Source organism: Engraulis encrasicolus, chromosome 3 (assembly GCF_034702125.1).
Source record: "Engraulis encrasicolus isolate BLACKSEA-1 chromosome 3, IST_EnEncr_1.0, whole genome shotgun sequence".
Taxonomy (NCBI): Eukaryota; Metazoa; Chordata; class Actinopteri; order Clupeiformes; family Engraulidae; genus Engraulis; species Engraulis encrasicolus.
In genome coordinates, this window is record NC_085859.1 from 25,115,208 (window position 1) to 25,186,926 (window position 71,719).

The window sequence follows — 71,719 nt, forward strand, 5'->3', positions numbered from 1 at the left end:
GGTTTAATCAGTGGAGTTTTACTCTGGTAGAAACGCTCCAGAAATCCTTATGATGGGTGACAATCTGTTCTCCAGAATGACTGCTACTGTGACCTAGCTACTGAGTGTATATGAGTTGTAATATTCAGACAAAAACTGTTATTAATGGAGGAAGAAATGCAATATATCAGATTCCATGATATGATGAGGGATCAATATTATACAGCATTTCTATAGTTGACAATCTGGGCTCTGTCCAGCCTGCGCCCACCCCATCCTATCTGTGATGCTTCATGAAGTTTAATTTCAAATAACAAATCCAAAAAGGTTGCGATAGCCAGACTAGGCAGGCATTATCCCTAGTCTCTCCGTTCACGTTGGTGTTGTATGTTGTGTCTCCGCAGTAATGTCCTTCCCCGCAGAGGGGGTGGAGTCGGCCATTAAGAACAGCATAGAGGACGTACGGCTCTTCCTGGACTCCCGTCACCCCGGCCACTACGCCGTCTACAACCTCTCCAAGCGCTCCTACAGACCCTCGCGATTCCACAACCGGGTGCGCTGCTCTACATTGCCTTGTCTATGGAGCCATCTCATTATCTAAGCTTCTATCCTCGCCTTGTGCTTGTTGCCTTGTGATTGGCTGACGCCCTGCCTCCTTGGAGAAAGCAATACATTTTCCCTGCTGTCAGCCTAGGAAGATATTGAATGTAGCTTAGATTGACCACGATGTCTTGCCTTGCATTGCAAGGCCACAAGCGCAAGAACGGACGGGAGATGAGATATTGAAATGTACCGAATATCTGTAGATGAGGGAAAGAGAGGAGTTGTGAAGGCAGAATGACCTTGATTAGGGTCTTTGAATCGGAGGGTTGCAGGTTCGAATCTCATGAGTGTTCAGGGGCTGCTTGTAACCCATACCCTGTAATATAGTATAATATAATAAGTCGCTTTTGAGAAAAACATCAGCGAAGTGTAATGAAAGTGTAGTATAAATGAGGTGTAAAGGTCGCTTTTGAGAAAAATATCAGCAAAGTGTAATGAATTATAATGACTTGTGACTTGTGATATTGAGTTTGTATGCCACATGTTATCATTTTAATGCAAAGACTGATTTATAGCCTGGTCATGACCGGAAGAGGTTGCATAGGCAATCGCTTTAAACTTTGGTACAGTCTACAACTGCAGGAAAGAAGGAAAACAGAGGGAGACCTAGGAGCCTCTGAATGAAATGCAGTGTAGTGTAGTGTACTACGATGATGGGTTGGTTATAGGGATGCAAACGACTTAAATCGATCAATGCGTTAATCGATTAAAAAACATTAATCACAATTAATCGACAATTCAACTGACAAGAGACCCAGGTGAAATGGGTAGGCTATGTGAGGAGTGTGTGTGAGGAGGGGTGTGAATAGTGGGAATATTTAAATCACCTTTGGCTTAAAGAATTGAAATAGAACTGAAATGTGGTATTTTATCTCAATAACATTTATCTCTTAATTAAATTTTTTAGATTTAGTATTTTTTTTTAGAGAAACATTGATTTCAGGGGGAAAACGCCGCTTATCAATTAATCGTAAGTCGATTGATAAGGCTATCAACTAATGATTAATGAATTAATCGATAATTTGCATCCCTAGTTGGTTATTATGACCAAGCTAACCAGAGTCTGTGTGCGTGTGTGTGTGTCTCCTCATGTTTCCCATGAACAGGTGTCAGAGTGTGGCTGGCAGGTGAGGAGAGCCCCCTCCCTGAAGAACCTCTACAGCATCTGCAAGAACATGCATCAGTGGCTCAAGCAGGACCAGAGGAACATCTGCGTAGTACACTGTCTGGTGAGAGAACCTTATGTTCTAGCATTACGTACTTTACTTTCCTTACTTTAAAACATGTTTTATTTTAGCCTTTATATTACGCATGTACCATGTAAGTCCATGCTTTTACGTATAAACATGTATTTACACAAAAAAGCATGTTAAAAATATAAAATAACGTAGTCCCATAATGCATTGTTGTTCCACCAGTGGAACACTGTAATAGTCATTGAAAAGTTAGCTACCATCGTACTACACTTCTGTGACATAACACAGGGCCTTTCGTAATGTATTCCGACTTGGTCATTGCCATTCTCTACTCTACTCTACTACTCTACTCTACCATTCTGGTGGCACTAGAGTTAGCAGCAGTTTATAGCACTGTCTTAATGGGTTAATATTACCTACCATGTGCATGTGTTTCTTACACAGGATGGGCGAGCAGCCTCGGCGGTGGCCGTGTGTTCGTTCCTGTGCTTCTGTCGCCTCTTCACCACGGCAGAGGCGGCCGTCTACATGTTCAGCATGAAGCGCTGCCCGCCAGGCATCGCCCCCTCACACAAGAGGTACGGGCGCACACCGTATCTATCGGTTTCTTCGTACTCACATTTACTTACTTACTTACTTGCATTTACTTACTTACTTACTTACACACATACCTACTGGGGCTGTGATGATGATGTTCTCAACTCACTATTCGGTTTGTGTCATGATCTTTGACCTATGGTTCGATACACCCCACCATTTTTTAATGTATCTTTTTTATTTATTTAGTATTTTATTCTGGTACATACAGTATTGTGATTCTGTGTATCAGGATTTCTGGGTTCAATACAATATCTATACAGCCCTAATACATACAGATACAACGGCTGCCTCTTCCACACTCTCTCCCTCTGCCCGTTTGGAGGTAAAGGTTGATGCTGGTTTGGGCCGTACAAGATGCAGAGCACGTGGCCATGAAGAGGGTCAATGAAGGACTAGCTTTGAGTGTCTTTGCCAATGCCAGGCTGTGATGATGAGTGTGTGTGTGTGTGTGGATCAGTTTAAGGTGATCTGAAAGTGGGGCACATCTGTGCTGTGCCTGCCATACAGTAGAGTCTGAGCAAGCTCCTCTTCACACACACATTGCCCGTGTCGTGCCGAAAAGGGAGTCCCTGCCAGAACACGAGTGCCCTCATTGAAACCAATGACATTTTTTGAGAGAAAATTATACAATTTTTTGCAAAATTAATTACATAATTTATGAACTAAACATATGCTTATGAAACATTACTCGTCCTCCACTTAGTATGAGCTATTTGAATGAAACCGTAACATTGTAATTATGACAATTCTTCGATTATTTTATGAAATTAATTCTGAAATTATAACCAGCTCTTTGTAATACTTCCAGAAGGAATGTAGATGCTTTATTGATAGGCTTTCCATCTTAAATTGTGTCGGATTTGTCAGCAAAAATGGGTAAAAAATATCTGAAAAATTGGCCATTGGTTTCCATTGGTTTCAATGAGGGCACTCGTGTTCTGGCAGGGACTCGCTTTTTGGCACGACACCCCCAATGGCACACACAGGTGCACATGCATGACGTGGAGGCTATGGCAAGCTGCTGTTTGAGAAACGAGAAGCAAAGCCTGAATGACGCACCCAGGGACACAGATTTGGCACCGTTTTTGTCTCGACTCCACCATGATTTTACATTACATACCATTTCGCAGACGCCTTTGACTAAAACGACTTACAAGGAGAACATTTAAGAATTTAAGAATGATTTCTCCTCGCAAGATCCGGGCAATCTCCATTAAGATTGGAACCTTGGAAATCTTATGGAATTTGCATGTCATGCATATGGAAGAAGGAGAAAAGTGATTATCTCCTAGTGTGCAAAACATTTATTCAGATACACAAATTCTTCTATGCGAGTTGTTTCAGTGTTTTTCTGTTCCGCTTTAATCTAGGCATCAGGGCCTGACATCGGCACCTGCCAACTGTCCAGCTGCTGATGAAACTTGCTTTTGGCTAATAATAACTTCAGTGTCACATGCCAATTTGGCAGATGGCTTATTCCTAGATATGACATACCAGAGTAGCCTATATTCTGCTATTTTCCCCTTGAGTATCAATTGTTTGCGTTAAAGTTCAAGAAAATGTGCAGTTACTTACAGAAGTTTGATTTATTTCCATGTAGAAAGCTAGCTATACACTCATCTTATTGCTTTAGTACCTCATCTTCTGAGGTTAGATGTTCAGCATCACGATAAAGGAAAAAAAACAACAGTTTCACATTTGTGGGTAGTACAATAGCTGAATGGCTAGTTACTCGGGAAAACCACTAGCCACAGTGGCCAGTAGGGGAAAAAGTCAATGTGAAGCCCTGCTTGGCATTCTGTGGAATGAAACTGCACACGCCTTATTGGCCCTGATTGATGTTCTCTATGATCCATGATGTGGTCTGTAGTTTGTGGAGCAGCTCCAAGTCTGTTTGGTATCGGTACTGGGGGGGGGAATGGTGAAGTGTTGTTTACACTGTATCACAATGGATATGAGAAAGGCGAACAAGAACGTTTGTTGTCTGTGCCGTTGTATAGTGAACAGGGAAACGTGGTTTCTTTTACCGTCATCTTTGCTGTGGTGTAGAATAAACAAACAAACGAGTAGTCGCACTGTTTTCACTTAACTGTGGCGTAGAGAAAACAAACAAGCAAGCCGTTAAACCATTTGTTGTCATCAATGTGCGCAGCGATGAAACAAATACGATCACACGTCCTGTTTTTTGCCCTCACCCTCCACTATGTCCTTGGGTGGCCAGAGAGTCCAACTCTGAGTGCAGCTCCACTCAAAAGCCTGAGTCAGGGCGAGTGATGAGTCATGCTCTTGTTGAACACACAATGAGTGTATGTGAGTCATGATCGTGTGTGTCTGTGTGTCTGTGTGTCTGTGTGTGTCTGTGTGTGTGTGTGTGTGTGTGTGTGTGTGTGTGTGTGTGTGTGTGTGTGTGTGTGTGTGTGTGTGTGTGTGTGTGTGTGTGTGTGTGTGTGTGTGTGTGTGTGTGTGTGTGTGTGTGTGTGTGTGTGTGTGTGTGTGTGTGTGTGTGTGTGTGTGTGTGTGTCCTTGTATATGCTCAGCTTCTTCAACTGCTGTTACCACAGTGAAGTTCTTAAGGGTTGCAGCTGGGTATTAGGGTTGCTGGCCAAAAACGCAGAACACAGAAACACCAGCAAAATGAGTAAACGCTGCTTATGCATGTTTATGCATCCTGTTTTTCAGTTCAGTTACTACAATGATAAATGGGTTCAAATGAACTATTGTAACCAAGTTGTGTGCCCCCCCCCCCCCCTCTCTCTCTCTCTCTCTCTCTCTCTCTCTCTCTCTCTCTCTCTCTCTCTCTCTCTCTCTCTCTCTCCCTCTCCCCTCTCTCCCCCTACTCCAGGTATATCGAGTACATGTGTGACATGATGGCGGAGGAGCCCATCATCCCCCACAGCAAGCCCCTCCTCATCCGCTCTATCGCCATGACACCCGTGCCCCTCTTCAACAAGCAGCGCAACGGTTGCCGGCCCTTCTGCGAGGTGTACGTGGGGGACGAGCGCGTAGCCACGACCTCGCAGGAGTACGACCGCATGAAGTAAGCTCACACACACAGACACACACACACACATACACAGACACACACACACACAAACACACATACTAATACACATACACAGACAGCTGATGCACCAGGTTAGAGTGTGTACTTCAGTAACTGTGCCGGCCTTGCTGTGAGGTCGGTGTACGTGGGGGATGAGCGCGTAGCCACTACCTCACACTGACTGCATGAAGTAAGCTCTCTCACACACACACAGAGACACACTTACACAGCTGATGCACTGGGTTAGAGTGTACTTTTGTCACGGATACTGGCCCTTTTGCGAGGTCTATGTCGAGGCCAGATGCGTTTTCACAACAACAAGAGTATGATCGCATTCAGTAAGCTGGCACGCATGCATGACACACGCACGCACACACACACACACACACACACACACACGCACACGCACGCACACACGCGCACACACACACACACACACACACAAATGCACAAAACGCACACACAGCTGATGCATCAGGTTAGAGACTATTTTAGTAACTGTGCAGGCCCCTCTGTGAGGTCTAAGGGTTGGGCCGAACACACACAACTTCACTAGAGTACGACCGCATGAAGTAAGTCTTCATTTATGATACACGAACGCAAACATGTGCATACAAGCGTAAGCTTGTTGTGGTTTTAGACACAGTACATGCCTGTCCCTAAGAAAGAAGTTCCAGTGAAGTCTTCCTCAATTTACTAATCGACATGAGAATCAAAAGTCTTTGCTTTATAATGTGCAATAGAAAAGGCCACCGATACACTCACACACCTTGACGACGCATTTGGTCTTCTTGTCATCAGCCTGGTAGCCAGGGGCGGAGCTATAGGGGCCCAGGGCTCTCCCGTATTGGTGATGGGGGCCCTACTATGACTTTGGCAGGCCGTATGGGGGCCCCCTATCAGTGTTTTGCCCTGGGGCCCACTGTACAATTTTTCCTCCTCTGCTTGTAGTGCTGAGAGTGTGTAGGCTCTTTGTGTTGGTGCTGAGTGCGATGGCACACAGGGCAAGGTGTGTAATGTGATACGTGTTCTTATAGGGTGTTGTCTGTTTCCATTACCGGTCACGGCCGCCTGGCCACACTCATGCATTATGTGAGGTAGGGCTGCACAATTAATCGAAAATAGTCGAAAATCGTGATTCAATCGAAAGTTGTGATTTTAATCGTGATTTAACCGTGGCAATAGTGACCTACCTTTGACAGCGTCCTTGAAGCCAGAACATACAGTAGTGACAGGCTGGTGTTTCTGGCCAGAAATCTGTCCACCTAAGTTTCATGCTATTGCCTTTACATAATTATTACAATTCATTTTAATCCGGTATATAATTCATTCTTGGTTATGTTTCATCTTGTTATAATTTTCCAAAAAATCTGCAAAAAAACTATAATCGTGATTACGATTTTGACCAAAATAAGCGTGATAATGTTTTTTTTTCCATAATCGTGCAGCCCTAATGTGAGGTAAAGGAGTAGTAGTACTAGCAGCATCATTCTTGAACAGACTCTCAGACAAAGACAACAGCAAAATCTCTTGTCTCCCTGTAATAGTTTTCCTAAAACAGATCATAGACTTGCAATCATGATTCGAAGGTGTTGTGTCACTAGGAGGGCGCAGCCTGGCTAGATCCCGACATCCCCTTTTATGCAGATTAGCAGGGCGGAATTCTGTGGCTCGTCAATGGCTTCCTGTGATCTGTCAACAAATGGCTTCTTTGTGTTTGTTGTTGAAGGGACTTCAGGTCGGAGGATGGCCGTGCTGAGATCCCACTGAACATCACTGTGCAGGGAGACGTGCTCGTGGTGATCTACCACGCCCGCTCTACGCTGGGCGGCCGACTCCAAGCCAAGGTAAGATGTGCAAACATGGAATTGTACCTGCTAAAAAGCCAGAAAAGGGGTGCTTTACATTAATGTTTCCTGTATTTTTTTTTCTGTGGACTGTCAACTTGTGTTGATGTCTGGCACTTCTGAATTTTCTTTGCTGCTGCCACTACTTAGTGTTGGGTAAATAATGCACAATTGATTTTGTATTTTGTGCCATTTCATAATTTCGAACTGGCCTTACAAAGGTGTGTGGTGCATATGTTGCGTTGTTACCATGGTCTTGTCAACTACGTAGATCATGCTTGTCCAAACTAAGGCCCGTTTTTATTGGCCCGCGGCAGATTTTTAAAATGTGATTGAACATGGCCCGCACATTACATTTGACCTACATTGTAACTCTGTTGCAATTCTGAGTTTGAACACCAGGTGTCGCCACCCGCTAAAACTTCTCCACTTCCACCTGGCTAGTTGTTTCTTGCTTGTTAGTAGTCCTATCAGAGAAACAAGGGGAAATGATGGTTGCTAATAAATTGCTGCATTCAAAGGAAATATTTTGGCTTGACCACAAATGAGCAATGCCTTCTAACAAACACAGATGAACTAGTTTGCAAAATCCTATGCATGGGAACCCAGACCTGTTCACGCTGAGTTCAGGATGACAGGCTGGGAACTAAAGCATGATGCTAAGATATTTTTCAAGCTTCAATCGGGGCCGGGGTAGTTTGGGTACTTTTTCATCACCTTGTTAAAATAAGATGTAATCAGCTTTTTTTGTAGTAATGATATTATGGCATTGTTATGTTAGCGCCGTCCGTCACCAAATAATAGGAGACAGTTACGGCAACAGCTGCTTATAAACACTCCAAACTTAATTAGCGGTTAGCGTTAGCGATTGCTTAGCACTTTTATTTGTAACTTTAACCCACAGTTGGAATAGTATCATGCTGTACTGTAAGCACATTTCGCACAAGTGACATTATTTTTTGATTGCTTTGTGAATCCATCCTGTAAAATTGCCTCTTTGGCTGTAGCAAGTTAGCTAAACATGCTAGAAGTAACGCACAGTGTTCTGTACAGCGCCACCTCGCAGAATGGCGTTTCCGCAATCAAAACAATGCCATTCGGTGTGATGGCAACCATCACACGTATTGAATGGCTCATGTGAAAGAGGAGGTTGTCGTCTTCAAAATAAGACCACATCGACTTACAGTGGAGCATTGTGGTTAATGTATGGGTTGATTATTTGTGCCAAGTGCCGGTTAGCCATGAGCCGCTAGCTTCCGTCGGCCTGAACAAATAAGTAACAGTATTCCGTACATCTGATTTACCTTAAAATGCTGCATTAGCAATGGTTTTCATGCAATTATAATGTTGGTGTGTTTGTTTGTTGTCAAACTATCCCTTCAAAACAGAGTTTGAATGACTACAACACGGTAAAGATAACTTTGAAAGCAACATGCATGCTAGCCGGAAGTAGCTTGTTGCAACCTTGTTGCAACAAGCTACATTGCAGCCAAGAACGGCACTTCCATACGCGGTTGCTATGTTATTTTTACCGTGTTATATTCACTTAAACTCTTCATGGAACGAATAACAATTAGTTTAGCACTTCACAAACACATACACATTAGATCGGTCATGAAAACCATTGGTAGTGCACCGTTTTAATGTAATGAAGTTGTACGGAGTACTGTTACTTATTTGGTCAGATGTGTTCGGAATACTGTTACCTATTTGATTTAATCAATCAACCCATACATTAACCACCGCAATTCTAGTTGGTCTTATTTTGAAGACGACAACCTCCTCTTTCAAATGAGCTATACAATAGGTGTGATGGTTGTCATACAATGAAAAGTTTGTTTTAATCGTGAAAACTGCATTCTGCGAGGAGGCGCCGTACTGAACACCGTGCATTGCTTCTAGGTTACGACAGAACTAGCTCATTTAAACTGAGGGAGGCACAGAGAGAAGAGCTGCCTTTTTGTTTTCATCCCTGCCTGCGTGCGTCTGAGAGAGAGGCACTTGATCTGATTGGATCAGCGCGAGTTTCACATTAACCCATGAAGTGCCGGGGAACAGCAAGTAGTGGCTATAATAAGAATTAAATACAAATAAAACAGCATATAAACATGCATTGATTGATTGTAGGCAATAATAAAATATCAATTTAATAATAATTAATAACAATTAATAATAAGCTTAATTGTTAACCGTGCACATGTGGATAATTCATACACTGACAATGTTGATGCTAATTTTTGTTACATTTTCTTACATTGCCTCTTGAAAATTTTGGGAATAATATAGGAAAGCCTAAATCATGGGCTACCAGACAGCTTTTGCCTCCCTTGTGTATTTGGTACCTCACTGGTCATCACACAATAGGCTATGTCACCGCTAAAGTGTGGCCCGGCCCCTTGTTCATTTTCCTGTATTCGGCCCTCGCTAAAAAAAGTTTGGACACCCCTGACGTAGATAATATTCAAGTATTAGCCTATGATGGTATGGATACAGTATTAGACCATAAAGTGTGCATGCTGTCCTGTGTTTTCTCTGCACTGATCCTGATGTGGTGAATGTGATCATAGATGGCCTCCATGAAGATGTTTCAGATCCAGTTCCACACAGGCTTTGTGCCCCGGAATGCCACCACGGTCAAGTTTGCAAAGTAAGTTTTTGACAGTTGTAGTTAAAAATGTGTATCAATATCTGTTAAGAACTTAATTAAAGTGTTCTACATTTTGTAAACTGATATAAATGTCTGGGCAAAATGTTGAATGATTGTGTTAACTTTGAGACAGATGTCTATATGTTGAGTCTCAGATATGTTCTGTGATGCATGGGGCATTCAAATTATAACTTATTAGTAAATTATAAAATTATCACAGTTGTAAATGTCAATGTTTAAAAACATGAACTGAATATTGGAATCCGGAATGACTGTTGTGTTAAACTGAAAGTCTACTGTTGGTTCTCAGGTATGACCTGGACGCGTGTGACATCCAGGAGAAGTACCCCGACCTCTTCCAGGTCAACCTGAACGTGGAGGTGGAGCCTCAGGATCGCCCTAGCAACAAGTCCCCGCCCTGGGAGAACTTTGCCACCAAGGGCCTCAATCCCAAAATCCTCTTCTCCAGCCGGGACGAGCAGCAGGAGATCCTCTCCAAGTTTGGTACGCTGTTGGGACGACATTGTGAACATATGTGTGTGTGTGTGTGTCTTTGTGCATGTGTGTCTTTGTGCGTATGCGCGTTTGTGTGTGTGTGTATGTTTGTGTTCAGGTCTATGTTTGTGTGTGTGTGTGTGTGTTTTGGTATGTGTGAATTTGTGTGAAAGTATTTCATGTTGTGTGTGTCTTTGTAAGTGTATGTGTGCGCGCTTCCGTGTACAGGTATGTGTGCATAAATTGGTGTTTGCTCATTCATTCACCTGTGGAAGATTAAACTCTGAGTGTAGTCTGCGTATTGTGTTCTGCTTGTCTGCCCTCACCAAGTATCTCCCTTTGTCCCTTTTGTGTAAGCATATGTGTTATATCTTGCCAAGTATCATGCCACAACAAAACATCCGTAGTCATTAGTTTAGTCGTATTACATTCTTGTATCATTGTTGTCTCCTTTTTTCATTGTTGTCTCCTTTTTTCCTTTTCCTTATCTCTGGGCCCTGGCCCTTACGTACCACAGGTAAGCCAGAGCTCCCCCGGCAGCCGGGCTCCACGGCCTTCTACGATGCCGAGTCGCCCCAGACAGAACAGACGCCAGACCCAGAGCCAGAGTCTCCGCACAGCACAGACACAGACAGCAACGCAAACAACTTCTTCCAGACCCTCGACTGGCAGGGTAGGGAGATATTTAAGTTTTTTTTTTTTTGTGGGCTTTATTTGAGAAAAGATTCTGACAGAGGGACAGGAAACGAGTGTGGAAAGAGAGACAGAGAAGGACTGGCAAGTGATCCAGGCCTGAATTGATTTTTAATACTGTATTTGAATAGTATTTGCAATTTGTGATGGCAGGATATTTGCCTTTATAGATGATTGTAGATGTTGTGGTAGGGTTTCCATTCCATCCATCATCATACCTCTTTATTTTCAGATGTTGACAAGAATAGTTTTTGGTATTTTATTAGGATCAAAAGTTGTAAATGATGGCCCTGCTGTGGGCCTAACGGTAGGGCACTGGTTTACTGCACCGGCAACCCGGGTTCGGTTCCTGCCCGGGTCATTTGCCGGTCCTTCCCCGTCTCTCTCTACCCACTCCTTTCCTGTGTCACTGTGCTGTCATAAATAAAGTACAAACCCCAAAAAAGTTCTAAATGGTTCATAGTTTGAGTATTTTAAGCTGCTAGCTGTCTGACCATGTCTATCTTTTTCTTCCCTTTTCTATCTCCAGATGTGGGAGGGCAGATGGAGCGCTCGGACAGCATGTCGGGCGTCATGGACGACCATGACAACCTGAGCGACGCCTCCGAGGACCTGGAGTCCTACTCCTACTCCGGCCCACCGGGGGAGCCGCTGTCCCGCGACACCAGCGAACCCCTGTTCGACGCCGACTTCCAGTCCCCGGCCTCTGAGGCCCCAGAGCCGTCCCCTCCCCCTCCTCCGCCCAGCGACACGGTGGACCTGCTGGGTCTAAACTCCGACGGCCCTGCCCCTCCTCCTCCAGCAGTAGCCCCCTCTCATCATCATCACCACCCCCCACAGGCGGCCAGCAGCAGCGAGGGGGGCCTTAGGGGCTCCTCCAGCAACAGCGACCTCCTGAATGACCTCTTCGCCCCGGCTATGGCGGCCAGCGCACACGGTGGAAGCAGCAGTACCAGTGACCTGATCGGGGATCAGTCGGCGGGGCAGGACCTCTTCTTCAGCAGCCCTCCCAGCAGCAGCACCCCGGCCGCCACTCAGCCGCCCAAAAGTACGAGAACTCATAAATTTACCGTTATAATAACAAAATGGCTGCCCAAAAGTATGCCATATAATATTTAAATAATAAATATAGTTATAATGAAAAAAAGGAGAGTAAGAGAATAGCCACCCAAATGTATGACCATTCAACTAAGAAATATTGTAACTAAAGCAATCTAAGGTGTCAACAGGGCTCCCCCACCAATGTTAGAAGCATGCATAATTATCACCGTTTCTCAAAGTGAAGTGTGATGCACTTGCTATAATGGGTAACACCCCTGTTTCGAAGATTCCACGTCATCGCAACTCGCCGAGTACCGTTCCAAAGGAAAGTGTGCATCAGCATTCTACTAAGTGCCGCGCTCTTGATTTGTAGAACTGTCAAGGTTTCACTTGCTGCATCCTTGCTGTTACAAAACACCCAGAATCCTTCATGTTTCCACACTCACACTAGGCTTTTTATGACTGACAGGATCCTTGCAATAACTGTCCCAATGCCCTCTGGGGTGCCAGGTGATCATAGTAAGAAGAGTATGACTGTAAAGTAAACACCCGAAAGTATGAACATCATCATGGCTATCATTTCTGAAATGATTATACTTTTATTTTGGTTGTTCTCTGTTCTTACTGTATAATCACAAGAGGCTATTCTCATGCTATTCTCTCATTTATTTGTCTTTTATTTATAATTTCTCTTTAGTGTTATACAAATGTCATTTTTTTGTGTTTTTTTTCCCCATAAATCTATTTGAGGTAGAGACGTTGGACTGCTTAGCCTGTAGTGATGAAGAGCTCTGATGTGGATGTGTGACTGTGTGTAATGTATGTTTTTGATGTTTATAGGGACCCCCTCGAAAAAGAGATGGAACATCTCAAGGGGCTATCCCTTAATAAAAGAATTGAATTGAATTGAATGTGTTACCAAAAGTCCCCTTCTTCAGTAACACCACTCCTTGATTATCTCCTGACTCCAAGAGAGTCAAAGACGTCTTTGTCTTTCAGTGTAACGGATACCTTCCGCCGACTGTAACTGCAAAAAAATATGATTTTTAAATTGTTTCAAGTGAATGGATGACAGCCGAGGCTTTCATGAATTCCCTGTAATAATAAAAAAAATAAAAAGAGTAATGTTTTTTACAGTTACAGTCAGCAGAAGGCATCCGTTACACTGAATGACAATGCCATTTTGCACGTATTTGACCCAAGAGCACAGGTGAGATGAAAGGCTTTGATTTCAAGGTGTTTCTTTCTTTCTTTTGACCCCTCTCTCTCTCTCTCTCTCTCTCTCTCTCTCTCTCTCTCTCTCTCTGCTGCAGTGAATGACTTCTTTGACCCGTTCGGGATGGGCTCCGATCCCTCCGCACACCAGCAGTCCCAGCCCGACCTGTTTGGGGACCTCCTGGGCGCCAACGGAGCCAGTGGCAGCACCGGCAGCGCCAACAGCAGCTTCGCCTCCGCCAGCAGATCCAACCCTCCTCCTGCCTCCAACTCCAGCCTCTTTGACCTCAGTACGACCTTTTTCACGACACTGAAACACTGGAACTAGTCTGTCCTAATACCTCCACTCTCCTATGTTTGTGCTATTCGGCTATTAGCAGCATCTATTCCGCTATTAGCAGCAGAACACATCTGCTGTTTCTGCTGTTCATCATTGGTACGGTGCAGATCAAAAACACATTATCATCACATGCCTGTCACAGGAGAATCTCAAATTGTTTTATGCACAACAAAATGCATGCAACCAAAACTCAGCGGTCTGAATGAATAATACACATGTACCATATGCACTTCTGAACTGAACATTGGCTACGTTTACATGAGACATTTAATTTAGAATGAACTCACTTTAATTGTGAATAAAGCTTAATTCCGCTTTAAAAACGTCATGTAAACACTTCACAATTTAGAATTAAATGAAAGATCAAAGTAAACTCGACAGAACCTATTTAATTTTGAATTATTAATTTGGGATTAAAAACGTCATGTAAACGTAGCCATTGAGGTTATAAAATGACTTCTGAACTTTTAAAAAATAGTGCTGTGTGATCACGAGATGATGGAAGGAAAACCATGATGTAATGTGAACGTATGTGTTCAATGCACAGATAAGCTGTCCAATGAGCCTCCTAAGATGACTTCGTCCGCATCGCAGCCAGACCTGCTGGGCGGATGGGACAGCTGGGCCAAGGGTGGAGCCAGCACAGGACCCAGCATGAACGCCATGTCCAGCAAACCAGCCTTCACAGGTAATACCTAATATCTATTAGAACCAGCCTTCACAGGTAATATCTAATATCTATCTACACATTAGAACCAGCCTTCACAGGTAATATCTAATATCTATCTACACATTAGAACCAGCCTTCACAGGTAATATCTAATATCTATCTACACATTAGAACCAGCCTTCACAGGTAATATCTAATATCTATCTACACATTAGAACCAGCCTTCACAGGTAATATCTAATATCTACGTATCTACACATTAGAACCATCCTTCACAGGCAATATCTAATATCTACGTATCTACACATTAGAACCAGCCTTCACAGGCAATATCTAATATCTATCTACACATTAGAACCAGCCTTCTCAGGTAATATCTAATATCTATCTACACATTAGAACCAGCCTTCACAGGTAATATCTAATATCTATCTACACATTAGAACCAGCCTTCACAGGTAATATCTAATATCTATCTACACATTAGAACCAGCCTTCACAGGTAATATCTAATATCTATCTACACATTAGAACCAGCCTTCACAGGTAATACCTAATATCTATTAGAACCAGCCTTCACAGGCAAAGAATATCTATCTCCACATGGCGCCATTAGAACCAGACTCCACCGGTAAATGGGTGAAAGACATGTTTTTGGGCTCAGACAACAGGTGGAGTAACTGTATTTAATGCACATAAATTAATTAGTAATTGGTGGTTGATATGCTGCAATGGATATGCTTCTTAGATAGTCCACTAAAAACAAACAAACAAACAAAAATCCATACAATAGTGGCACTGGCTGTCGTTGCGCCGCCTTGACATGTGCTACTGCTGAAACGTCACTGACCCATGTATAGTATGTTAATATGGTGCCATTAGAACCGACCTTTAGATGTAAAAACAGTGAGTAGATGTGGTGCAATTAGAACTAGTTTTTACATTTAAATCAATAAATATAAACGGTCTGATTATTAGCATCAGTTTTCATAGGTAAATGCGTGCATATGGTGGGATGAAAACCAACCTTTACAGGTAAATAAATACATATGGCATAAAATCCAACCAGCCTTCACACAAGCATACATAGTACTGTAGAAGCATGTAGTTGTTGTACATGGGCAAATGACAAGCCAAACATTTGATGGTGCATAAATTGCACAAATATTCTGAGGGTTTTTTCACTCTTTTTCTTTTATGTCCAGCACCGGGGGTGTCCTCCATATCCAAGACCAAGTCACAAACCTTTGATCCCTTCGCTGATCTGGGGAACCTGGGAGCCCCACTACCAGGTATGGACTGTTTACACTAGCCTAATACGTCAGTGGGGTACGTTTCAATTCAATTCAGCTGTCTGACCTTGCAGCGTTGGGCTTTGTTCACTCCATTATCTGTCCAAATTGCTAAATAATATATCCCACTTTTTAGAACAGTCTAGTTATAAACTTGTCTTAAAGTTGCATTCCAATGCCCCCCGGTGTCCCCTTGTCTGCGTCCCCAGGTTCCACCAGCGGGGGATTCTCCGGCCCCGGGTTCGGCATGAAGCCTGGCCCATCAGTGACCCCCAAAGGCGGGGCTTTCGGGGGTGCCGCCGCCGGTGGTGGTAGTGGTAGTGCTGGTGCTCAGGCAGGGGCGAAGAAAGGCGGCTGGATGGCCCCCAGCGCTGTTCCCCCCAAACTCCAGCCACCCAAAGCTGCCCCCCAGCCCGGCAAACCAAACTACAACGTCAACTTCAGTGTGATCGGCGGACGGGAGGAGAGGGGCATCCGAGGACCAGGCTTTGGTAAGACCTCAAAATGCAATTTAAAGAAACACCGCCTTCCCACTGATTAAGGATTTTTTGTTTGTTTGTTTTTGGTTAGAAAATCATTGGCTGTTGACACAGTGTCTTCATCTTGCCTGTCTGGAGAGCTCGGGAAGAATGATCACTTTTCCTTTTGTCTTTTCTTTTTTATATCACTGTGTTGGCAAGTGATTTACCTGCTTGTTCATCTGTCTGTCTGTCTGTCTGCCCTGTCTTGCCAGGCCCCAAGCCCAAGGTGAAGGAGGATGACTTTGGGGACCTGCTGTCCACCCAGGGCTTCTCCTCCAGGCCGGACAGGAAGGGGCCCCGCACCATCGCCGAGATGAGGAAGCAAGAGCTCTCCAGAGACATGGACCCACTCAAGCTCCAGGTGAACTAGGGAGCATTACCAGAGCCATACAGAGGGGAGAGTCGGGCAATCTCCACTGTGTCCTACGGTCGACTTCCGCATTAGCAATATTAGTTGTTTAGCGTCTCAGAACTGCTTAAGCGTTGCGAATGTTAGTGCCTAGAAGTGGGCGTAGCACACAGCAAATGCAAGGGAATATGACCAGACTTGCTGTTCGTAGTAATAACTTCAGATAAACATCACAGATGGTAAAACTGTTGTGATTATCACCACCGAGACAGTTGATAGTTTACATATTTGTGGTGATTACCCCGCAGTATAGTTCGTTAGTCCTTATTTTTGGCTGTTAATGTGGTGGTTCTATGTTGAGTCTATGGAAAGACCGTCGCTTTAGGCACGACCTTGGGTGCATCCCAATATGTGACCTTGCCTCCTCCACTTGTGCTTGTCTCCTCGTCCCGCCTCCTGGCCCCTCCTCCGTGGAGAAAACGATAAAGTTTCCCAGCTGTCAGCCTCGCCACAACAACTTTTGAGGGACTGTTTTCCATTCACCATCCCAATTGCAAATGAGAAAAAGACTTTACAATTGAGCTTTTGCAAGATATTGAAATATAATGCTGTTGTCAGTGATGTCATCATGACGAGAAGCAAGTGGATGAGGCAAGTGGAGGAGGCAAGGTCGCATATTAATACGCACTCATAATCTCGTTGAAAGGCGGGGCTGCAATTTAATTCCTGGTCCTCCAATCGCGGAACTCTCCCCTCTGTATGGCTCTGAGCATTACTAACATGCTCAATTACTATGGAGTCCTGAGTCCAGGGCCGGATTAATGCACAGGGGCCCCCACGTGCCAGGAGGCCACTGACTGGGAAAAAGTGAAAATTGCAGAACTGACCAGATGCAATGTTGAAAAATTAATGTGGCGTGTTGAGCACAGTTGATAAACATGTTATCCTCAATGCCTAGCTTGTAGTTATGACACTGTCTGTATACATTTTTTTGCGAAATTTGCCTTCCGGGGGGCCCTCAGTAACCTGTAGCCTAGGGGGCCCATGCCTTCTTAATCCGGTCGTGTGGTCAATAAATTATAACCGAGTAAGGCTACACTTCACTTACCTGCCCTGTTTCATCAACTACGTACAGTCTAACAAACTAAATGACATTATGTACTTCCACGAAATAAAAAGTGTTAACCCTGTGTAATTCAAGGGTCCATTTCATTATCTAGCCCTGGGATTCTTAACCTTTTTGACGTCGAGGCCCATTTTTTCCAGTGCACAGTGTCCCGGGGCCCATATTAATATTACATTATATAATGTAATATAATGTAATATTAATTATATAATATAATATAATATAATCTGATATGTTGATATATGTGATATCTTGCCTCATATCACAAGGCCACAAGCACAAGTTGAAGGACTATGGAGACCAGGGGTCTGTACTTAGAAGCTGGTTCAGGAGTAAACAAGTTGAGAGGTAAATCGTCTAGTAGCAGAGCCTGGAGTCCTCATTTTCTTTAAAAAATTGAGGAGTCCAGGCTCTTCTATTAGATAATTTACCTCTTAACTTCACCTGGTCTACTCCTGAACCAGCTCCCTAGTAATACCCCTCAGATATTGAAACTGACCCCAAACGTCTCTTTCTCTTCCTCCAGATCCTGGAGTGGATCGAGGGGAAGGAGCGCAACATCCGGGCGCTGCTGTCCACGCTGCACACGGTGCTGTGGGAGGGGGAGACGCGCTGGAGGCCCGTGGGTATGGCTGACCTCGTCACCCCCGACCAGGTCAAGAAGGTCTACAGGAAAGCTGTGCTCGTGGTGCATCCGGACAAGGTGAGGGAGCAACACTTACTGTTATGTATGTGCCTGATGAGATACTGTATATGACTGCAGTCAGCGCAATGCTTGTCAGCAGAAAAATAAGATATTTTTCTGTGTGAGGATTTTGCCAAGCTATAGAAGCAGTTTTATATGCATCTTGTCTGTATTATGCTACACAGATGTGGTTATTGTATGATCATAATGATGATGATACCACCATTTTAGTGCAGTATCTGGGCCCCGTCCGATACTGGTATCGGTGAAACACTACTTACATGAGGCATTTAATTTGGAATTAACTCACTTTAATTCTGAATAAAGCTTAATTCCGCTTTGAAAACACTTCACAATTAAATTAATTAAATGAAAAATCAAAGCAATTATTTAATTCGGAATTAAAAACGTCATGTAAACGTAGCCATTGAGGCAATAGCCTCTTTTCTAAGTGAGCCCTAGTGCGATGTAGGACTTCCCACTCAGAGATGTCCTGTTTGTTTTTGTATGGAACAATTAGGTATAATCAAACGAATAGACAAGCACTTACGCAGTCTGTTATTACCCCTTCTTTCCTTAGGCCACAGGTCAACCCTATGAAGAATACGCTAAGATGATCTTCATGGAACTCAACGATGCCTGGTCTGAGTTTGAGAACCAAGGATCCAAGGCCCTCTTCTGAGTCTCCTCCTCTTCTTCTTCCTCTTCTTCTCCTTCTTCTTCTGCTTTCTCACCCTCGTCGCTGCCTGGCTGGCTGGCGATACACACACAACTGTGGCGTCCTCCTAGCAGCAGGTCACGTCGGCACCCCCTGGTGACGGGAGTTGGCAGGTGCAGGTGGAGATGGAGCCAGTGGTCTCTCTTTATCTTATCTCTTCCACTGCTCTCCCTCACCTCACCCCCTCACCTTTTCTCACACCTCTTTAAAGCCTTCTCAAACACTGGACACTGCCAGCTCCTCAGGAGACAGACTCTGGAGAGAGAGAGAGATGGAGAGAGTGAGAGAGGAGAAGAGAAGGAGGAGGAGTGTAAAGTGGACACAGTAGAGGCAGATGAGAGGCTCATTGTCAGACAATCAAAAGAGGGGGACAAAAGAGAAGGGAGAGAATGAAAAGGACGAAGGACCGGCCTGGAAAGGCACTTCACACCTCATCGCTCATCTTCGACAGTGCTAATGTGAATTTTTTTTTAAAGGTTTGTTTTGTTTGACGACTACACACACATGCGTGCACACCCACCTACGCTGGTTTTGTCACATCCAACAAGGGACTTGAGAACACCTTTTTTTTTTCTCCCCCATCATGGCCGTCGTCAGAATCACACTCCTGGGGACTGGGTCAACGCCAGAATGGGTGGTTCCTCCATTCAGTCCTCTACAAGAGTGACTGCAACTGTGTCATGACAATGTCACAGGTTAAACACGCACACACACGCACACACGCACGCACGCACACACACACACACAGACACACACACAGACATGCGTCCACACCCAGTATGCTCTGAGCCAGCCCAGCACTGTATCCTGTCCTACCCTACCCTACAGCCTGTTGCGGACACTGCAAACATATTATGAGACATTTGATAAGGGGTTGCTGTGCAGGGTTTGTTGGAGAGAAAAAAACAGGAGTGATTTCATCATGCTGTTTGGAGCTTGTATTCTTTTTTTCTCTTTCTCTCTCTCTCTCTCTCTCTCTCTATTTGTTCATTTATTGCTCTTCTAGCAAATGATTGCTAGTTTTCTATTACTTCATTGTAAATATTGTATGTGGAAATGTTGAATATTGATAGGACTGAATGACTACATGAATGAATGAATGAATGAATGAATGAATGAATGAATGAATGAATGAATGAATGAATGAATGAATTGATAAGAGAATGAATGAGTGGTTTGATTGCCATCTCCCTTAACTTACTCCCATCATGTATTTTTGTCTCTGGGACTGCTGTCCCCCACCCATGCTCTGGGCTCCTTTTTCCCAGGTCCATTTTCTGCCGCCCAATTCATTCACCATTATGATGCGGGGCAAAGCTTTTACCCCATTACCCAAACTGAGCTCTTTTTTTGTTTTTTGTTTGTTTGTCCCCCCCGATTTTGTTTCTTCGTCTTATCTGTACCTCATGAATGGACCATAGATGTCTATTTTCTTATTTATTATTTTGAAGGGAGCATAAGTAGACATGACAATTAAAATATTAACGAAGCGAAAAGAAGAAACAAAGAAAAAATCATAATATATAAAATTGAATGTCTTTTCATGGAGGCGCTAACCTACCTTTTGTGAGCCAGTGATTCTACCAGGCATTCCAAAGCATCCACTAACCTGAATGTGCATTTTGTTCTGTTTGTTTGTTTTTTATATATATAAAGTCTGTGTCAGCTGTATGGAATGTATGGCAAGCTTATCTCTTCTTTCTCTGACACAAAACAGATATTTCATTCCTCTCCACAGTACAATATTTCCAAACCAATGCCTTGCTACTTTGTTGCAGCCATCCTCCTTTTCCCGGGTTCTTCTGTCCAATTCCTTAGTCTTTGGACTAGGGCGTCTTGGAGTGTTTGATTGATAGGAGTGATTGGAAACGAAGCTGAACCAAAATCAGATTCATTTTTGATTTTTTTTTTTTTTTGGTGATTTAGTCTCTGGGCTGACAATGGAACTGGATATTATGAGGATAGTTGCTGTTTTAGTTTCCTAAAATGTTATAGTGCTTTTATTTATAAAGCATAAAGTCAAATCAAAGAGGTGTGTCATTTGAAAAAAAAAATCTATTAAGTGTTGTCAAATTGTTCAAATGCTGGAACGTGAAAGAATGAAGAACTTGACCACAGTTTGGAGGTAGAGCATGGGCGTCAGTTGATAAAGTGCTTATAAATTCCTCAATCTTGTTTAAAAAAAGAAAAAAGAAGCCTTAAACTGTATTGTGTTTTTACAACGTCATCTGTAACATGGCATGCTTGCAGATGACAACACATCTGTTTTCACCCACCATCCATTGTGGCACTTGCTGTGTAGTGTGCACACTTTTTTATGTAAAAGTAAAATGATTAAGGTGTTTTCAAAATGATAAAACAAACTCATATCCTCATATGTCGGTGTGAGTTTAACAAGTATTTTGCTTTGAAGAAAACTTGGTTGAATTGGGTGTTGGTGAAAAGACCCAAGACACATTCCAAACAACCACTCATTTATTTACATTACAACAAGCATGTTGAGTGAGTTTTTTTTCCGCTTTTTTATTTTTATTGACTGATGTCACTGTGCTTGTGTGGCAGTTGCAATTGAAAATGCAATAAGAGTGACAGGGTTTGTCATTAGGGGAACTCGAGATTTGAGATTGCCCACTGATGTAGAGTTGGAGTTGGAATGCTGAAGTTCTAAAAGACACCTCATGTAGCTGAAAAAAAAACTATTCTAGAATGATTCGAGAGTGGATGTTGGCGAGTGTGGGGTGAATGGATCCCATTGTGACCAAAATATGTAGAGCATTGGGACGGACTTCTTTTGCTCCTAAATTAGTAAACCTTGCGTTGCTCTGTGTTCATTGTGTGTGTGTGTGTACTGTATATGTGTGTGTGTGTGTGTGTGTGTGTGTGTGTGTACTGTATGTGTGAGTGTGCATTTTTTTGTATGCCTGCTGTGTCTGCAAAGTGAGACAAGAAGTTAAAAATGCTTTTTGTTAGGCCTGTCATTTCCATTCACCCTATGTAATTTTCTGCATTCATTTTTCCCCATTCTGTACATGATCAATAAAAAATAATCAATTGTTCTTGTAATTTCTTATGAACTGTCTTCTGAACTTTGCTAACAGTTCAACAAGTTTATTTCTCCTGAGATACCTACAACCCATCATCCCTCTCTGCACCTAAGTCCTATTGTGAAAACCAATATTTATAATCCAGTCCTTTTCTGTGTCCTCCAGCCTTGTGGTACGTGGCTGGACGTCATTGATTTATATATTTTTCCTAGTGGAGGGAGAATCAGAGGAGAATCATTTTCTCATTTGTAATTGGGATGCTAGGAAGAAGAAAGTCCCCAACAAGTTACCCTGCACTAGCTGGGAAACTTGATTGTCTTTTCCACTGAGGCCAGAGACTGCTGGAAAGAACAGGAGGACAACGATTGACTTGCTCATCTAGCGTATATACTGTATTATGACACTTATTACTAATGACATTAATATATCAAGACTAGCTGCTGGCCAGTAGACCCATGTACTATACTGCTCTACAACTTTAAAGTTCAAACTATGCAAACTATGTTTGGTCAAAATTGAGTTCAAACTGAAAATGTTATTCTTTACACCTCCTTTACCTAACAACAAAGCCTTATTGTCCAAATGTGTCCCGTTTGAGATATTTTGCTAGTACCAAGGCTTTGAAGGCATTTTTCTCAATTGCAGTAGTGGTGTAGTTGTACTGTAGTTATTACCGCACTTTTCCTTTTTAGGGAAGTATAGTATGGGCTGCAGAATATTAGGAACACTGTGCAGGAAGTTCCTGCCAGGAACTGGTCAAAAAAGGTACTGCAACTATGCTGCTCATTGAAACTGGGCTGCCTATTGCCAAATTTGATATTTTCATTAAAGTTTACTAAATGATAAACTATTATTTTTGAGTATGGCCTAAGTACAGTAATTTTTGCAGCTAAAAATGGCTATTTCTGGAAATTCAAAATGGCGGACAATGGAGAAGATCCCCCTTTTCATGTATGAAAATTGCAATTTTTTTAGTCATAATGAATACTTTGATTTTGATGGTGGTGGTAAGTATTCGTGAAAAAAGGTAACATTAGTGAATGGGTAGCATGCATTCTGGAAATAAACAACTAAAAATCTCACACAGTGTCCCTTTAAAATGTGAATCCTAGTGGTTTTACTCAAATGGTTGGCACATGATGGTAGATGAGGTGGTCTGGATGGACACTAAATTTTCAACAAAATTCACACGACACATTTATCAAATGTGACTCAAACAGTTGAATATGTTTAATAACTTAGAATAAAATGCTCTTAATTGCTTGTTATTAAGCCTATAAATCGAGGTGGTGTCGCCTAAATGTGTACAACATCATCAATGTAATGTTATAAATCAGGGGTGGGGGTCGTCTACAGCCCTTGAGGACATCCTGTTTGGCCCCCGGTAACATTTTAATGTGATGCAGCTCCACATAAAATGTATGTTTTGTAAAGGAATCTTTGAAATGACATTTGCAAGAAAATTAAGTTATATTTCAGGGGACCTAGAGAAGGTGGGGTCTGTTTTAGTGCTGTCTGCCTTCAATATAGGCCTAAAGTCCAAGGAGATGTCCTGGTTTGTGTTCGTTAGGGTGCATCAAACGCCCCCTATGAAAAAATATTGCCTTGGCCCTATAGTAAAAATGTTCTACACCCAGTAAAAACACTGTGTAAAATATTGTGAAATTTGGATGAAGTCTACCGGGGCCACCAGCCCCATGAAAATAGAAAATAATGGTGATAGTCAAAATCTGGGAATAGAAATGGACATTTCAGTGCATAAAGCTACCCAATAAAACATATGGCCTCAGCTGTGTGATAAAAATGTTATATGCACAGTAAAATCACTCTGAGTGAAATATGTTAAAATTTAGATGAATTCTACTGGGTCCACCAGGCCCATGAAAATACAAAATAATGGTGATAGTGATGTGCACTGATGAAGACTTGATAGCCAAAACGCGTTTGCTTTTTGGACATGGTGGGTAATATAAATATATAATGAGACGTAGTTTGTGAGTGCAGATTTTTCTTCCTTAAGTTGTTACATTTTTTCGCGCACCCAAAGACTTAAGTTTTTTCCAAGAAGTTGAGCGCGTCCAATTGCCAAAACTTGATAGTGATGGGCAACCTGGATTCCAAAGCTGAAGTCCAGTGCCACATATTCCAAATATAGCCAATATAATGAACCAGCTGACCCACTGTTAGTATCAAGCAACAGATTGCAAAGCTCTATGACTGTTATAATTGTGTGTTTCACCTGTGGGCCTACAATTCATGGTGTAACATCTGCACTAAAACTGTGAATGCTCCTTGGAATGACTTGTGTTTGTTCAATAATTCCCTGCAGTAGGTCTATAGAGTACAGCCAATACAACTGTGATGTTGGAAAGAGTGGCTTCCCAAAAGCTGTACTTAAGTGACTTCTAGGTATCATCAGGTCCAGAGTCCATTGCCAAGGGCCTCTCAGGTAAGTTATGGTACTCATCTGATGGGAGTCAAGTGAAATACTACCACAGGCGATGGGATAAAGAAGTAATGGCACTCTTCGATACAGTTGTATTGACTGCCTTGAAGCCTAGTCATTCCAAGGAGCATTCACAGCTTTAGTACAGATGTTCCTCCATGAATTGTAGGCCCACAGGTGAAACACAAATATAACAGTCATACAGCTTAGCAATCTCTTGCTTGATACTAACAGTGGTCCAAGGCAGCATGGAATTGATATTGTATTGCAAAACAGGAATTTTGCCTGAATATAGCAGTTTGATCATCAGTCTGTTCCGAGACTGAAGTCTGTGTACGTGGATCGACTGAATACACACCCTGCTTAGATATTCCTTCTGTTTGTGCTCTCAATACAGGTGATTTCACTAATTACCATTACCATTACTCATCAACCTGGTAATTAGGATCAGCTGGTTCATTATATTGACTGGGGCAAATATGTCACAGGGTTTGTCCACCTCTGTTTTAAGACAATGGGAAACCTAGATTCAAAAGCTACAATCCAGTGCCACAGATTTCAAATTAGGCCTACGGTTTTACCTGTCCCCTAATTGGAAAGGTAAAACTAGGTATGTCATTTGGAATATGTGGCATTCGACTTCCGCTTTGGAATGCAGGTTGCCCATCACCATTGTTTTGTATTTTCGTGGCCCTGGTGGACCCAGAAGAATTCATCTAAATTTAGCATAGATTTACTGTGCATATAACATTTTTATCACACAGCTGAGGCAATATGTTTTTTATTGGGTAGCTTCATGCACCGAAATGTCCATTTCTACTCCAAGATTTTGACTATCACCATTATTTTCTATTTCCATGGGGCTGGTGGCCCCTGTACACTTCATCAAAATTTTAAAATATTTTACAGTGTGTGTTTTTACTGGGTGTAGAACATTTTTACTATAGGGTCAAGGAAATATTTTTTCATACGGGGCGTTTGATGCACCCTAGTGTTCGTAGTAGCCTATGTCCCTTGGATGATTTTTACGGCCCTTGGCCTTGGAGGAATTTGAAGTGGCTCTTTGAGTGCGTTACAATATGCGACCTTGCCTCCTCCATTTGTGCTTGTGTCCTCGTCCCGCCTCTTGGCCCCTCCTCCATGGAGAAAACGTTTCCCAGCTGTCAGCCTAGCCACAACAACTTTTGAGGGACTGTTTTCCATTTACCATTCCAATTGCAAATGAGAAAAATACTTTACAATTTAGCTTTTGCAAGATATTGAAATATAATGCTGTTGTCAGAGATGTCGTCATGACATATTACTTCCTGGTACGAGGAGACAAGCACAAGTGGTGGAGGCAAGGTCGCATATTGAATCTTTGAATGAAAAAGGTTCCCCTCCCCACCCCTGTTATAAAATGTAGACCAAATTATTGCCCCTCCGAGTCCTCTCCCTGGGCCCTGGCCAACAGACACCCTTGAAGCTGGACCTCCATGTGGGTGGCTTCAAGTGGTTGTATTTTCTACCTCTATGGGGTTGTACCTGTATTGAAATGGAAACATAACATGGAGGCTAATCTAATGTTTCCAATGCAGCTGTGATACAATTTAATTAAGGATCAAAACATTGCTTGTCAAAAATCGAACACAATTAAATAGAGTATAAATAAGTATAAACCCGGGCATTAATTATGATTGTGGGGTGGGCCTTTCTGACATTTAAAGAAAGAGCCAGGGCTTGTAGAGTAGGTGGATCACCAACAACACATAGACCGATTTGCCTATTTGTGATACTGTGAAATATATTCAAGTATCAAACGTGTGACGAGGATAATCTTTACGTGCTCACTAAGATCACATGTGGCCAATAGTGGGAAATTGAAATATGTCACGACAAAATACGCGTGATGAAACGGACAAAGGGGTGGGCGCCCACAGGTTTTAAACTGTGTCGCGTTTTCCGGTGCATGCATGTCAGTGTCAAAATATGTGACACACTTCCGGTGATATCAAAACAATACTTTTGTTCTTTTATTGCCGCAAATTATCTTGATATAGCCTCTGTTGACATAAAATCAAACCGTGCTACTTTACACACCTCCTGTTTATTTGACAGAGTCTTACTGACGTGGAATCAGTTAAATATATCTCTTAATGACAGCTTGCACGTCTTGGCGGCAAATTCTCTACATTGTGCCATGTAATTTCTGCCAACATTAAATTATTATTCTATGCACAATGTATTGTTTCTGTACCTTGTCCACCGTCACTTCTCTGATTAAAATGACATATAATTTCAAACGTAACTCAGTGAAAAGAATCAAAGAATAAACTGGATGCGGACCTGAACTACTGTCGGGCATGTGTGAGGAGGAACTGGGAAAGAGCGGATACTTCCTGTGCTGCTGCTGCTGCTGCTGCGGCTACTGACCTAGAGATGCGCGAAGAGGGTGAGAAATGGAGTTTCACTGAAGAATAAAGTAACGGACGAGACTTCAAACCCCAAAAGGGCACAGGGAAGAGCTTCGGTTTACACCGAATCGACTTGTGAACGAGAGTGTTTTCAAGCGATTGGCTTGAAATGAAGCTGTTGAAGCCAAGTTGGGTCAGTCACAATGGTGAGTATTTCAATCGAGGTTGTGCTGGAATCCGAGGTTCAAGTTGTGCTTTTGTTGTTTTTGGGGCAGGCATAGCCGAGCCAAGATGACTCTGGGCTTCCCATCAGAGAGGATGCAGGTTTCTGTAATCACCTGTGCGTTGTTCTTCGTGCTCATACTCGGCTGCACCCGGCATTTGCCTCTTATTTTTTGGGAAATTTGATTGCATGCCTGGAAATTGCCCCAACAGTCAACGGGACCCATTTTGGAAGTTGCAAAGGCAACTGAATCGAGTGGCGGCATGTCTGTGTGCAACTGTTTCATCTCGTTTCTATCACATAGCTTCGGTAACGTCAAAATGTACTGATACAAATGTGATCCGTTGGCTATTGTTTTGGTATAATTTGGGAATTGACGCTTCACATGTGATATGTGCCCATTGATTTCGCCGGTTCTGCCTGTCAAGGAAACAAAGCTAATGCTAAAGCTTCCTTTACGTGCTCATCATTAGCATTACAGGTTGATTCATGTTGGTATAACTTTGATGCATATTCACAGTCACCGGTAACATTTAATTAGCTGTGAGAATCGGCATGCTTTTGACACATTCCATGCAGAAACATGCAGAACTGTGTAGTTGACTACAACTGTAAGTCAGTGCTTTGTTTACATACCGGTATCTATTCTTGTGTGCATGCTCTGGAAACGGCCATGTCAAAGTCTAATGGGAGTAGGCTGATGTCAACATTTGACATGAGATACTGAATGTCTACTGTACAATTGTTATTTCTTATTTTTAGGAAAGCCAATATTTTCAGTCGATATCCATCCAGATGGAACCAAGTTTGCTACAGGCGGCCAAGGTAAAGACATTGCATACATTGTACATTGCTTCATTGCAAGTGTAGTTTTTATATGGAAATTTAATATAGGCATAGTCTTGGTTGTATTTGCGGTTCCTTATGTTGCTATAATTATACTGGACATAGACTAATAGGCAGTCCTTCTGTTCTTATTTGTCAGGGGAAGACTCGGGCAAGGTGGTTATTTGGAACATGGCACCAGTGCTACGAGAGGAGGACGAGAAGAATGAGAACATTCCCAAGCTGCTCTGTCAGATGGACAATCATCTAGGTCTGAGTGCATCCCACATCCCATTACATACCTGTCAAACCCCACCAACCACAACTGCACCAAGTAGTAGCAACCCATCCTCTCATCTCTTCTACTCTTGAACCGATTCCACCTCCATCTGGTCACGTTCTCTGCACTTTATCCCCAACCGATTCACTGAATAGGTTGACGAACAGTCACTTCATTACCTGTTCTACATTTCCCAATATCTCTGTGTGTGTCCATGAATCCTTGATCATGTTTTTTCTGTGCACCGTTGCAGTCTGTACACAAGGATGTGTGAGTGTGAGTGTGTGTGTGTGTGTGTGTGTGTGTGTGTGTGTGTGTGTGTGAGTGTGTGTGAGAGAGAGAGAGATTTATAATAACAAGATTCAGAAAGTAATGGTTGTTGTTTTTGCCCGCAGCGTGCGTGAATTGTGTCCGCTGGTCGAACAATGGCCTCTACCTCGCCTCAGGTGGAGATGACAAACTAGTTATGGTTTGGAAGCGGGCAGCGTAAGTACACACACACACACACACACCATCACATCACATCACATTATTGTACAACAATTTTTCTTCATTCACACGTGTTTTAAATGAACGGCTGAATAATTACTACGGTACTTCTGATTTGTGTGAACAGGTTCATCGGTCCCAGTACTGTCTTTGGATCGAGCAGTAAACTGGCTAACGTGGAGCAGTGGAGATGCGTGACCATTCTGAGGAACCATACAGGAGGTGAGCCTGTTTTACTACTACTACTATTACGACTTCTGCAAACAGATGATGGGAGTTGTTGAGCAAAAGAAAATGGTACCCCATGCATCTAAAGTAAAAATCTGGTGCAACCAGAGCAGCCTTTTTTATAAATTAAAAAGGGAGAAACATCTGGTGCCACATGGATGTCTGTTTTGTTTTTGTTTTTTTGTTTTTTTTTTAAAAATGCATTAAGACTAACTTTTTGAAACGTTAGTCTTAATGCGCTAATAAAAACAAAAACAGAAAATATATGAGTTGTTTGCAGGTGTCCGATGAATTTGTGAACGATATACCCCAAATCCAAAGTGATTCTTTCTCTGAACATTCATGAAGTGGCTATCCAAGGCAGAGGTTTTACAGTTTGAGATTAACCGAGTACAGGGGTTACTGTATTCATCTACATGCATTTCATTACAATGTTGGCATGAAGTAGCCAATGTTATGTCACAGTGCATTACTGACACGGGTCAATATCATAAGCCCAAAGAGGTTCTTGGGCCATAATAATTGTTGTATTAATAATTGTAATAAGACTGTTCAATTCAGTCTTTGGCCACTAAGCTGTAATTAAACAGAAATGAATATTTCTTTTTCCAGACGTCATGGATGTGGCCTGGTCCCCGCATGATGTGTGGCTGGCTACGTGCAGTGTGGATAACACCATTGTTATCTGGAATGCACGCAAATTTCCCGGTGAGTTCACGGCAATGTTTGTCCGTGTTTTATTGTTTCATGGGATAATACATGGAATGTGTATTATACATGGAATGTGTATTATACTGATTTGTCAGAGACATTCAGATTAATCTCCCCAGAAATGTCTTAAACCTGTCTTATTCGCCCTCTTCTGCCCCTTCCTGGAGTGTGGGGGCTTGTGAGAGGGAATGGATGAGATTAGCTATTAAATTTTATTTGTACAATGAATGAAGGGTTCCCACTATTTGTCCCTCTGGTGTTTTTAATTTTTTTTATTTTTTTTATATACAGCAAAGTTTCACACAGTCATAGTAGAGAAGAGTTCAGAAAGGGAATCAAGGTGTCCAGCAGCATATCTTAAATATATATCTTAACTTCTCTTCTATTCTCTTCTCTTTTCTTCTTCTCTTCCTCAGAGATGGTCACGTCCCTGAAGGGTCACACGAGCCTGGTGAAGGGGCTGACGTGGGACCCGGTGGGGAAGTACATCGCCTCGCAGGGAGACGACCGCAGCCTTAAAGTCTGGAGGACCATGGACTGGCAACTGGAGACCAATATCACCAAGCCCTTCAACGAGGTTAGACGTCTGTTTGTCTGTCTGTTTGTCTGTCTGTTTGTCTGTCTGTTTGTCTGTCTGTTTGTCTTTCTGTTCCCTCTGTGCACGTGCATAAGCGTATACCACACAGGTCAGACGAACCATTCACAGGATGGATGATGACTTCTCATTTATTGGGAAATTGTTTTAAGTTAAAAGTTTTGAATAGAAGACAAGCGCATATCTTACAGGAGGGGGTGTGACCTCATGGTGGTGTTCCTTCTTGTGTTGTTGAAAGATGACAATACTTAATTGATATGACATTTATGATTATTGATACGATATTTAGTTGCCCTCAACATTTTCTAGAGGTAATGTTCCAAGTAGCGTACACTGGTCTTGTAATTGTGTCTCTTTCTGTGTATGTGCAGCATGTAAGTGGGGTTTCGTATAAGAGATACCAGGATGCAATTTGTTTTATTTGTTACATGCATAGAAATACTAAAAAATAGAACATGCAGTGAAATAAGAGTTGTTCGTTTGTATTGCGCATATGTGTGTGTGTGTATGATTCATGCAGGGATTCAGGATCGCTTTGTTGGCCGGTGCGTTTAACATTTTCAAGTGTTTATCGTCAATGTCATTTTTGCTGCGCTCAGTAAAAGGGCTCATTTCAGTCCACTTGTCCCTGTTTGAAGCAGGGAACGTGCTTGTGTTTGTTAGCATTATTTGGTGCATTTTAGATGGAGGTCATTGGAGTACAGCAATTTAGATGTGTCGTGACTCATATGCTTCTTGTGCACAACGTTAAATGTTTCCAATTGTCTTTGTTGTGTGAGGAGGAGGTTGCTTTGCTGTGTCAATTTTTAGGGGAAAAAAAGTCAATTTTTGTCAATTTTTCTGTCTAGTATTGCAATATGTGCTCTCTCTCTATCTCTCTCTTTGTCGCTCACACTAATGCATCTCTTTGTCTCTCTCTCTCGCTCTCTCTCACACACACACACACACACACGCACACACACTCTAATGCATCATGCCTTTGTCGCTCTCTTTTTCACTCACTCACTCACTCTAACGTATATCTACTTCTGTGCTGTGTGTGCAGTGTGGCGGGACCACTCACGTGTTGCGTCTGAGCTGGTCTCCTGACGGGCAGTACCTGGTGTCGGCCCACGCCATGAACAACTCGGGCCCCACCGCCCAGATCATCGAGAGGGACGGCTGGAAGACCAACATGGACTTTGTCGGCCACCGCAAGGCCGTCACTGTGGTGGTGAGTCCAGTGGTTTAAATTAGTAGATTAGAGTCGTTATTGCCCCATTGGGATATTTGCTTTCACATTAGACTAAATTTAGACTAGATTAAGTTTGTTTCATCAGGTTTAGCATTAGTCGGATCTTTTATGACTCATATCTTATGTACAAGTACATACACTACATCCATCCGTGGGCGCCGGGCGCAATCCCTGGTGCTGAACAAAAAACAAAACAAAAATTTCCTCAGAATCACAATTTTCACCTTTTAGTAAGCCCCGACCACAGACATATCATGTTGCCCCCTGATTTGTTTAAATGTGCAAAAAGAGGCCGCACCTTTGTTATTTTTTTTTTTTGAAAATGCGCTGAAATGTGTCTGCAATAAACATGCGCTGAAATGCGTCTGTGCAACAAAAAAACAATGTTAGCAAAATGTAGTGAAAATGTAAAATGTCTGGTCTACCATCACAATTTGCTAAACTTGACGGATGCTTACTCCCAGTTATAAATTCCCCTGGAATGGTTTGCCATGGATGCAGTGATGCAGTGTCTTCAGTTTCAACGTAGCCTCAGATACCTTGGTTTTGCATATCGCTTGACAGTGATTCGATACGGTATGCGGAACCTAAGCTATTTTCACGAGGGATGCACTGATAACATGGGTCTGTTAGGGTCATATTTTTTATTTCAATTCTCAACCTTAAACATTTTTTCAAAGAACAAAACTTCAATGACCCTTTCTGTTGATGTAAACCTTAACTCTGTTTTGTTGTTTTGTTTTACAGAAATTCAACCCCAAGATCTTTAAAAAGAAACAGAAGAACGGCAGCTCTCAGAAAGGCAACGGACCCTACTGCTGCTGTGCAGTAGGAAGCAAGGACCGCTCCCTCTCTGTTTGGGTAAGGAACACACACACACACACACACACACACACACACACACACACACACACACACACACACACACACACACACACACACACACACACACACACACACACACACACACACACACACGCTTACAATGTGAAGTTATGAACGTGAATACATCGGGAAGGGATGAACACCACAGAAGATACCGAGGATGAGGCCCTGCCGTGGCTCTAACGCAGTGATTCTCAAAGTGTGGTCCGGGGACCACTTGTGGTTAGCGACAGAGCTCAGGTGGTCCGCGAGGGGATCTCTACTTTTCCAAGACAAGCTAGCAGTATACTATATTTGTAACATTATTGCTAAACATAGCTGAAGTATTATTTTCACCACAATAGGATGGGCTTGTAATGTGAAAACTGTCAATTCAGTTGACAGGTGGTCCCTGAAGAGTTTTTGGGGGGGACAAAGTGGTCCTCGGTCTGAAAAGGTTGAGAAACACTGCTCTAACGGTAGGGCACTGGGCTGCTACGCGGGGTTTGATTCTGGCCCGGGTCATTTGCCAGTCCTTCCCCATCTCTCTGTCTCTCTCATCAGGAGTGACTGCATAGGCCTAGATTAGAATACAATAGCACTTTCTCGTTGCTACAGTATAGCCACTATAGACTACTTTCTAGGCTAATGTACTACTGGACGGCAACATGCATTCTTTTTCACCGCTGTTGTACCGTCAGTTGGTCTGGTAAGCATCTGCAGAACGCAACAGAATACGTGTGATATTATTCCCACCTGGCCTCAAAGTGGCAGACTTACTGGGGTAGAGCATTTGAAGGGTTTATTTGCAAAACGGTGTATCTCCATTTTGTAGAATGTTGGGAAATTGACCTTTTGTATTGGGAATTCCATTGAATTGCATTGCAAAATGCATTTCATATAGGTTAAAAAAGTATGTTCTCAAAATATTTGAATGGTAAGAATTCACACATAGGTGATAGGCCCTATGAAAAGTCATTTTCAATAATAAAATGCAAGTCAAAAATGGAGATACATCGATTTGCAAATTAACCCTTCATTTGCTCACTGTTGTTTTGAAGCACCCAGAGTTTTTTTTTTTAACCTCCCTCCCAATTCTGTCTACAGACAATGTGTTGTATCCTCTTTGTATGCGTGTGATTTGTGGAAAGGTGGTAGCTTACGTTTGCATCATCATTGTCAATCTCAAGTGAATACATAAATAAACCCCCTACCCCTGTGTTTTGCTTTTTTTTGGTTTCCAGTTGACATCGCTGAAGCGGCCCTTGGTTGTGATCCATGACCTGTTTGACAAGTCCATCATGGATATCACATGGTAAGGACACCCTCGAGTCCCTCACGCTTTCCCAAAACCTGGACCCTCTCCTGTATACTTGTGCATAACTTGCAACAAAATGTTGCCGTGTACTAGTTGGCAAATTAATTCTTAATATTTTTGTTACTTTGTGTCTTTCTCTGACTACACACACTTCCAGATTTGTTTTCTATATTAGGATGTTAAAATGAAAGGGACACTTTGTGTCAGTTATGAAAACAAGTGAAAGTTGACGTTTTATTTTTTTGACCATGCGATTGCAAAAACAAAATGGCTGTTATGCCATATGCACTTTTCATTAAAAAATGACCAAAATGAAAAGCATGGTAAAGCTTAGGATAACCGCATGATGTCTTGTTTTTAATTGGTTTACTTTTAGGACACTGAATGGCATGGGGATCCTGGTGTGCTCCATGGACGGCACTGTAGCCTTCCTGGACTTCAGCCTGGACGAGCTGGGAGACCCCCTGAATGAAGAGGAGAAGGTAATACTCTACATTAGCGTTTCTCAACGGGGGAGTCTCTACATCACCCCAGGGGTCGATAGGGAGCCCTTTGAAGACGTTGAGAAGGGGGCAGCTGAAAGGGGGTCGCTCCGTTGCAATTGAGGGGCATTAGTCTGTTTTATTTTTTAATATTCAGGGAGGGTTTTGGCATGCTTATGATGAGCCACTGCTCTACATTATGCTATTACCTGGGCCTCCAGAGAGCATTGTCTGTCATGCAGTGAGTCTAAAGGGCTGTTCACACGCGTCGCTGCTAGTTACTCGCTCAGCCAATAAACTCAATAGAATGTCAATGTGTCCCAGCGAGACTCGCGAGTAGGCGAGTACTGTAAATATTTTATCTTCGAGTGAGGCGAGTAACCAATTGGAATGCAGAGTCCGGTACTTTTCGCCTGTTCATTGGCAGTTAAAGCTGTGGGAACTTTCAGCGACCGTTCCATGAAAGAGTGGCGAGTAGGCGAGCAAGCGAAAAGCTAGCTTTGTGTGTGTACTCCGCTATACACACACACACACACACACACACACACACCCCACATGCATCTCGCGTTGGTCTGCTCTCAGAAGGAAAAGACAGCAGTTTTTTTTCAAAGAAGACGCCATCTTTGGTATTTTTAATGAGGTCCTCCCTTTAAAGGTTTTGAACTTTTTAAAATGTATTGATGTGACCAAACTTATTTAATGCATTTATTCAATTATTTATATCAATGTAGATTTTTTAATTTGAGGTGAATTCTATTACCTGTACTGGCCATGAAATAGCCACACTTGCATATTTGGCCATAAATGTAATTTACAAATAATGTAAATGTAACAAACAAAACTCGCGTTGGTCTGGTGGCCTTCGTCACTGGTTTATTCAGACTGACTACTGTGTTTGAGCTCTGAACATTGACACTTCATTGGCCTTCATATGCAAAATCAGTAACTATTCGATAATAGTTATCATTGTATCCATTTGTTGTTCTGGTTGACCTAAGTTGTAAAAATGATGCAAGTTACACATGCTTATAAAAATGTCCAACCATTCCAAATCAAATTCAAACATCAACACTTGCCACTCTAAACCATCAAATCCATATCTGACTTGCTAGTTCCGTGTTCATGTTTAAATCAAATTACAACATTTTACTTTAATTTCATTTACTTCACACAAAGTATCAATGAACTTCTTTTGTCCATCTTGCTGCAGAACTCCATTCATCAGAACATCTATGGCAAGAGCCTGGCCATCACCAACGTGGAAGCCCAGCTCTCCACCACCATCATCGAGAACCCAGAGATGCTCAAGTACCAGCCCGACAGGCAGGGCTCCGAGCGGGTCGGCGCCATGCCCAACGTGGGCCACGAGAACCAGACGCATAAACTCACCAACGTGGTCAACGGGGAGTCCCTGGAAGACATCCGCAAGGTACGGAATCGGTGAAAGAGAAGAGGGTGGAAAGAAAGACACAGGGGCAGAGGTATAGGGGGGCAAGCATGGCATTTGCCCTGCCCCTGGGCCTTCCTGTATTGGTGGTGGCGGGCCCTATAATGACCACTACAGGCTGTATGGGGGTCTTATCAGTATTTTGCCCTGGGGCCCTGCAATTGTTGCCCAAATGCCAATTTTTTTTAAATCCCATGCCATTGTAAGGCAGCACTCCAGTCATGCAGAAGGATCGCAGACAGTGCTAGCAGTGCCCCCATAGATGGGAAGGTGTAAGGCATAGCAACACATTAAAGAAAAATAAAATACCCATTGGGGCAAGTGCCATTGTTATTGAGACAGCACATCCACAGCACAGTGCACACAATGAAATTGCATTTATGCCTCACTCCTGCAAGGGGGCAGCCCAACTGGCGCCCTAAAGGGAGCAGTATTTTGTGGGCTTTGATTTGAAAAAAAAACAAAAAAAAAACAACTTCAGTGTGGACGTCAGCCAGCCGTAGCACAGCAGATGAGGCACTTTCGAGTAGGGCTGCACAATTAATCGAAAATAATCGAAAATCGTGATCAAATCGTGAAATTGAAGTCATGGTTTTAATCGTGATTTAATCGTGGCAATAGTGACCTAACTTTGAAAGCGTCCTTGAAGCCAGGACATACTGACAGGCTATTGTTTCTGGCCAGAAATCTGTCCACCTAAGTTTCATGCTATTGCCTTTACATAATTATTACAATTCATTTTATTTTGCTCATCCTGTATATAATTCATTCTATCATTTTCAAAAAAATCTGCAAAAAAATCAATGAACGTGATTATGATTTTGACCAAAATAATCGTGATTGTGATTTTTTTTCCATAATCGTGCAGCCCTACTTTCAAGGTACTAAACATTGAAAATGGAAACCCGACCTGAGACCTTGACCCTGCTGTTCTATTGTAGCAACAGGTGTTTGGCATCCATTGCAGCAGTGTAAACGAACATGTATACTAAAGTGAAATGGCATATGTGCCGCATCGATGGCGCAGCATGAAGCGATGACGTGGCAGATTAAAAAGAAATGCTAGGAAGACTAAAATTAAAACTGGAGGGACCTTGAACTTGGACTTGACCATAGTGTTTTGTGACGTGGCGTTTTTTTCTTCTTTTTTTTTTTGACAGAACTTGCTGAAGAAGCAGGTGGAGACCAGGACAGCAGATGGCCGACGCAGGATCACCCCCCTCTGCATCGCACAGCTCGACACCGGGTAACACACACACACACACACACACAAACACACCCCTCTGCATCGCACAGCTCGACACCGGGTAACACACACACACGCACACAAACACACCCCTCTGCATCACACAGCTCGACACCGGGTAACACGCGCACACACACACACACACACACCCCTGCAACACAGAGCTACACACCGGGTAACACACACACACACCCCTCTGCATCACACAGCTCGACACCGGGTAACACACACACACACACACACACACACACACACACACACACACACACACACACACACACACACACACCCCTGCAACACAGAGCTACACACCGGGTAACACACACACACACACCCCTCTGCATCGCACAGCTTGACACCGGGTAACACACACACACACACACACACACACACACACACACACACACACACACACACACACACACACACACATACACACATACACACACACACACACACACAGAGACACAGACACACATACAGGGTCAGATCACCATACTGTAGTTGTACAATGAACTCAGAGGACATGCAAAATGTCTTCCTATGCAAGTCGTAGTAGAACATATCTTCAAGTGTGTTTCTTCCTCATCTCCTTCATGATAATCTTCTTCCTCCTCTTCCTCTTTCTCATCCTCTTCATTTTTCCACCTCTTCTTCATCTTCCTCATCTTCTTACTTTTCCACTACTCCTTCTTCTTCTTTTGATGTCTTCTTCCTCATCCTCCTCCTTCACCCCCTCCATGTCTACTCTTCCTCTCCTCCTCCTCCCCCTCCTCCTCCTCTTCATCTTCTCTTCCTCTCACCCTCCTCTTCCTCTCATCATTCTGCTCTTCCTCATCCTCCTCCACTTCTCCTCATCCTCCCCCTCCTCCTCCTCCTCTTCTCTTCCTCCTCCTCCTCTGCTCTTCCTCCTCCTCCTCTGCTCTTCCTCATCCTCCTCCACTTCTTCTCCTCCTCCTTCCCCTAATCCTTCCCCTCCTCCTCTTCCCCTCCTCCTCCTCCTCCTCTTCCTCCTCCTCCTCTGCTCTTCCTCATCCTCCTCCACTTCTTCTCCTCATCCTTCCCCCCCTCCTCCTCCTCTTCCTCCTCTCCTCCTCCTCCTCCTCCTCAGGGATTTCTCCCCTGCACTGTTCAATAGCACGCCCATCCTGCCGGGCTCCTCCATGTCCAGTCAGCTGACGCTGCAGCTGTCGTCCGAGTCCAACGCCTCCAACTCGCTGGGCCTGCGGCCCCTGCAGGACACCTCGCCAGGCAAGGCCTCAGAGGACAACAAGGACGGGTAAGCCAGCCCAGCGCTGATAGTAGTCACAACAAGGACGGGTAAGCCAGCCCAGCGCTGATAGTAGTCACAACAAGGACGGGTAAGCCAGCCCAGCGCTGATAGTAGTCACAACAAGGACGGGTAAGCCAGCCCAGCGCTGATAGTAGTCACAACAAGGACGGGTAAGCCAGCCCAGCACTGATAGGTGTCAGAAATCATAAAACGGGTGGGCCCAGGGGGAAAAAATCTGAGTGGCTCCACCTCTAATTGTGTAGGTATTACCAAAGAGGTTGGATATATAATAAGAGGAATCGAAACACGCCCACTCAATGCAAAAGCGTGTGCTCAAAATTTGGTCTCCTAAGGGGGCGTTGTCCCTCCTTCGTCTTCTCTTTTCGTGGTGTTTGCACAAGACGTGCGCTACCGCCATCTACAGCGCTAAGGGGACTCCATTTATTCTCTATCTCAAGACTCCGAAGGTCTCCTAATCGAAGGTCTCCTAAAGGGGCGTTCACCCGACGTTAAGTGGATACCGGAAAAGAACCCACCTGCTTTATCTCACTCTCATATACGATTCTCTGGTATTACAGTAGCTATTATAATGCAGCTATATAATGCAATTATTATTATTTTTTTATTATTATTTTTACCCTCACACTGTGTCCATGGGTATGCTGGAAGGTGCTTTAAATGCAATGTATTATTATAATTGATATATTACCTGCAAGCGGAAATGGATCATTCCAGGATTTTCATTTGAGAGCTGACATGATGATGATGAAGATGTAGGTCAGTTAGGAGTGGAACAGAGGCGATCAGGACACATTAAAGGGGAATTCCACTATTTGAGTTTTGCCTTTCTCCTAGGCTTCCAGACATTCTCTGTATCTGGGGATGTATCACTCCTAGTGGGCAGAAGCTGCCAAATGCCAAAACCAGTACAGTACAACCCTAAAATCATTTGCTGTGTTAAGTCCTCAATCTGGTAATGCCTCAACAATCACTGACTACATGGTTGTGAATAACAGTGGAACACCTTTTAAATTAATTTGGTTAATTTCTCTCTCATTTTTTTTATTCCCCAATGTTGCAGTGCCAACCCATCCGCCAACGCCATGGGCATGAAGAACAGTCTGTCAGCCAAGATGGAGCCCATGAAGGCGTTGGACTCCAGGTTCACAGAGAGGTCAAAGGTCACACCTGGCATGGCTGCCACGGCGATGACCCCCATGGGCATGTCCTCTCTAGACAGGTAAGGGTGTTTGTGGATGCGTGTGTATGCGTGTGTGTGTGTGTGTATGCGTGTGTGTGGTTTACTTTTTATCAATTATTTTTCAGTACCATGTACCAATGGGTCATTATAGCCTGGAACGCTCGTACATTCTGTTATTTTCTTTTTCTTCTGCTTGTATGTTGGTGTAATGTACAGGTCAAAAAACAGGGATACTTGGTATTGCACAGAAAACATTGTATGCATTGACCCTTTTTACGTGCGTGCGTGTGTGTGTGTCTCCAGAGCCAAAGAGAGCAGCACTTTGAAGGAGGCCAAGCTGAAGGATGATACGAGCAGCGACAGCGAGGAGAAGATGGTGGTAGCCAAGGCGACGTTCCCCTCGGCAGGGCCCAAGAGGAAGAGCGAGGCCACGATGATGATGACGATGGACGGAGTCGAGGTGGTGGAGAAGAGGAAGAAGGGACGGCCGCCCAAGAAAGACACCAGCAAGCTGCTCATGCCCCTCGCGCCCTTCCCACAGGTACACAGTCAGGACTCTAGAACTGGAACTTTGAAGAGCAGAATTTGGAACCCTTATCGCCCTTTCCACAGGGACTAGCTAGACTAGAAAACTTCTAGACTACAACTTGGAACATAGAACTCTTAACGCACTTCCAACAGGCGCACAGGAATTTAGAAATAAGATTTTTAGACTAGATCTGAAACTCTTATTGACGCCCTTCCCACAAGTACACGAGACTCTAGAACGATCATTTCTAGATTAAAACTTGGAACTTGGAACTCTTATTGATTCATGGCAAGATGGTCATGCCCCTGACACCTGTCCCACAGGTAGACATGACTCAAGAACGATAAGTTCTTGACTAGAGCTTGGAACTAGATTCAGGCCTCTAGTGCTGGAGCTTCTAGAGTGGAACTTCAGAACAGCTCTTCTGAACCAGCTGTCATGGCCTAGTGAGATCACATGCAGGGCTGATAGTATTCAGGCTCCATGCCTGATTTCAGGCTTGACAGAGTTTGCAAAAATAAAAACCTCGATAATAATTAGCCATTAGGTTATTCTTGTCTCAGAAAGTGTTACAGGTTCAGGGTTTTCTTCTACTATCAGGCTTGAATAATGGTCATACACAGGCTATTAAATGTTTGAATAATGTGTCAAAATAGGCCTACGTTACGTCACTATGCAGTATCTTGTCGTCGTCGTTAGAGCAGGGGAAAAAGTTCAGGCTCAGGGTTTTTTTTCACTATCACCCCTGTCACATGTGAATTATATACCGTTTCTCAACTTTGGTTTGGTTTGGTTTGATACATTTCTTGACCGTTTTTTTCTTGGTTTTTGAACTTCCCACCCTGAGTATGTGGTCAAAAACAAGATGGCTGCCATGTGAATTGGTCAATTGATTGGTGATGTTCTTGTGTGCTATACAGCTTCCAGTACCAGTGGAGAAGGAGCCAATCAGAGCAACACCAGCACCAGCAGCAGCAGTAGTAGCAGCCACCTCAGCAGCGCTAGTGGCCCAGCCTGCACTGCAGATGAAACTACCCACCCCACAAGCACAGAAGTCCTTCACCTATCAGGTATGCCACGTCAAGAGGTCCCCGGCCCATATCCCAGTAGAGCTGCATATTATGCGGACAGCTGTAGGGAGTTAATGTTAAAGCAATACTGGACCATATCTGGAAATAAGCTCATGTCACACCTCCCCTTGAGTCAATTCATTTAGTTTTACATTTCGCCTGTACTTCCAGCCGTTTTCTGAGTCTGCCAATGCAAATTCCACCTCCAAGCTAGCCATTACCATTGAATAGCTGGTCCCATAAGATTCAATGATAGTTGCTAGCTTGGAACTAGAAATACCACCAGACAAAGACAATGGCTGAAGAACAGGAGAAAGGTAAAACTCCAGGGGTATTGCGTGACGTCAACGTTACCTCTGTGTTTCACTGGTGCATTTGCACGGCATTTAGTCAGGTCTGTTATTTACTGAATATAGCCTACAGACATTAACCCCTTAGCGCAGCACTATGGCTCTCTGTAATGTCACAGCAATGTTGTTATGATGTAGTTAAGCATTTTCAGCAAGTGAATAGGGTCGCCGGCGACCCCTGCTGCAGTAAGAGGCTACGACCCGTTAATAGGCTACTTAGTTACCATAAAGACGTTTATTTCAAAGTAGGAAAGTTCTCCGGAGCATCTCACACTCTCATTCTCTCTCTCTCTCTCTCTCTCTCTCTCTCTCTCTCTCTCTCTCTCTCTCTCTCTCTCTCTCTCTCTCTCTCTCTCTCTCTCTCTCTTCTCTCTCTCTCTCTCTCTCTCTCTCCTCTCTCGCTCTCGCTCTCGCTCTCGCTCTCTCTCTCTCTCTCTCTCTCTCTGCTTTCCTGTCTGAATAAAGGCTAGAAAAGCCCCAAGAACAAATTAAGAAAATAGAAACTGCTAGTGTATGATTGTCTGTGTGTCTGTGCCCAGGTGAGTGCGGACCCGTCGGTGTTCCTGGAGGTGGAGAACGAGGTGTCGTCGGTGGCCGGGGCGCGGCTTAGCCAGCTGCGCTGCAACCGGGACGGCCGGGAGTGGGACAGCATCCTGCCCAGCCGCATCCTCCTGGCATCAGGCAGCCTGTAAGCACTGCACTCACACTAGGGAACTGGGATGAGGTGGGGAGACCTGTATAGGGCTGGCCAGCCAGGGGAGTGGGACAGCATCCTACCCAGCCACATCCTCCTGGCATCAGGCAACCTGTAAGCACTGCACTCACACTAGGGAACTGGGATGGGGTGGTGTGGGGTGGGGGTTAGAGACCTGTATAGGGTTGACCAGGGGGACAGAATCCTACCCAGCCGCATCCTCCTGGCATCAGGCAGCCTGTAAGCACTGCACTCACACTAGGGAACTGGGATGGGGTGGGGTGGGGTGGGGGTTGGAGACCCTTATTGGGTTGGCCAGGGGAGTGGGACAGCATCCTGTCCAGCTTCATACTCCTCTCATCAGGCAGCCTGAAGTCATAGCCAGATTAAGATGGCCCGAGGCCCCTACAGGTATCTGTAACACCACCCACAAAGTCAAATTTACGTAGACAGACGCATAATAACGAGCTAGGAATTAAGGATAATATGTAGTTACTGTGCTCAACATAACAGATGTTTTCTGTATTTTGTCACAATTCTGCAGCCATATGTGTGTGAATCTGGCCCTGCCTGCAAGCACTGTGGTGGGTATTAGAGGGCAGTGAAATTCTATGGGATTGGCAGTCTTAAAGAAGCCTGTAAACCAGGGGTGGTGAACCTTTTTTTATTCGAGGGCCCACTTCAAATTCCTCCAAGGCTGCAAAAGTCCCCTGAATATAACTTGGTTGTATTGCAAATGTATTTTCCATTACAATATATGTTATATTTCATTTGAAGCGGCATAACATTAAAATTACATCGATAAAACATTCTCAAATAAAGCGGCTAAAGCTGCTCTGCAAACGGCCCTCGAGACATAGTATAGGTTCCCCCCACCCCAGCTGTAAACACTGGGTTGGGCAAGGAGAAATTCACACAATTCCTCTATTTGTTCAAATGACTTTCCAAGCAGAAAAGCTCAACCGGTTCTAGACATCTGTCTCAGTTGTGGTGATGGATGTTTTTGGAGATGTGTTTTAGCAAGTGGGGAGCAGACGCAGGCTGCACAGTAGGGGAGTCTATAGCAGCTGTGTGCAGATGTGCTGCCTTCTGCTCAGAGACTCTCTCAGCTCTCATCCCCCTCTCTCTCTCTATCTCTCTCTCTCTCTCTCTCTCTCTCTCTCTCTCTCTCTCTCTCGCTCTCTCGCTCTCTCGCTCTCTCTCTCTCTCTCTCTCTCTCTCTCTCTCTCTCTCTCTCTCTCCCCCTAACCCTTCTTCTCTCCCTATGCTCTCTCCATATGCTCTCCCTTCTCCCTCTGTTTCTTGTCGTCACTTCTCTCCCTCTCTTCCTCCTTTCTCTCTCTGTCTCACTCTCTCTTCATCCCTCTCTCTCTCCTCTGCTTCTGTGAGTGACTGTGCCATTACATTTTCTCTCTCCACTAAACACTATTTGAAAAAAAAAATGAATCACAACTCGTTACATGCCATCATCCTCTCTGATGAGGACCCTCGTAAATCTGCGCTAAACCCTCCGAGATAGCTGATTGAGGGAGACGCGTGCGTGCGTGACTGACTGACTGAGGGGCCAGGTATATTGCTCCCCTGATGCATCTTCTAATGACTGTACAGACTCCAGGTGCCACTAAGAGCACTAATATCATCTGTCCTTCAATGCCACTTAATGAGTCAATGATTGATTCATTAATTAGTTACTAATTAACTAGCAATTGGTCCTTAAATGAATTACACGGATGTCATGCATTGTTCTCTTCCTTATACATGGGTTCACAGTGTTTGTAAACACGATGTTATGAGCAAGTCAACCACGTGAGCTAAATTTTTGACCAACAGCAGTTTCCAACAATCAGAGGTTGAGTTGTGCGCAGCTAGGTTCGCGGAGCCAGGGGAAAGCAAACATTTAGAACCCATGTATACAGTGTTAAAACAGGGGTGGGAAACCTTTTTCATTCGAGGGGCCACTTCAAATTCATTCGAGGGCCGTAAAAGTCCTCAGAGGGCCATACTATGAACACAAACCAGGATTTCCCTTATGCGCTTTAGGCCTACCGGTATATTGAATGCAGCCACCTTCTCTGGGTCCCTTGAATATAACTTAATTGTATTGCAAATGTATTTTCTAAGATTCCTTTACAAAGTATATCATATTTCATGTGAAGATGTATAACATAAAAACAATATCGAGGGCCGGATAAAACGGCCCTCGAGACATAAGTTATGTTCCCCACCCCTGTTTTAACAGAACCAGAACATAGCAGAGGTTCCTTGTATTATATAGCCTGTTAACCTCTGATGTCCTTCCCTAAACAAAAAGTCAAGGTTTTTTTGTTCTATTGCATACATGGCATAGAAGCTATATACTATAGTACTATACTATACAGTCCAACGTGTTTGTAGATGGTGGACACACATTGTTCACCGACACGTTGGGGGCTAGGAATGAGTTTTGGTTAAGTCACAGTTCGATAAATGTACAAACATTGCCTTAGTAGCCTACCCATAATCAAGATTACGGTCATGTGACCGCACTTGAAGTGGCATGTGCCAAATCACCTAACCCCCTCGAAATGGCCCAGACCCGATTGGAACCTGGCTCCCCATTTGCATGCAAGCCCACCTATGCACACGTGCCTGAGAACACACTGAGCAAAGCCAACTTTATTTCTAGAGCATACTAGAGAGGTAAAGGAGAGTCTGAGAAAACGTAGGTGCTGTTTTCAGAGAGCTGACATTGGTGTTGCACCTCGTCCATTGCTGAAGGCCGCAGCAGCACGCCGCGTGGCCTCAGCATGACTGAGAGGAAGTGACTCTGCAATGCCCTCCAAATGGCTTCCACCTTCAAAGTCACATCCGTCTACTTGATGACTCTCTTCCCCTACATTGTAGTCTCTACATATGTCACTTGATCACCATCCTCCCCCACTCTCTACATCTCTCACTTCATAGTTGTCTTCCCTCAGTCTCTACATCTTTCACTTGATAATTCTCTCCATCTTTTACACCTTCTCCTACTCTCCTTTCACACCTTTTTCTTTCTCACTCTCTTCTGTTGTCCTTCCTTCCTTCACACAGTCACTTACTTCTCGCTCTCTCTTTCTCGCATGTGCTTTCGATCTCTCTCTCTCTCTCTCTCTCTCTCTCTCTCTCTCTCTCTCTCTCTCACTCTCTCATCCTTTTCCGCAGTTTATGCCACCATGAACTGCACACACTCATCCTCCTTTACTTGCTCTTCTCCTCCCTCTCTATTCATCCCTCTCCCTCGTGTCTTGCTCTCTCTCACTCTCAGACCCTACTCTCCGTGTCTCCTCTCCTCTCCACAGTGAGGTTTCTGTATCATCTCTCTCCTCTATGTACTGTAGTGGTGCCATTGGCAGGTGTCATGCACCCTGTCTGTCTTCTCTTTTTCTCTTTCTTTCTCTCTGTCTCTCTCTCTCTCTCTCTCTCTCTCTCTCTCTCTCTCTCTCTCTCTCTCTCTGTGTGTGTCTCTCCAAAGTCAGGTGGTAGCGGTGGCGTGTGATGACCATAACCTATCTCTCTCTCTCTCTCTCTCTCTCTCTCTCTCTCTCTCTCTCTCTCTCTCTCTCTCTCTCCATAGTGAGGTGGTAGCGGTGGCGTGTGATGACCGTACCCTGTCTGTCTTCTCTGCGTGCGGCCGTCGTCTGATCCCCTCCATCCTGTTGCCGGCACCTGTCTCCACCCTGCACTGCTCCAAGTACTTTGTCATGGTGCTTACGGCTGCTGCGACGCTGTCCGTATGGTGAGTACACACACACACACACACACACACACACACACACACACACACACACACACACACACACACACACACACACACACACACACACACACACACACACACACACACACACACACACACACACACTCTTGAGCATACACACTGTTTCCACCCTGCAATGTTTAAGTACTATATCATGGTGCTCACCATCTTTACTGTGCTCTCTGTATGGTGAGACACACACAGACACACACACAGACACACACACACACACACACACACACACACACACACACACACACACACACACACACACACACACACACACACACACACACACACACAGACACACACACACACACACACAGACACACACACAGACACACTCACACGCTCTATGCTGTCCATATTTTTAGGGCACACACACACACACACACACACACACACACACACACACACACACACACACACACACACACACACTCAACCCTGCAGTGCTCTCCTTCACTCATTCAAACTCGCATATAAGTCATCCGTCCCACCTCGTCAGCCATAAATCTCCTTTCGATTTCTATCTCCCTCCACGTTATGTCTGGGTGGGGTCTTCTGTTGCGAGACAATATGACCAGTCAGTGAACGGGGGGAGGGGGTGAGTGATGACTCATCAGCAGATAGTGCGTCATGTTCAAACTTAAGCAATTGGTTAAATCCGATGCACATGTCGTATTGGTTAAATCCGATGCACATAGAGTTCACTCCTCCCACCACTAATCTCAGCGGGTATATGAGAAGCACTGACTGTAAATGGCAGGCAAAAAAGGCAAATTTGTTGTGAAAATAGTGTAGTGAAAAGCTGAAATCTCAGACACCTAGAGCAGCTTTGTAATGGGCTAGAGATTTACTTTTTTAATTTGACATTCTTTGACATTCTTGGACATTTCTCTTACGAGTGTGGGGCCAGATTGAACCACCTGGCGGGCCGCATCCAGGCCTCGGGCCTTATTTTTGACACGAACGATTGAATGACAAGTGTGATTGATACGAATGAAATTAGTACCAGGTTACAGGCCTCTACAGCTTTATTGATGCGACAGGTCGATGGCCAATATACCTGTAATACAGTTTTATGCCACAAAAAGCACTTGCATATGGTGCTTAACTAAAACTTGAAAAGTTTTATTTCTTTGACGATTTTTGATGACTTTTTATTATGTTGATTAATTGAAATGTATGTTTTTTTCTGCGTTCTTTCTGTGCATTTTGATAAGATGCAATCATCATAGTAGTCATATCAATGTTGACAGGTGCTTTCATAACGCGTGCATGTCCTTGAGTGAGGATCACCGCACAACACACCCGCTGTGCAGCTAGCCGTCTCTCACAGATGCTTCTCTCTCACTGTGCGTGTATTTGTGCGTTTGTCTGCGTGCGTGTGTGTGTGCGCATGCATGCGTGTGTGTGTGCGCGCGCGTGTGTATGTGTGTGTTTGATGCCATACAGGGATGTGCAGAAGCAGATGGCGCTTGTCAAGAATGAATCGCTCCACACCGTCCTCTCAGGTACAGCTTGCCGTTCGGACTCTGCACGCTCTCAGTTGTTGTTTTTTAAAACCCCTCTTCTTTGTTTATGCATTAGTGTCCAGCCCCACCCCCACCAGCGCCCTTTAGTCAAAGCAATACATCTTCATTTGCTGTTCCTGTTTGTTGCCTTTGTGTGCATCGAGTCCATGGCCGGCCTCCAAATTTGTAGAAGGAAAAGCGGTCCCAGTTGCTCATTTATTTGATGTAGCTCGGAAATTCACCCGCCGGTCAGAACAAAGTTAGTTTGTTCTGATCCTTGGCCAGACTTGGGAAATTGTGTATTCTACCCTAAAGAAATGCTTGTTTTTGGAAATTAATTTGTTTGTGTTTGTGAGTGTGTGTGTGCATGTGAAGTAGAGTTTGAAAGAAAAGAGAAGAATTTGTTGTGTCATTTGCTTTATCGAATGTTCTCTATCTTCTTTCTCCTTATTCTCTTCTCCTTCTCCTCTCATCTTCCTGGTTCCTCCTCTCCTCCTCTTGTTCTGTTTTCCCTCTCTGTTCTCCTCCTCCTTCCTTCCTTGTCTCATCCCTCTCTGCCCTCTCATTGGTCCTCCACAGGCACAGCCATCAGCGTGACCCAATCCCTGCTCACTCCTCAGGGAGTGCCCGTCATCGGCCTGTCCAATGGGAAGTCTTACTGTTTCAGCGCCGCCTTAGAGACCTGGTGAGATCCCAACACACAAACACAAATGTACATGGGTCAAAGACGGGTTTTTTTTGTTGTTTTTTTGCTCAGACGTCAGGTGGCGCAAAATATGCCCATAAATGAGTGAGTCATTGGTGGTCGATGGGCTGCAATGAATATGCTTCTTAGATAGTCCACTGAAAACAAACAAACAAAATCCATAAAACAGTGGCACTGACTGTTGTTGCGCCGTCCTGACGTGTGATGCTGCTGTAACTGCTGTCACTGACCCACATGCATGTGTGCAACATGCAATAGCAACAGTGAGTCACACACACACACACACACACACACACACACACACACACCTCAAACCTACCATTACCACACGCATGCACACACATGCTCCATGCACGGACCTCCTACTCCAAACCTACCTCGATTACACATCCAATCACATGTGAGTTCACATCACCCCCAAAACACAGACACGCACACATAACAGCATTCACCCACTACCATCACCCCGCTCACATACACACACACACACACACACACACACACACACACACACACACACACACACACTACCACCACCAACCCTACTCGCATACCTACGCAGTCCGCACCCCCTGCCAGCATTTAATTAAAACTGATGAGAAGGGGAAACGAAAGTGAGATCCTGCGAGCGTTTTGTAGCGTTAATTGCAACCGTGATGAAACATGACTGTGGGACGGAAAGCACAGCGAGGGAGGGAGGGAAAGAGAGAGAGAGAGAGAGAAAGAGCAAAGTGTGAAGCACATGCCAGCGCCTCGAGCGAGAGAAGAGAACGACTCTCTTCATTTGCAAAGAAATCTGCGGCACCGTTTCTACTGTCGTTTTTGCCACTCAACAATATCATGCACCATCAACACGGCAAGTGGAATTTGGGCTCGAGGCAACAGGAAATAGAATTACAAAAAAACTGTTTTATTGCTTGAACTAGTTGTCACAAATGGCAAACGTTTCATTTAAGCTGTCTGCGGCTTTGTACTTGCCTCAGGTAGGGTTGTTAGAATTACAAAAAAGTCACTCTCACCATTTCCTTTTATCTCTCAACTCACTCCCTCCCTCCTTTGTCTTTCTCTCTCCCACCCTCCCTCCTTTTTCTTTCACTGATACCCATTCCTTCTCTCCTTTTCCCCTACCAACACTGCTTATATTCATGTCTGCATGTCTTATTTGCCTTTTTCTTCCCCCCTTCCCCCCTTCCTCCCTCAGTTCCCCCCTCAAATGCACACACATTCTCTTGAACGCACACACTCGCACGCGCGCACTCTCTCTCACACACTCGCGCACACACACACACACACACACACACACACACACACACACACACACACACACACACACACACACACCAGTGTTTCCCCACAGAACAGTTGTGAAGGTGTCAAGGTGGGTGGTTGATTAACTGGTACCAGAAACGTGACCATCATGACCAGGGCCGCTGACAGCTTTGGCAGGGCGCAGGACAAAGTCCTCCGAAAGGGCCCCCCACCCAATACATTTCATGTAATTATGGGGCCCCCATCTCCCTGGGCCTGGGACAGCTGACCCCTTTGTCCCTCCTTGTCGGCTTCCCTGATCATGACTGGAAAGGGCAATTTTCATATGAAATCTAACATGGATTCACCCTAAAATGAGTCGCTTACAAGATATTTTTTCGAAGCGACTTTAGAGATTACATTTACAATACAAAATCTCCATCTTTTCAGGGGAGCTAGCCAAGGTGTCAAGATGGCTGCCTTATCTATAAAGTGCTGAGGGAAACCCTACGCACGCACACACACACACACACACACACACACACACACACACACACACACACACACACACACACACACACACACACACACACACACACACACACACACACTGCGCCCTAACACCTTGTGTGTGTGTGTGTTGTTGTCTCCTCAGGAACCTGATAGCGGACAAGCAGGACTCGCTGCTGCAGGGTGCTGACTTCAGGAACTGCCTGACGTCCCAGGATGCACTCTGCTCCACCGGCCCCCTGGCCATCATGCAGGGCCCCAGCATCAGGTACACACGCTCAGACTAACCTGGGGTGCACTTCTCAAAAGAGACGTTGTTATCAGCTAGCAACTTCGGTAGTGGCCAATGGGAAAATGCATTGAAAACAACAAAGTAGCTAATGTAGTTAGCCACTTTGGTTTTGAGAAATGCACCCCGTTGTGTTTATTTGTTGTTGTTTTAAATTAATGTTTGTAATGGATAGTCTTGAAAGACACTGTTCTCAGCAAAGGACTTGACACTTGATTTGTTTTTGTTTGTCTTTTAACTTCATTTATTTGTTTTTAAAGCTTGTCTACCTCATCTGAAGATGTGTGTACTATACACACCTTGACCTTGACCACTTGAATTTCCTTTTCTCTGATAATTAAGTTCATTTTGACTTTGTAACAGCCAATATGCAGCATACTATATACAGGAGTAACCCGCGAGATGTTTTACATCACACCCAGTATCCTTCTGGCAAGGTTTTCTGCCGTGTTGGTTGAATGTGCTTACATGCTTGAATGAGTGTATGCTACATGTTTGTACAGAAATATCTCTAGTGTGAGTTGTCTGGCCTCACGGATCTCTACTGTGCTACCTGCAGCAGGGCATGAGGTCTACCTAGCAGGCTTGTACGAAATTCCGAATTGAATGAATTTGAATTCAAAGTAATGCCATAATATGAACACTAGGTGGTGGTGTTCTATGTACTCTCAATGGTTGGTGTAGCTTGAATTCAAAGAAATTCAAGGTAATGACACCACCTAGTGTTCGTATTATGGCATTGCTTTGAATTCAAATTCATTAAATTCGGAATTTCGTACAAGCCTGCTACCTATGCGTGTGCACACACGGGTCTGTTGTTCCTAATAGGGCTGCACAATATTTCGAAAATATAGAGTGGCGATATGTGTATCGCGAAAATGACTTAATTATTGCTAACCGGTAAAACATTTCTGTGCAGTCAAATCACTAGCTGAATGTCAAGAAATGCGCAAGAAGCCCGCCATGACCAAAGCCACGCCCCCCACACAGACTGACAAATTTGTGACAAGAGAAACACTCGGCTATATTGCTAAATATTGTTTAAATATCGTTGGTGAGGTATTGCATGCTGTTATCGAGTATCGCATTTTTTTCTGATATCAAGCAGCCCTAGTTCCTAAATTAACCATTGTTCTTAATGTGTTTTGTATGTGTGTTTCCCTTTGGCTCCAGTGTGGGCGATGTCTACCTATGCATGTGCACCCACGGGTGTATTGTTCCTAAATTAGCCATTGCTAATTTGTGTCTCTCCCTGTGTCTCCAGTGCGGGTCGGTTGGCGTCGCGGCTGTCCGCCACCCCTCACCACCTGCAGCAGGGCATGACGCTGGCCTTCCTGGAGAACCAGCTGGCCTCCGCCCTCACGCTCGCCTCCGCGCCCGAGTACCGCCACTGGCTCATCATATACACGCGCTTCCTCGTCAACGAGGGTGAGCACTTGGATACTGTATCTGTGCTGCTTTTCTTCACCTTTTTTTTTGGTGGTTTTCAACTTTTTTAGACAGGACGGTGAAGAGTGGGACAGGAAATGAGTGTGACAGAGAGACAAGGGAGGATTGGGTAATGACCCAGGTCTGATATCAAACCCTGGTCGCATGCTTAGCAGTCCAGTGCCCAGTCGACTAAGCCACGACCAGGCCTGTACTGTTGAGAATGTGTTAAGCAGTCCCTCCAGTTTTTCGCGATTCAGCGATCGCGTGGATTCATGCAAATTCAATGATATTCCGCATAATTTCACGATGCCACGTAATTCCTGTAAAGCCGCATATTTCCCGCAAAATTTCCTCTTTGTCCCCTTCAACATTCTGTGGAGTTTATAGGCAGCTACATCTTGCCAGCCTATGTTTTTAAAAAATCTCTAACTTATAGCGATTCCCAAGTTGTCTCCACCCATCGCACAACGTGAACGTTGAAACGTGTGGTTGCTTTAATGCAGCCTACATTTTAACAGTTTAAATAGCCTACCTCCAGTCCAAGCAGCACAATCGAAACTATTGGCTATCTAGCTTACAAGTTTGGCTGGTATCCAATAAGACGAGTCAAGTGACAGTATGGTCTTGCGAAGAGTGCAGAGAATTACGTCGCGCGTGTGTGTGTGTGAGCGAGAGAGGGAGAGAGAGGGAGCGATTCCAAACTTGTCTCCATCCATCGCACAACGTGAAAGTTAACGTGTATGCTTTAATGCAGCCTAAATTGTACCAGTTTTGCCTACTCTATAAGCAGCACAATCGAAACTATTGGCTATCTGGCTTGCAAGTTTTGCTGGTCTATCCAACAAGATCAGTCAAGTGATCTTGCGAAGAGTGCAAGCGTCGCTTGTGTGTGTGTGAGCGAGAGAACTAGAGAGAGTAGAGAGAGGCGCGCGCTTCCCAAAAGCACTCTGCAGAAAGGAAAGGGCAAGGCGAGGTCTCCAAATATATGACAAAATGCAGCTTATTTTAGTAAAGTAGACATCAGGGAAGTATTTTGTTTAATAGCAAAGCCGGTTCATATTGCTCTGAAAGACACTGAAGTCTATGCCTAATGGGTTTACGCGCGCGAGGTCACCTAACTGTAGTGACGCCCGGTGGTATTACGAGAGGAAAACGATAGCACTTGGGCTAACAGTAAAGTCAGTTTAGCCATGCATACCTGCCTATGATGAACCAGTTTTGTCGTTTGAAAAAACACTCTTCCCGGCGCTAAAGCAAACTGCCATTTCTGACTGACCCAGATGAAATCGCATGCACGGAACTCCACGATTGAGATGACATCGCATAGGCTATATTTCCCACCGCTTATCACAGTAGAGTAAGCGACAGTGAAACATTGTTCTTATGAAGCTGGCGGGAGACGTGCACATCTTAAGCTAAGCCTGCTTAGACTGATTGTGGTTTTCAGTTACCAAAAAAAACCCAGAAAGGGGTGCAAAATCTTTGCAAAAAATGAGAAAATCCCGCAAAATCTTTGCAAAAAATGAGAAAATGCCGCCACAAAATCAGACATTTTGACCGCAAAAATCACAAAATCCCAGTGCAAAATCCTGGAGGGACTGGTTAAGGTGTGGCAGCCGCCTTTGGCCTATTATAGGGAGTTGGTCCTTGGATCTGAGGGTTGCAAGTTCAAATCCCACCCATATCTCTCCCTGCAAATCCCACTCTTACCTCTTCATACGTGGGTGAAGTGCCCTTGAGCCAGGGACCTAACTCATTGCATTGTTCCAGGAATTAGTTTCAGTTGAGTTTATTTGGGATCATGTACAATTTTGCCATTCCATGCATTGTGCCCGAGTTAGCCCCAGGCTAATTTACATCTGCAGTCACTTGGCAGGACGGGAATCTGTAACAAATGCTGTACTCTGTACCTAAGTAACTGCGTTGTTTTTATTTCAAAAGAATGTCAGCTAAGTGTGATAATGTAGCAATGGCCTGCACTCTGCAATGGCTGCCAGTGCTGAACACCACTACCTAGTGCAAAAGCTGATCTCTGGGGAAAAACACACATATTTTTAGAAAATCGGGTGTAAACACAGGATCCTCTGTCTGTCTGTCTGTCTGTCTCTGTCGTGTGTGGGTTTTTTTAATGGAATGTGTGTGTGTTTGAGTGACTGAGAGAGGTATTATTTTTAAAGAGTGGGTGTAATTCCCCCCTGGTGTCCCCTGTGTGTGTTTCAGGTTATGAACAGCGGTTGCGTGAGCTGTGTAAAGACCTTCTGGGACCGGTACACAAGTCCACCCACACCTCCTGGGACTCCACTATTCTGGTAATAAACACTAGCTTTTCATTTCTCTTTCTCTCTCTCTCTCTCTCGCTCTCTCGCTCTCTCTCTCTCTCTCTCTCTCTCTCTCTCTCTCTCTCTCTCTCTCTCTCTCTCGCTCGCGCACTCACACTCACACACTCTCTCACACACACACATACTCTCTCTCTCTCTCTCTCGCGCGCGCGCGCACGCTTGCACTCGCACACTCACACTCACACACTCTCACACACACACACATACTCTCTCACTCTCTCTCTCTCTCTCTCTCTCTCTCTCTCTCTCTCGCTCTCTCTCTCTCTCTCTCGCGCTCTCTCTCTCTCTCTCTCTCTCTCTCTCTCTCTCTCTCTCTCTCTGCACTTTTCTTCCCCTCCTGTCCTTAATCCGCTGGTTCCTTTTAAGCATGACTCTCAAAGGGAGCAGTCCCAGGTAACCACCTGCAATAGTCTTTATTTCTGTCGTCATAGTGCTTTTATATTCGGCAAACCGCAGCATGCACAGTCAGGGCTGCTTGTGGCATTGTTTTTAACTTGTGCTAGGTGTTTCCCCCACATAAAATATCTGAACAAGCACAGAGTCTGTCACTGCATCGATTAAGTGTGTGTGTGCGCATGCGAGCGATTGAGAGAGAGAAGGAACCAATGTTGGGGTTATTAGGGAAAATGAGTGTCTGAGTCTACAGCAGTTATGGCTTTGGTATCAGAGGGCACCAATGATTACACTGCTGATTTTCACATGCATGACTGTAACCTGACTTGCCAGGTGAATGGGTTCTGCCTTGCTCCACGAACATCCGTCTGGAGTTTTACCATAGGTCGACAGGCGTGGTTTTTTTAAAATTATTATTCTTGCACGTGATTGGGAAACACAAGTCTGACATTTTTAATGAGCTGCTACTTTAACTGCTCACTGATTCGAAAATACAGTTAAAATGACAATCGATCGAGTGAGCCCATGCGAGCGGCCATTGTTGCTGAAACAACTGCCGTTTTCCCTTCTCCACTATGTTTAGTGGTGTAAGCAAAGAGGGTGGAGTAATAAAGAGGCTTCGAAACCCGCCCACCCAATGCAAAAGTGTGTGCTCAAGTTGGGTCTCCTAAGGGGGCGTTGTCCCCTCCTTCTTCTTCTATTTTTGAGATGTTTGCACAAGAAATGCGCTACCGCCATCTACAGTGCTAAGAGGACTCCATTTATTCTCAACCTGAGGACTCCGAAGGTCTCCTAACCGAAGGTCTCCTAAAGGGGCGTTCACTCTACAGAAAGTGGATACCAGAAATGAACTAGAATGACTTATCTCTGTATAGAGTATCTCTGGTGTAAGTGGGCCAACTAAAGCCGGGCATACACTGTGCGATATTTTCACTCGTGGGTCTTAAGCTTCTGCTCACACTGCACGATGGAATTTCACTGTTTAAAAGTTCACAACTCACGACTCACGTCCTCACACTACACGAGCCGACAGTCGGATGCGAGCGAAATGCTTCCACAGTGCGACGCGCCAGGCATGTTTCCCGGGTCTGCAGAGGAGGGAACAAGTGCACCTGAGGTGGAGGTGAGGTCGCGCTCAACAGCGAATCGCACGGCCCTATTAATTGGTGCATGTGAAGTGTCAAATCGGGTCGTAGCACTGCTTTAACTGTGCGATTTACGCACCAGCCACGGCCAGAATTTCAAACCGTTTTGATTTTCTTGCGACCCTGCGATTGCACGATCGTGAGGCGAAATCGCTTGTCGTTACCCCATGTACACTGCAGGATGCGAGACTCACGATTGACCTGCGATTGAGCAAGAAATCGGCCCGACTCTCAAAAAGTCGTGCGAGTGCCAAATCGGGGCAAAATCGGGGCAAAAGTCGCACAGTGTAAGCCCAGCTTAAATCAAATCAAACCAAACCAAACCAAATGAAATGACATTGCCAGGCACATTGTGCCACCAGGCCTGAGTTTGAACTTGAAGTCCCTGCCCTAAAGTGTGTTGTATTGGGTTGCATGTTTGAATCCCACCCTTACCTCTTCCCTACACCTCCGGCCATTGCTGCAGTGCATTTGAGCAAGGCACCTAACCCTACATTGCTCCAGGGACTGTGAGCAATATCTAAATAAGTGTGCGTCACATTGGATAAAAGTGTCAGCTAAGTGTAATGTAATCAGGGCTCTAAATTAACATGTTAATTTTATTAACTGGTGAAAATTTGGCTGGTACAAAAGAAAACTTACTTGCCACTTTGACTGGTAGTGAGTGTATGTTTGTCTAGTAAGATTAACATCCACTTGCCAAATTTGGATAGTGATGTAAAAAGTTCAGTTGTGGCAGCTGCCCAGTGTTTCCCATACATTGAGGAAACTATGGCGGCCCGCCATAGTTTAAATGTGGCCGCCATAGTTTCCGAAAATGTAAAAAAAATATATATATATATATTTTTTTTTACTTTTTTTTTTTTTTTTAAACGATTTCCGTTTTTGTTAATGAATTACGATTTCCTTCGCATTTTCCTCCTGGAGTAAATACATCCTATAGAGAACACCACAACTGCTTGAAAGACAGAGGGATCAAAAGCCTAGTCAAGTTGTTGTAGTTAACTTGGGTTTGGGAGTAATAAAAAAAAACTTCAGAGAAGGGACAGTTGGGATGAGTTTACTAACAGGCTTTGTTTTACAGTTGTAATGAGTTAGGTGACAGTAATTAGTTAGGTGACATAAATGTGTAATATGTTGTTCAGCCCTTTTAATGGGAGGAATTTTGAAAAACCAGCACCCCTCATAATGATAATTTCATGATTCTCAAAGTTGCTTGAATGTGTACGCCTATGTGTGTGTGGGGGAAAAGGCATAGCCTACCCTCTTAGACCCTTTTTGTCTATGCGTTAACAATTTCACAGTGCTCTTAAATTCTTATCTTTGCTCCTATTTTGTTTTATTATTTTTTTTCATTACATAGACCCCTGCATGAGGGACGAATGAAACTGTGTTGTAAACACAAATGATTCACTGTACTGCATTTTTATTTTATTTATAATATAAATGACAATGTACTACTATTATACATGTCATGGGTAAAATCTTATGTAGCCATATTTCTCAAAATATAAATGGCTGAAATGTAGGTCTATAGTTTCTCCATGCGCCAATGTCATACTGTACTCATTGTTTTGCATTTACGCTGCGTAACCCCTGTGTACCCCCCCCACAAGGGCCCGCGTGAAAAGAACCCACCCCCCGGAAAAAAAATCCCGGCTGCCCCCATAGTTTGAGCTAGCCTTATAGCACTGAGCTGCCTTTGACCTAATAAGAAGTTGGTCCTTGGATCTGAGCGTTGCACGTTCAAATCCCTCCCATATTGCTCCCTGCAATCCCACTCTTATGTAAAATGTAGGAGTGGGACTCTTATGTGATGTAAAAAGTGAATTCATAATCCTGAATGTGTGTTGTGTTGTTTCATGCGCAGGGCCTGCGTAAGAGGGATCTGCTGCTGGAAGTTCTCCCGGTCATCGGGCAGAACCTGCGGTTCCAGCGCCTCTTCACAGAGTACCAGGACCAGCTGGAGATGCTACGGAACAAATAGCACCTTTCCTTGGTGTGGTTCTCTTATCGACGGGCGGTTCTCTTCAGTGGGTTACTGTATGTGTTTTGGGTTGGGGGGAGTGGATTGGGGAGAAAGATGGCTGTCTGTCTTTTGTTGTTGTCCTCTTTTGCATTTGGCGGTCTGGGCCACTGGGCCAACTTTGGTCATCAGGCTGCCTGCGTTATGGTGCTCTCTCTCTCTCTCCTGGGACACGTGCCTCTCTCCACTCACCCCCTTCCATCCCTCCCCGGTTCCCCCATACCCCCCACGTCAGACTCTCCATCCCCTTAGCTCCCCCCAAAGGAAAGCACTGTCCATAGGACGGCCGTTGAATTGAATTAATTTTCTGTAAAAGTCAATAATGATGCTATTATTATTATTGTTAATGATGACAATGATTTAATGATGATTATGATGATAATGATGACAATACTAAACTTAATGGTCTTTTTTTTCTCCTTGTATTTTACTGTCAATGAAAAATGTGTACAAACGAATGAATGAATGAATGAATGAATGAATGAAGTGGTGCCAATGATGTATAGAATGACCTGAGGAGATCCCATGTACAAGTTGTCATGAGTGGACTCTCAGACCCCCACCCCACCCCACCCCATCCCCCCAAAAAAAGAATCTCCACATGTTGCCCCTTAAACCAAAATCTCCTTCATACAACTCTGTCGCCTCGACCACACCCAACCCCCAATCCCCCCAGACCAGCACCCCACCCACACAGACTGCGACTCTGATCACATCTTCAATGACGTGCCCTACAGGCGGTTGGAAACGCCTGTCTGGCGACAAGACATGTGACCGATAACAGGCTTGCGCATGAAAACGAGGTTGGCTTGGAGATGAAGCAAGAAGAAGTTTTGAACTGAATCGCCTGCTGCTTTGGCAACAAAAAAAAAGATTATCCCCTCTTCCACCCCTTTTCAGGAAAGGGAAGAGGGCGTAAAGCACTATGATGGGACACTGTCGGACTCTCATGATTGACGGCACTAAAAAGGGGGGTGGGGAGATGTGGTTGGGTGGAGGAAGAGGAGGAGAAAAAGGAGGGCAGACGTGTTTCCCTGTGCCCTTCTCGCCACTCTTAAGCCCCCTCTGCTCTTTGTACAGCTTCTCTCTGTTAGACATTTGTAAATGTTTGTATAAGACCCTTTTTTTCCATGTTTTTTCTTTTTTTTTCTTTGTTGTTTGTTTTTTTTTCTTTGTGTTTTTCAAGTTTTTCTATGAAATTGGGGCAAAGCTGCAGTTAGGGCGGGAAAAAAATAAACAATTGACTAATGTTCTGGCCTGTGCTTTGAAAATATTGTTTTCCGTGCATTTTTTTTTGTACTTAATGAGATGAATCCCTCAAAATCATACCTGAGTAGTTGAGACCATGTTGCACCCAAAACTAAATGAGTGTAAAAATGACTTGTGTTCGTTTAAAAACAGGAATTCAGAGTAGGCCTATCTCCAAGCAAGGGATTAGGGATACATAGCCATCCCTAGATGCTGTCTTCCAATATTTATGGAAATATGTCAGTTTTTTATTTCAACACTTAGTCATTTTAATTGTAGTTGTATATTTTGAGAATTTCTTGCTACAGTAGGCCTATTTCGAGCAAGTGTTTGCGTCTCATCCCAGGTGATATTCTTTAATGTGAGCACAGGGGGGCAGTGGAGAGCCATGGTGGTATTGAGCCACTCCGGCCGGTTCGCCAATGCTGCCGAGCCATGATGATCCTCGCTGTCTGAGGCAAGGACTCTCTGACAAGGTCAACTGAACGCTGGCTCACCTGTCAATAATGTGGGTGCGCAAAGTGTATGCGCGAGGGCGAGGGCGAGCTCTCGCTCCTATTTTGCTGGAACACCTGCAGTGATCTCTGCTCTTTGAATAATTCATCCTTGCGCCCCAAACGAACTAAAAATAACCGCGACTGGAAATTAGGCAGCGGCAACTTCTGCACACCACATTCCTCAGATTTTTTTTATCTTCATGATAAGGTTTTTTTGAATGGCTCTTGATCTTGTTAAATGATCTAAATGAAACAAGAGTGAGAATGTGGGGTATTTACTCTAGTCTAGGCTAAGGCTACACATCAGTGGTGGAACAATTGCACACAGGGACCCTGGGTAGAGCACTGATAAGGGCCCCCCATACAGCCTAACAAGGTCATAGTAGTGCCCCCACACCAACATGGGAGGGCCCAGGGGCAAATGCCCTTCTTGCCCCCTGTCCTATAACTCCGTCCCTGCTACTACGCATGCAACACTGTCAATATCGAGCAATTGACTGCATCCAGTTGTTTACAGTCTTGATATCGCCCTTGCTATCAGGGGCAATTAGAAAGCAAATTAGGGAATGAAAAATGTAGTAGCTTGAGGACAAATACACTTGACTCCCATCTTCTCTTCAAAAACAGACAACGCCAGAACCACTTGGCTGGCACACACACACACACACACACACATACACATACACACCAGGGCTTGACATTAACCTTTTCACCCACCGGCCACTGTGGCTTGTGGTTTTCCCGAGTCACTAGCCATTCAGGTATTGCACTAGCCACAGATTTTCCCCCCGCTTAATCATGATGATGATCAGCGCATATCTAACCTCAGAAGATGAGGTGCTAAAGCAAGATGAGATTATAGCTTTCTACATGGAAGTATATCAAGCAAATATAAACTAAGTTACAGAGCCTTTTTTGAACTTAAGTGGGGAAAACAACAGAATACTATGATACCTATGTCATACAAAGGAATAAGCTGCAAGCCAAATTGGCTAGTGACACTGAAAGTATTACTAGCCACAGCCAAGTTTTACCAGCATTTGGCCGGTTGGCAGGTGCCAGTGTCAAGCCCTGATACACACACACACACACACACACACAGCTCGGCTATCTGGAATCTTGCAGGCATCCCCGCAGATCAATAAAGACCAAATGCAGTCTTCGCTATAAAAATAGATTGTGACATAAAAAGAAGTAGGCTAGCCGGAGCACGTCGTCTCTCCATCCAGCAATAAACTGGTCGACACCCAGCTTAGAGAAATCCTGACAAGAGGGAGTGAAAGGAGCAAAATGCATCCACATGAAAAGAGGCGGTTGGGGGTGGTTGGGGAGGGAAGCCAGAGCTGGACTGGGACCGAAAAATGGCCCGGGTAATTTGGCAAAGACAGGCTCCCAATTCATACACAAAGGCAATTTTCATACTACATCTTGACTGGCTGAATCCAATGTCTACATTTTTTTGTGGTCTTTTTCGACTTCATTTTGAAAGGACAGTGTGAGAGGTGGACAGGAAGCGAATTGGGAGAGAGACGGGGAGGGGTCGGCAAAGGACCCGTGCCGGTAATCGAACCCGGGTCACCGCATGGCAGGCGCCAACCCTAACCCTAAATTGACGGTGGAACAATAGCCTTGGTCTCATTGCAGGGCCAGCCCCGGGCTGGCCCGGACAAAAGGGGGCTGACGGTGATCTCATCAAAAGGGGGCTAGGTGCTAAAGATGGCCGCCGGGCCAGGTTGTGGGGCTAAGGGCCGATTTCCCTGGCCCGTCGAATTCGATGGGCCAGCAAGCACCGCCGAGGCTCGGAGGCGGGGTCAACCTCTGTGTAAAAATGTGGCTGCATGGGGGACTTATCGCTAAATTCTGGGCAAATTATGGTTAAGCATTAGTTTGGGGTGTTTGGCTTTCTTATGGCATAATTTCATAGGATGCAACCTTGGCACTTCTGTTTGTGTTTTTAAAGTTATTTAGTCAACATAACTTTTTTGTTGTTATCGGATCATGGGCACCACTACACTTAAACTTGGGATGTCATAGCTAAGTCATGTCGGCTTTTTTCTGCTTTTAGCCGCCAACTCTTGTGCCATTATCGTGATTTGGCATGCTTTCCACTGGACACCAATAAAAAGTGTCTCACAAATACTCACACATGACATTTATGTCGGCTTATTTAGCTTTTGCGCTATTATCGCCGAAGGTCTGGTAGGCTATATCGCACGTTTCAGACTGATCGCCAAACACAGTTTGAAATTTACACAAGGGCTTTAATGTCAAATGGATGGAAATAACATGAATGAATAGACAGGTGGCACGCCGCAACGAGGGGGTGTGTCGCTATGTCCGGGGCTATGATATAATTTTCTATAGCAACTGATGAAGGTGCTATGTCTCTCAGGGATTTGGTCTCCTCTCACATGGTAACTTATTCAATTACCTGCACATTCATGTCTCGCTATGTCCGGGGCTCATGCTTCTGTGCGCGATTGGGGGGATTAACTGGGCATGTTCGCACGTCTCCTTCTGTTCACTCTCAGTTGTCGAGCTGCTCGTATTTTCATGCGTCTTTGTCTTCTTAACATGCGCTGCGTCCCATACAGCTTCTGAATCGACAACTTTGCCATGTAATAAAACTGTTCTTGAAAGGCAAGCCATTTTCTTTGCAGTTCTTGTCGTCTTTGTCCGTAGGCTACGAGCCAAACGGCGACCTGCTCCAGCAGAGTTTGCTCCATTTTATTCTCCTCCTTTGTCGTTCTGTTGTTGTCCTTCTGTGATTTGGGGCGAAAGTGGGCTGTGCCCGACTGACGTTTCACAAACAAGGCGTGTACCTGAATGTGCCTGGGGTCGGCTATGAGTCCGATCAGGCAAAAAATGGCCCGGGCCGGCAGCTCCGAGCCGGCCACTCTCCTGAGCCCCGGGCGGCCCCGGGCCGCTGAAGCGCGGCTAATGAGACCAAGGCTAATGGGCCTCCCCCTCTAAATTGTGGGCCAATCCCCAGGTAAACAACAACAACAACAACAACAGTATCGGCCCCTAGGGACTTTGGGTCCATCGGGAAAATGCCCTGTATGCCAGATTACCAGTACAGTCCTGGGGGACGCCGCGGAGAGGATAGCCCTTTTCAACAATCATAAACACACAGCCATATAGACTCAATCTATCAGACACTACCCAACCAGCAATACATTATCAAATGATGGTGACCAACATGTACTGGTTATGGTGTTTATGGGAGGGCACTGTGAGGACGGGATACATTTGTGAAGACTTTTTCTTTTTTTGCTTGTCTGTTTTTCATTTTATTGATTCTTTTTTTCTTCCTCCAAATTAAGTGGGAAGTTACATTGTATTTTTTACATCATTCATCCATGGCCTACTTGGCGTGTGAAGTTTATAAAGTTCTAAAACAAAACACCTGCACCTGATGCACCTGATGTTCAATGTTGCATGTTAAAAAGTGAATTGTTTCCCGTGGGTGGTTTTATAAGAACAACTGTTCTTGTTAACTCTCGCTCTCTCTCTCACACACACACACACACACACACACACACACACACACACACACACACACACACACACACACACACACACACACACACACACACACACACACACACACACACACACACACCTTCACCTGAGGCACGCACATACATGGCAGGCATGGCATAAACCTAGACACACTCACACACAGTCACCTACACCAGAGGCGCAACACCTGAGTATCTCCTCACCACTTCCTAAGGGTGCAGAAAAGTGGCATGAACATGGCAGACAGGCATGAGAGAACATACACACACACACACACACACACACACTCACTCACACTGCCCTACGCTCATACACACACACACACACACACGCACAATGCCTCTCTCTCTCTCTCTCTCTCTCTCTCTCTCTCTCTCTCTCTCTCTCTCTCTCTCTCTCTCCAGGGGCACTGGCAGTGGCTGCTGTGGCTCTGGCTGAGCAGTAGAGAGGAAGATGGCAGTGCCTGGGGCCTGGAGCTGAGACACAGCTGTGTGAGAGTGTGAGCACAGTTTGAGCCTTGATCTTCTTTAACCTTTATGCCTTTATTTAGTCTCCGGCGTCCGCTGGGATTGGGACTGTGGCTATGGTTTGTGTTGTCGTGCGCAAGGCTCAACGTCTGGTCTTTTCTCCTCCTCTTGTCTTTTTGTCTGTCCGTCTGTCTGTTGAGCTGCCTGCCTATCAACTGTCTTCCTCTCTTTGTCTATATAGGCCTATCTGTCTGTCTTTATCTATCTAGTTATCTATCTGTCCATTCATTCATTCATTCATTCATTCATTCATTCATTCATTCATTCATTCATCTGTCTATCTATCTATCTATCTATCTATCTATCTATCTATCTATCTATCTATCTATCTATCTATCTATCTATCTATCTAGGCTATCTATCTATCGATTTATTGATCTATCAATCCCAATTCTATTTCACCTGAATTTCTCCCCGGGGATCAATAAAGTTACTACTCTAAGTCAAAAGTCAAAGTTTATTTATAAAGTACTATCTATCTATCTATCTATCTATCTATCTATCTATCTATCTATCTATCTATCTATCTATCTATCTATCTATCTATCTATCTATCTATCTATCTATCTATCTATCTATCTATCTATCTATCTATCTATCTATCTATCTATCTATCACCTCCATATCTCACTTCTTCTTGTGTGTGGCTTGACCACATTGCTATTATACGTATGTACTGTATGTACCTGTGTGCTGGTGTCAGGATATATACAGTATATTGAAGAGTTCAGATGCAAAACCCCCTAACTCCATTTCTGTGTTCTTCTGAGTGCCATTTGATGACTTGACACAAGGAGAGCATCTTGAGCAAGATCCACAGTCTCCACTCAAGTGATGACGTTAGATGTGCTCTAGACACCCATTCTCTCCATCTTCCCCTCTTCCTGCCTGGACATGTTACATAGACGTGTGAAAAGGGGAAAGAAAGAAACGAGGGGAAAAAATCATCTCAGTGCGGAGAGAGAGAAAAGAGAAAAGGGAATTCTGATGAACAGGCTGTTGTTTTTTTTCATTATCATTATTATTTTGCTGGGTTTTGCCAGAAAAGTTATTTTGCCACATGCAGGGGTTTTTTTCCTTTTTCGTTTTGTTTGCTTTGCTCCTTGTTTCCTGTCCTGGTTCGTTCAGTCAGCGTAATGGTCGTTGATGGATTTGGCTGCGTGCGTTTATCAGCTCGGATAACAAGCCGACCGTCAGTGATGGAGAGCGTTCGCAATCTGATAGCGCGGACTCTGGCAGCAGTAGCAGCAGGAGGGTATTACAGTAAGGAGAGGAGGACGTCTGCAGTGTTAATTCAACACGCTGGGAGTAGGAACAACACTACCAAGTGTTGAAATCAACTCTCAAAAGTGTTGAACTAACATTGTGAAAGCATGCACTGTGTAGGTTAGCAGGGAGCAGGATAATATACCTGTGTGTGGGGGTGATGATGGCTGCTGACAATGACAGAAAGAGAGAGATACGTAGAGAGAGAGAGAGAGAGAGAGAGAGAGAGAGAGAGAGAGAGAGAGAGAGAGAGAGAGAGAGAGAGAGAGAGAGAGATAAGTAGAGAGAGAGAGATATACAGATAGAGAGAGAGAGAGAGAGAGAGAGAGAGATGCGGAAAGAAACAGAGATGGAGAGAAGACAAAAAAGGGAGAGAGAAGGTGGGAGAAAATGAGGAGGTGAAAGAGAAGGGGGGTGGGGAGACGAGGGAGCTGAAAATAAGAGACAGGCGTGCAAATGGATGGGACACCTAGTGATGGCTCACCATGACTGGCAGCATGCACCGACTAATTTGCCAGCCTACGCCCCCCTCTCTCTCTCTCTCAATCTCTCTCTCTCTCTCTCTCTCTCTCTCTCTCTCTCTCTCTGTCTCAATGTCTCCCTCTCTCTCTGTCTCTCTCTCTCTCTCTCTCTCTCTCTCTCTCTCTCTCTCTCTCTCTCTCTCTCTCTCTCTCTATCTCTCTCCCAATCTCTCTCTCTCTCTCTCTCTCTCTGTCTCTCTCTCACTCTCTGTCTCACACAGCAATATTCACCCAAGTGTGTGCACGCACACACACACACACACACACACACACACACACACACACACACACACACACACACACACACACACACACACACACACACACACACACACACACACACACAGACACACAGCTACTGATGAAAGCAACACTTAAGTACATAGGCGCACTATACACAAACACACTTACACAATCACACAGACATACCAACACAGACACAGACACACACTCACACACACACAGCCACAGAAACACTCAGCCACCCATAAAGGCATACCAACACACACACACACACACACACACACACACACACACACACACACACACACACACACACACACACACACACACACACACACACACACACACACACACACACACACACACACACACACACACACACACACACACACACACACACACACACACAGCCAAACACATACAATGACATACCAGCACACTGAAATATCACACACAGACACAGACACAGACACACACACACACACACACACACACACACACACACACACACACACACACACTACTATTTGCAGTCAGTGTCCCTCCTCATTTGTCCTGTCAGGGAATTGATGAGGGCCACAGTGACAGCTCACTCACTCATACAACACACGGGTTGTCAGGGAAACAAGTGTGGTGAAACTGGAAGGGAAAAGAAAGACCAAATGAAAGAGAAATAAATACATATGAAAGAAAAGGAATGAGACAGACAGAAAGAAGAAACCAAGAAGAGAGAAAGAAAGACAGAAAGAAAGACAGAAAGAAAGAAAGAAAGAAAGAAAGAAAGAAAGAAAGAAAGAAAGAAAGAAAGAAAGAAAGAAAGAAAGAAAGAAAGAAAGAAAGAAAGACAAGACGGCAGCCTTGTTTTCATTCAGAGGCATGTTACAGACAGGGCCCGCTGTTGCTGGGCCCAGGACAAAGTCGTCTGAAAAGGCCCCCCAACCCATTACATATAATGTAATAAGGACCCAATTCTGGGCCCCTTCTCTCCCTGGGCCCAGGACACTTACCCCCTTTGTCCCCATCTGTCGGCACCCCTGATTACAGACATGTATGCTTCAAATTCCAGCTGTTTCTCTCCAACCCATAAATACATACAGTACAAGCTGCTCCAGAATGCTTGAATTTAATATTAGTCAAATCAAGCCCTGAAACATGTCCTTCAGTTTGTCTCAATGTGCCATTTCAGTGGTGCGGCTGTGTGTGTGTGCGTGCGTTGTGTGCGTGCGTTGTGTGCGTGCATGCGTGTGTGTACGTGCGTGCTGGAGCTCTGTGTCTGATGGGTTTGTATGTGTGCTTTTTTTGCAGCTCTGTGTGTCTGACTCTGGGCGTGCGTGTTGAGGCCCGTGTGTGGAAATGTGATGTGTGCAGCTTGCTGTGCACCAATCTGTAGCCTTTTAATTTGGTTGCAAATTGTTTCAATCGTCTGTTGGCCTCCGCCTTGGGCCATTTCCATTTAAGTGCGGCTCGCAACCATATTGTGACACCATAATCGTAATCATAACACAACATTTCAACTTTTAATTTTACGGTGCTTTCGCAACATTTGCAGTGCTGTTTCCCCCCTCCCTCCGACATAGGCTAATTGGCTGCAATTTTTCCCGCCCCATGTTTTCTGACCCATTTTTTAGTGCTTTTGTAACGCGACTGTAGCACCCTGTCAAAACACATCAGTGTGAGCCATAATTTGGGGTAAAATGTGTGCAAATTGATATTGTCAGGCGATAACACGCAGAGACACACAGTCATGCAATGCTAATCTCTGTGGTTTAATGTCACAGAACAAGGGCAAATCTAAGGCCCAGTCATTGACAGCAAGTTCTCTGAAAACATCATTACTACTATTATTGTGATTATTATAACAGTAAAAAAAGGCCACATACTGTATTGTGGTGGTGCCCTGCCCTGTCACTGAGTGCAGTGTAGTGGTTAGCAGTATACAGTCATCAACGCGTCCAAGGGATCTCTTTTCTTTCAGTAAGCTTCTTATTTTTAATGTGGCACGTGAACACATGATAACATTTTAGCCCTTCAAGACTTGTCTGCTTGTGACTGAAAATTTGAAATTGGAATTGAGAGTTTTCATGCTTGTGTCAAGTGTAAAAGAGACTTCATGGTCTGGCCCCAGCTTGTCTTTCAGATTTTGTTTGTCATTGACCTGCTGGTGCAGCTTTAAACAAAGGAAGCATTGTGCACAATACTATGCATACGTTTTATAACTAAGAAGGGACTATGTCACTGGGGGCTGAAAAACAGTGTCCTCGGAATAAAATGATGAATAGTTCACAGAAGGCGCTGTAATCTTTATGATGTACCTATGCATTTATGACATCTCGTGAATACAGACTTCATAGAAAATGTTTACCACAAAACGTGCAAGTCAATGTTTATTTGATTTGTTTGAAAGTGAACAGCAGACACAAGATGAGAGCGAGATGGGCTAAACTCTAGCTAGAGCCTATAGGGACATGACCTGGGCGGGATTCGAACCTGGATCCCCATGGGAATGTTGCCCGTATGGTACAGATATAGTATAGTGCACTGCACCACAGCACCCCCCATCATCTTGAATTGTTTAGCCCTTTAACGCATAACATGGGTCTAAATAGACCCGGCTGAGTTTAAAATTTCTATATCTTTGTAAGAATACAATTTTCTTACTCAGCACTCCATGAATTCCTCAATTGACTTGTTTTTGTCCCTTAGATGACTTAATTTATTTTTATGCATCATAACTTTTTGCGTGAAAACACTTTTTTTGTTACTACCCCTTTAACGCATAACATGGGTCTAAATAGACCCGCATTCATTTCCAATGTAATTTCATCACAAGCTTAATGTCTCTTATTGAACTCGGTCAGCAGCATGGCAGGCGAGTGCCCCACTGGATGGCCACAGCAGGGCCTTGATACAGTATTTGTATCCTCTGTGCTGAGAGAGATAATGCCACTTTTGTATGTATATTTGGACCTTTTATATTTCTGTGGATGGCGACGTTATAAATGTCATATCGGAGTAGCTGGATGTGTTGGTGAACAAATACCGTTTGAGGTGTATGTTGTGACTTTCAGCGACCAGGTGGGTGAACCTTGAAGCCAGAATTGGTGACACGTATCTGTGAGAGAGAGAGAGAGAGAGAGAGAGAGAGAGAGAGAGAGAGAGAGAGAGAGAGAGAGAGAGAGAGAGAGAGAGAGAGAGAGAGAGGGGACACGTGTCCCAGTCTATCACTGTTTAAAGTGATGTTCTGTTTGTTCCTAGCCACACATATGCACAGCACACACACACACACACACACACACACACACACACACACACACACACACACACACACACACACACACACACACACACACACACACACACACACACACACACACACACACACACACACACACACACACACACACACACACAAAGAAGATGAGGCAAGCAATGTCATTCTTCTCAAGGTTGAAAACAAGAGAAGCAACACCCCCACCCCCCCACCCCCCTTCCACACCACACACACCACCACCACCATTGTCGGTGGCAGTTGTGACACTGTAAATTCTCAGAGGGAAATGATTTAGGTTGGATATATCACACAGCCCACGCCACAGGGGAAATGACTTGAACACCGTCCCAAACACACGCACACGCACACACACACACACACACACAATCACTATCACTGTCCAAATCCATATGGCTATAGTGCACAGTATATTTTTCAGTATAAGGAGGCTTTGTGTGTGTGTGTGTGTGTGTGTGTGTGTGTGTGTGTGTGTGTGTGTGTGTGTGTGTGTGTGTGTGTGTGTGTGTGTGCGAGCGTGAGTGTGTGCATGCGTGTGTCCTCGTAATGACAGAAGCAAGTTCTGTTCTGAAGCGAAGCAGGTAGGCTATATACGTTTCAGGTATACAGTATAGGCCTACAGTATGTCTATGCCACAGGATGCAACACATACTTGAACAATACCTGCTTTGAATGCCCAGTAAAATCTGCAATGTTGATTCGGCATGGTTGTGAACATACTGTATATGATCCTACTCGATTTAGTGTTCATGTCAACTGTTCGAGTGTTGAATTAACACTTGCAGAGTTGTTTTTCACACTGTTTTAGCGCATTTATGGATTTGTAGTGTCGATTCAACACTCAAAGAGTCACAATGTGACACTAAAATCGAATGGCATCATATGTGCTCAGAACTGTGTTGAATTAACACTGCAACATTTATTGTACTGAATCAAAGGTATTTGACATCATATATGAAGCCCATTAATCCTGGCCCTGCTGTGGCCAACCTTTAGGGCACTCGTCTGCCATGCGGCAGAGCCGGGTTCGATTCCCGGCCTGGGTCATTTGCCGACCCCTCTCCGTCTCTTTCCCCATTCGTTTCCCGTCCACCTCTCACACTGTCCTATCATCAATAAAGTCGTAAAAAGACAAAAAAAAAAAAAAAAAGCCCATGAATCCTGCATCCTTGCAGCTAAGCTGGATTGCCATACTGTAGCCCACTGATGCAGATGCACCAAGTCCAGGCATGGGGCCAGGCAGGGATTTTGAGAAAGTGGCGATTTCACAAATTTGTCTCTTTCAAATAATTATTTTTTCTTTATACTCTTCTCCTCTACAAATGTAAATAGATAGCCTAGGTAATGATGGGATTTGTGATGGGCTCTTTTCTTTTTCAGTTTTTTTTACCCCAATCTTTCAGCTGGTCTGGGGTCCGTATCTCGAAATGTCTTTGCTAACGACGATAGCAACGTCCTTCGTAAGAGCGACTCAACTCTCTCTCGACAGCGACGCTCACCACTAAATCCAATGGAGCGGTAAGACGGTCTTAAGACGGTTAGCAACGACAAGAATCGAGAAACGGACCCCTGGTTCTTTTTCATTCATTCATTCATTCATTCATTCATTCATTCATTCATTCATTCATTCATTCATTCATGCATGCATTCAGGGGTGAGACTGTTGTGCTGCTGTCGTATCATTTAGTTAGGTGGATGCAAGTGAGGGAATCTTCCTGGGTCATTTGTTTGCCGCTGGTGAGTGGCCTAATTACAATGAATAGCAGTTTTCTAGCATTATTTGAGGTTTGGTGCAATTTTCAATGTGTGCATTCCCTGCACAATCTACAGGTGAAGAGCTTAGTGATGGCCCTGAAAAGGAAAAGGAAAAAGAAAAGGAAATGGATTTCAGGATGTCACCTGTAAGGTCATGTCCTTACAGTATATACTGAAAAACAAATTTTTTTATTGTCCGCTGTATTTTGCGGGCTGCATCTTATTATCCATGAGGACATTCGTTACTGTTGCCAAAAACTGCAATAGAGATACCTCAATCATGGATGAATATGCTTTGGTTATATGGGTAGCACTAAGACATTTTAATCATAAACAGGAGAACAGGAACCAATTTCTCTCTCTCTCTCTCTCTCTCTCTCTCTCTCTCTCTCTCTCTCTCTCTCTCTCTCTCTCTCTCTCTCTCTCTCTCTCTCTCTCTCTCTCTCTCTCTCTCTCTCACCCAGGTCCCGTTCTGGCTGTGGTCCTCCACTGGAAGGCATAGCGGGCTAATGATGTGTATTTTGGAGGCATTTTCTATTGCCTGCCTATGGTCCAATATGCAATATTCATCGCACCTCACATCGCCACACTATTCCGAGTCAGGGAAGCCTACAAGGGGGGACAAAGGGGTCAGCTGTCCCGGGTCCAGGGAGATGGGGGGGGGGTTGCGTAATTGGGCCCTCATTACATTGAATGTATTGGGTGGGGGCCCTTACAGATGACTTTGTCCTGGGCCCAGCCAAAGCTGTCAGCGGCCCTGCCCTGAGTCATATTAGGCGTGCCAATTCACCTCTTTACACAATTTGTATCTTTTAGAGTACTGAGAAATCTTTCTCTGCCTTTTTGTTTTGTTTCACTCCTCCAAAATAGCAATGTAGCTAAACCTAGATCACACATAACAACGGAAAATAGAGGCTGACTATTTGGAGGCTCAGATGTGTTAAAATGTATTGCAATGTTGGCGCATGAAACATTACACTTGTTGTTTTTCTCCTCTCCCTTTGGTGTGCCAGTCATGTCATTCAGAATGTGTTATCATTTTTGCTTCCGTGATAGTTTAACTGAATACTCAGATAGTTTTATTATTATTATTATTATTATTATTATCATTTCATGTCATTTAGAATGTCATCACTTTTCGTTTGCGTGATAGTTTAACTGAACACTCACATTGTTCTTTTTTTCTTGCCTAACTTTCTAGTGCAAAAAAAAAGCAAAGCTGGAACAAGATTGCGACGGTGGCGTGTGAGGACAGGACATCAAGGAAATCTGTCTGTATCGGAATGAATGTCTGACAGTTATTGCCAAAGATTCTAGAATGTCTCTGTTCTAGAATGTCTGACAGTTATTGCGTGCCCTCACACTTGTTCGCCGGCTCCTTGGGAGGCCTTATTCATTCCTGTCGTCGCGTTTAGAAAATGAGTTTTTGGAGGGAAAAAAGCGGGAAACGACAAAACACGAGTCACC

At 44.3% G+C, this 71,719-nt stretch overlaps 2 protein-coding genes across 3 annotated transcripts in view; both read left to right on the forward strand.

Moving 5' to 3' along the window:
* The window catches only part of gak (cyclin G associated kinase), a 50,366-nt gene extending 28,243 nt beyond the window's left edge, over positions 1-22,123 (forward strand). The window contains exons 13-28 of one of the 2 annotated variants that reach the window (XM_063195065.1): positions 384-532; positions 1,689-1,811; positions 2,223-2,356; positions 5,221-5,415; positions 7,151-7,268; positions 9,836-9,915; positions 10,226-10,419; positions 10,928-11,083; positions 11,633-12,151; positions 13,458-13,649; positions 14,247-14,387; positions 15,575-15,661; positions 15,871-16,152; positions 16,395-16,543; positions 18,184-18,360; positions 18,923-22,123. In XM_063195065.1, the coding sequence (XP_063051135.1) occupies positions 384-532; positions 1,689-1,811; positions 2,223-2,356; positions 5,221-5,415; positions 7,151-7,268; positions 9,836-9,915; positions 10,226-10,419; positions 10,928-11,083; positions 11,633-12,151; positions 13,458-13,649; positions 14,247-14,387; positions 15,575-15,661; positions 15,871-16,152; positions 16,395-16,543; positions 18,184-18,360; positions 18,923-19,024 (2,798 nt within the window). In that variant the 3' untranslated portion in view covers positions 19,025-22,123. Of the gene's footprint in view, positions 1-383; positions 533-1,688; positions 1,812-2,222; positions 2,357-5,220; positions 5,416-7,150; positions 7,269-9,835; positions 9,916-10,225; positions 10,420-10,927; positions 11,084-11,632; positions 12,152-13,457; positions 13,650-14,246; positions 14,388-14,423; positions 14,472-15,574; positions 15,662-15,870; positions 16,153-16,394; positions 16,544-18,183; positions 18,361-18,922 lie in introns of those variants that run through there. The other variant, XM_063195066.1, reaches the window with a different exon arrangement.
* A 4,770-nt stretch (positions 22,124-26,893) lies between these two features.
* LOC134445911 (protein HIRA) lies at positions 26,894-58,630 on the forward strand. The gene is made up of 25 exons (XM_063195067.1): positions 26,894-27,149; positions 27,929-27,991; positions 28,152-28,262; positions 28,667-28,757; positions 28,888-28,982; positions 29,601-29,696; positions 30,116-30,276; positions 31,340-31,507; positions 32,276-32,389; positions 33,637-33,707; positions 34,087-34,192; positions 35,403-35,621; positions 36,800-36,885; positions 37,997-38,164; positions 39,240-39,398; positions 39,663-39,900; positions 40,809-40,958; positions 41,848-41,996; positions 45,595-45,756; positions 47,236-47,294; positions 47,874-47,979; positions 49,904-50,026; positions 51,312-51,475; positions 53,699-53,787; positions 57,226-58,630. Exons 1-25 carry the CDS (start codon positions 27,113-27,115, stop codon positions 57,340-57,342), a joined length of 3,102 nt encoding a protein of 1,033 aa, XP_063051137.1. The 5' UTR covers positions 26,894-27,112; the 3' UTR covers positions 57,343-58,630.
* Positions 58,631-71,719: the final 13,089 nt, after the last annotated feature.

Bases quoted from the DNA above. Each gene is read 5' to 3' on its own strand.
- LOC134445911 (XM_063195067.1), top strand. From the start codon at position 27,113: ATGAAGCTGTTGAAGCCAAGTTGGGTCAGTCACAATG. The intron at 38,165-39,239 runs GTAAGCCAGCCC...CCAATGTTGCAG, and splicing joins TCAGAGGACAACAAGGACGG to TGCCAACCCATCCGCCAACG. The intron at 47,295-47,873 runs GTACAGCTTGCC...GGTCCTCCACAG, and splicing joins GCTCCACACCGTCCTCTCAG to GCACAGCCATCAGCGTGACC.